This window comes from Panulirus ornatus, chromosome 35 (assembly GCF_036320965.1).
Source record: "Panulirus ornatus isolate Po-2019 chromosome 35, ASM3632096v1, whole genome shotgun sequence".
Classification (NCBI taxonomy): domain Eukaryota; kingdom Metazoa; phylum Arthropoda; class Malacostraca; order Decapoda; family Palinuridae; genus Panulirus; species Panulirus ornatus.
Genome location: NC_092258.1, coordinates 2,664,333 through 2,736,255, shown reverse-complemented (window position 1 = coordinate 2,736,255; position 71,923 = coordinate 2,664,333). Strand labels below are relative to the sequence as shown.

General features: G+C 40.1%; 6 protein-coding genes across 10 annotated transcripts in view; 2 read left to right on the top strand and 4 right to left on the bottom strand.

Moving 5' to 3' along the window:
• LOC139760081 (uncharacterized) overlaps positions 1-489 on the bottom strand; it is a 136,686-nt gene extending 136,197 nt beyond the window's left edge. Inside the window, exon 1 of the mRNA XM_071682888.1 lies at positions 10-489. The gene's annotated coding sequence lies outside the window, so the exon portion shown is untranslated. The remainder of the gene's footprint in view (positions 1-9) is intronic.
• Positions 490-6,748: 6,259 nt separating this feature from the next.
• Positions 6,749-27,873, bottom strand: LOC139760203 (transmembrane protein 170B). The gene is made up of 3 exons (XM_071683136.1): positions 27,853-27,873; positions 25,092-25,402; positions 6,749-22,611 (listed from the first exon to the last, which is right to left on the bottom strand). The coding sequence occupies exons 1-3, from the start codon at positions 27,871-27,873 to the stop codon at positions 22,416-22,418; spliced, it is 528 nt and encodes a 175-aa protein (XP_071539237.1). The 3' UTR covers positions 6,749-22,415.
• An 8,780-nt stretch (positions 27,874-36,653) lies between these two features.
• LOC139760078 (ionotropic receptor 21a-like) lies at positions 36,654-44,068 on the top strand. 4 transcript variants are annotated; one of them, XR_011715227.1, is made up of 14 exons: positions 37,096-37,647; positions 37,754-37,942; positions 38,338-38,545; positions 38,722-38,892; positions 39,014-39,254; positions 39,518-39,711; positions 40,075-40,182; positions 40,656-40,820; positions 41,048-41,188; positions 41,419-41,573; positions 41,771-41,884; positions 42,442-42,652; positions 43,006-43,107; positions 43,581-43,596. XR_011715227.1 is itself a non-coding variant. In XM_071682878.1 (14 exons), the coding sequence occupies exons 1-14, from the start codon at positions 37,625-37,627 to the stop codon at positions 43,710-43,712; spliced, it is 2,025 nt and encodes a 674-aa protein (XP_071538979.1). In that variant the 5' UTR covers positions 37,353-37,624; the 3' UTR covers positions 43,713-44,068. The 4 variants fall into 4 exon arrangements, 1 of the variants encoding a protein (XP_071538979.1); XM_071682878.1 differs by having other exon boundaries at positions 37,353-37,647; positions 42,442-42,523; positions 43,581-44,068; XR_011715228.1 differs by lacking the exon at positions 41,419-41,573 and having other exon boundaries at positions 36,654-37,647; positions 43,581-43,597.
• Positions 44,069-44,759: 691 nt separating this feature from the next.
• Positions 44,760-46,623, bottom strand: LOC139760079 (uncharacterized). The gene is made up of 3 exons (XM_071682880.1): positions 46,539-46,623; positions 46,053-46,259; positions 44,760-45,490 (listed from the first exon to the last, which is right to left on the bottom strand). Exons 1-3 carry the CDS (start codon positions 46,597-46,599, stop codon positions 45,210-45,212), a joined length of 549 nt encoding a protein of 182 aa, XP_071538981.1. The 5' UTR covers positions 46,600-46,623; the 3' UTR covers positions 44,760-45,209.
• A 2,871-nt stretch (positions 46,624-49,494) lies between these two features.
• On the top strand, positions 49,495-51,184 carry LOC139760080 (uncharacterized). Its single transcript, XM_071682881.1, has 3 exons — positions 49,495-49,655; positions 49,921-50,118; positions 50,676-51,184. The coding sequence occupies exons 1-3, from the start codon at positions 49,607-49,609 to the stop codon at positions 50,945-50,947; spliced, it is 519 nt and encodes a 172-aa protein (XP_071538982.1). The 5' UTR covers positions 49,495-49,606; the 3' UTR covers positions 50,948-51,184.
• Positions 51,185-53,256: 2,072 nt separating this feature from the next.
• LOC139760224 (uncharacterized) lies at positions 53,257-62,942 on the bottom strand. Of its 2 annotated transcripts, none has more exons than XM_071683153.1 (5): positions 62,875-62,942; positions 59,637-59,705; positions 59,245-59,459; positions 55,577-55,758; positions 53,257-54,408 (listed from the first exon to the last, which is right to left on the bottom strand). In XM_071683153.1, the coding sequence occupies exons 2-5, from the start codon at positions 59,655-59,657 to the stop codon at positions 54,245-54,247; spliced, it is 582 nt and encodes a 193-aa protein (XP_071539254.1). In that variant the 5' UTR covers positions 59,658-59,705; positions 62,875-62,942; the 3' UTR covers positions 53,257-54,244. The 2 variants fall into 2 exon arrangements, with proteins under 2 accessions (XP_071539254.1, XP_071539253.1); XM_071683152.1 differs by having other exon boundaries at positions 62,760-62,900.
• Positions 62,943-71,923: the final 8,981 nt, after the last annotated feature.

Genomic DNA, 71,923 nt, shown 5'->3' with positions numbered 1-71,923 from the left:
TCAGCTCACCTGATCATAGTGGAACAAGCACTCGCCATGGTTGATCCATCTGTTCACCTCTTGGATCCATGACACTTCATTTTGTCTTGTACAAAGTGGTCATTGTTTCGTAAGGATCGATTGGGGATCTTACTCCTAATTTACTGTAAATTCGATTTCAAATACTCGACACTTTTTCTGTTGCGTTTTTGTAATATCATATTTGCAGTTCACCATCATTTCGAATAGGATTCTGTAGTGACACTGGTGAGTAGCACACACTTATCTGGCTTGTTAGAATTGGACACACAAAAAAATCCTGCCATAGTATACTCAACCTCATCGTTCAATGTCAACAATGTAGTGAACACTATACGTCTTAAGTCACTCTTTGAACCTAATACCACTCTTCTGCGTCACTGTCCACACGAAACAACACCACACCGCCATAACGATTGACATCAAAATCTGTATACAACCCACTCAGCACTGTCGAATGTTTACTGTTACCACCGAGCGATGCCATTCGTAGGCACACTGTAATATCCAACACAGTTTTTCTGTTACCATTGTATATATCAAAACTAATCGTTATCAGTCACTGTTTATATTGGATTATTAATCAACATCGCCCGAAATCACTATTCATGTAAAGGAATATCATCAGTTTTGAAGAATTATTTATTTGCACGGCAAGTAAGAATGAAGACTCATACTAAATGCACGGAAATGAAGTGCGCGTGTAAGATATGCCAGATACTCCCATATTTGCGACATCTGTTGAACAGAGTTAAAACTATGAGAGACAAGAATCATTATACGGACTTTCTTATATTCTAAGGTTTAGTTTCTCACTTTTTTGACATATGTATATCACATATGATACGCATCTTAAGGTGCATGAGCGAGACAATGTCTTGTCCTAATTTCTGAGTTTGTTATTCACTTCCTGTCTCTCACATTTCTTCGCTCACACTTTGTCATAATTGTTAGATGAAACCTTACTCTGATGGTCACACTGATAAATGTCATTTTTCCTGCTCAACATTTGCCTGATAAAGATTATGGGGAAAAAATAGTTTCTTATACATCAAAACTTCTTATTTTCTGAAAGACAGACACATTAAGGGTGAACACATACGAGGAAAGAGAGACACACACGAACACAAGGAGACAGAGATTAACACACACACACACACACACACACACACAAGGGATAATCTCATCACTGGAAGCTAACCTAGTGGGAGGGAGACGCCGAGCGACCCACTTGACACACAAGCATGAGGATGATTCTCATGAATCTCTGTGCTGTGGAGTGAACACGAGGTCTGTGCTGTGAACACGTGACGGTCTGTGCTGTGGAGTGAACACGTGGGCTGTGCTGTGAACACGTGACGGTCTGTGCTGTAGAGTGAACACGAGGTCTGTGCTGTGAACACGTGACGGTCTGTGCTGTGGAGTGAACACGTGGTCTGTGCTGTGAACACATGACGGTCTGTATGGTGGAGTGAACACGTGGTTTGTGCTGTGGAGTGGATACGTGGGGATACGCACCAAAGATCTGATGCCCTGCTCCTTTCCGTGAGCAGTGAGATGAGCAAAACACGAAAGACATTAGTAACAGAACCGCGCAAGAGGCGAGAACGATGTTAGTTAGGGTCAGTTGTGATACACACAAGTAACTCATTATTAGTTCATGTCGTCTCCTCTAGTTGGAGAGTCCTTGTGCTTTCTGTAGTACCAACCCCGTGTTCCCTTCTCTAATATCTTCATATTCTTCTGTTCATCCTATTTACTTACATTCCAGTCAATGCCTGGAAGAAACAGTCTTACCTCTGACAGTCGTCCAGATGATGACTCGACCCTCAAACGCCGCCAGATATGTTGGACGTTACTGAAGACATCTGAGTTTGCTGTTCGACTCTCTCCCTCTCGAATTATTATTATTATCATTATTATCATTATAAGTAGTATTAATAGTAGTAGTAGTAGTACCAGTAATAATAGTAGTAGTAATAGCAGTAGCAGTAATATCATTACAATTATTTTCGTTATCAGCATATGGTCCTAGGATCCATTTCATGGGGCTCCTACAGCTTCGAGGCAGCACAACAACGAGAAGCAATGATACACTTCCTAAGAGCGAAAGTAATCCTCCAACGCGGCTGTACTACCTTTCTGCGTTACTCCGTCGCCGTGATGGTACAGACGTGTGTGAAAATGGTCTCAAGCTTCGGTCTCCAGTTAACGTCATCTTCAAACATCAGTATGACCAGTGAGTCACATGGCTTGTACTGTATTTATGAGAGTAACGAATGTAACCGAAGCTGAAGGATGTCTTTTACCCCCGCTCTGGATCCCCTCAAAACACCTAGCCATATCTGGCAGGAGTCGTCGCTAAGGTGCCGCTGTCGCTGCTTAGGCGGAAGCCAAAAAATGCCGCCTACAGTGTTACCACAACCTGTCGGTCTTTCATTCTGCTGTTTTTACGTTAAAACAGCTCTTGTAAGGCGATATATAATAGATAGATAGATAGATAGATAAATAGAGGGACAGATGGATGGATATCAGTTAGGAGAGCGACAGTTCGAGTGTAAACCGTTCTTCTTTCTCTCATGCACAAGTGGTCATAATGGTCACATGACAACGGCCAATAGTATTGTATTCTCGACCCCAACACTATAAACCAAAACCCCGGGAACCTCGGCAGGAGGGCTGGCCACCTGGTCTCGCTATATCCAGTGGCAGACAGGACACACATATAAAATACACTTTTGTGATTCTAGGCCATTTCCTAGTCACTCTGTCATTTCCACTCTGTTTTAATCGCACTTCAGTAGGAGTTCATACAATTCTATCTAACATGTAATTTTTCTATACATGTGGAATCTAGTGTGATGCTGGGATTTAAATAACTTTATTAAGTACTGGCACCTGATGAGGTGGATTGTCTCCACGAAACGTACATGTACAGAAAAATTACGTTAAATAAAAATGTATGAACTACTGAAGTGCGATTTCGCTTTCATACACACACACACACACACACACACACACACACACACACACATATATATATATATATATATATATATATATATATATATATATATATATATATATATATATATATATATATATATACACACACACACACACACGAGCTTACATCACGAGTGAAAAGACTACTTTTATGTAAGGTTTATCATCAGGAGCAGTCTCGTCAAAGAATTAATCTTTTCAAAGGACTCCATCATTCTCCTGCTAACGTAAATAGCTCAGCCTTGCAGTTTCGGTGCCCTTTCAAGGAGTCCTGGAGCAATCATAATTAAATTTAAAGGTAGAGGACATTCCTGGAGTAGGAACCAAGATCTACATCTATGATGGGATGATTTCAAAATCTAAGTCTCTCTTTATCTCTCCTTGTTCTTCCTTGAAAATGTTGCTAATCATAGGAAGTAAAATTGTGGGGCCATAACAAGAAACTCTACGGGGGAAACAACACATATGCCCCAACACACTTATGGATATCGATGTTGCAAGTAATGAACATGAACTAACAATACAGATGAACATGACACGAAGTGTTGCAGATGATATACATGATCCCATGTGTTACAGATGATGAGCATGATCCCAAGTTTACAGATGAATATGGTCCCATCATATGTTACAAGATGACAAGCGTTACATGGCGATGAAAAGACCCCAAAATGTTACAGGTGATGAACATGGTCCCAATTGCTATAGATGAACATAATTCCATGTTACAAATGATCATGATTCTAAATATAACAAATTAGGAAAATCAATCTAAGTATTACACTTGATGAATAGGTTATCAAATGTTGCTAATGATGAACAAGATCCCACGTTACAAGTGAGGAACTTAGATTTGAGAAATAGAGTCATTGGTCATGAATTATTCTAGGGTATTCATAAGAAACATAACCTAAGGAATAAAGACAAAAGAATGGGAAAGCAAAATAGATCAGAAGGGTCTTCTTTAGATAGGGGATACGTGTAGCCCGACTGACGAAAGTTAGGAAAATTGCAGAGCATACATAATAAATGCTTGCTAGGTAAAATGGATATTTCAAAGAAAGTCAGAAACATGGAGGTTGACAAATCAACACTAAAGGGTCAACCTGAAAAGTAGGTGACACTAAAATCAAAAAGATTATTAAAGCAGGTGGCTGATGGATGTAAAGCAATGATTGATTTTGTACTGGGTGATCATACACCAAAGAGGAAAGGTGGAGGAAAAAAGGAAAGCTCATTGATATAACACTGTGTGATAAAGAAATGCCAAATGAAGTAAAAGAAAAAAGAAAGATGCCCTTATATTCATATTTTCATCTTTGTCCATAACAAGGAAAATAATATCACATCCTACACCATTCACCCCAACATATCCATCAATACACCTATCAAAATACTAAATCATTTAACTAATGTCTCCATATCATTACAAGTTTTTTGCATCCTGAACAACCTTGCCACCCCCTATTGCTCCTATCTTGTATGCGTCCATATCATCAACAGCTGAAATAACGCCTGTACGAGTGTACTGTTTAATCTACAGCAATGGTAGGAAATCTTTAATCTAAGTAAAACAAGGCAATTCTTACTGTGCATAAAGTCACCCATATACACATTCATATGGGTACATACCAGTGTTCAAACTCTGTGGATATGAAAACCATTATTTCACTTACTAGTAATGCATTGGTAAATACTTCCTTTGCATGTAATGACATACACCGCCCCCACATTCACATGAAAACATAAACACATTTACAATGAAGGATTAGGGAGGAGGTATGGAGGTATGGTTCAATAAATGTCAAGTAGCACAGGAGCCTCAAGATGTGCTGGGGAAAAGATACAGGTAGCTAATCCAGCCAGCCAGCCCTTGTAAGACAAGAGAATTATGAACAAGTAAAGCAGGATAAGAAAGAAGAAAAGAGAAACTTTGAAAATAATATCATGGACAGGAAAGGAGAAAATTCAAGACTTTTCAATACATTTATTGGGAGCAAATTGTCAGTTTGAGATAAAGGACTGAAAAGGAAGAGTTGTTGAGTATTATCTATGGATAAGTGGGAGGTTGAAAGAAAAGTCCATGTGTTTTCATAGAAAAAGACACTGAAGTGCTGAAACCAATGAGATGGAATGGGAAGATGATTTCAGAAAGTACCAAGTTGTCAAAAAAAAGACTAACGGAAAACTAAACAGTCCTAACCCATACAAAGATTATGGTTATGATTAATCAACATGCAGATGTGTGCACATAAACCTGAGAAAACATTTGAAATATTGCTCAAGATGATGCAAGGAAAAGGCAAAGTGCAAGGAAATGGTAAAGGATAAATATCATGCCTATCTATTAGAAAGGAAGCTTGAGAAGAGGTGCCAGTGTTCCTTATGATTCTTTCACAGGAAAAATTACCTAAGCAAGAGACTACATGATTTCGGGAAAGTGTGTAACCAACCACTTATTTTTCAAGAGGGTGAGCTCTGTTGTAAACAAAAGAGAAGGCTGGGTGGATTGTTTGTATCTAGACTGCCAGAAAGCATTTGACACTATGCTGCATGGAAGGCTGAATAAGAAGCTAAATTATTGAGTAGCACTTCGAATGGGTAGGAGATTATCTTAATGGAAAGGAACAAAGGATGCATGCCAATGTTACTGATAACATTGCCAACAGTGTACAGTGGAAAAGAGTGGACAGCAAAAACTAATCTATGGTCTAGGCTAACCCAATGTTCTTGTAGGCAAGGCTTTTCATTACAGGACATTTGTGATTAATAAGACATGCAATGATTCATCTTCCTGATTAAAACAATTATTTCAACTTGCTTTAATCCTACATCCAATTTTCTCACTAAATGGCATGACAAAGGAATCCAAATCTACAGTAATAACAGCATAAGCTTACACATGGATTTCCTGAGGTGCGTTTTAGTCGAGCATCTTGACATTATTGCTACATATCTACCATGGTACAGTAGAAGTCAAATTCAAGATTCAAATACCTGTGTATGTTTGTGGTGGTTAGAGTGTTCTGATTTCATTTTCACTGATCTGTTTTCAGTGCTGGATGGGCCAAATTCAGCTTAGTCAAACAGAACAAGCTCTTCCTTAATCTGGCTGTGTGAAACAGTAAAGCTATTGATGGAAAAAAAGTTTCAGATATGAACAGCAGAACAATAAGAATTGCAGATGCTATGGAATACAGAGTAATGCTCCACAGGAAACTTTTTAACTGATTTGGTAAGGATTTATTACCAATGCTCTACTTCACTGCCAGAATGGTTTGGTACAGAGCACTAGCCACGGTTTAAAAACTTCGTGTTTACAAAGTAAAGAAATAATTTCCAAGAACTAACCTTACAATACCACTATAGTACTCTAAGCTTTCTAATGGTAAATACCAGATGTATTCATAATGAATCTTAGTCCAAAGGAATTCAGGAAAGCCACTGTACAAAGAAGATATACTTTCATTCTGGAAAGCTATGTGACCCCTATTTCATTCTTCAGCCAGACAAAACTGATTATGAAATATTCACTTGGACAAGTAATCGGTCCATACTCTTGGCTTAGCTGTTAATCAAAGTTTGAAGAGACCTAAGAAAACTATACCCATCAACATTGAGAGATAGCATGAAAACATATTAGCTCTAACCAATAACTAAGATAAATATTCTTTTTATGCATGACAACATCTTACATGATTAAATCAGATCAATCAAACACAGCTACAATTACCACTTTATTTACATCAAATGATGTACATATTTGATAAATATCTACAACCTATATACATAGAAAATTACAAAAATTACATGCTTTATATTTCGGCCATTACATATTGCAACAGTTTAATATTCAATAAATAATGCAAGAAAATAGAAGCAGACTGTCTATCATTCCGACGTTGTAAATGATGCACGAAACTAATGCTGATAAACAAAATGGCTGACAGTAATTATCATAAGATATATCACATATATGTTTGTGAGGTATCACAAGGGTAGAATTTATCTTTGGTCCTTCATAATAAGTAAAATACATGATCTGGAGAAACAGAATTTAAGAAAATGGGGTCAGTGAAAGAAGTAAATATTCAAGTACAGAAGTGAATGAAGCATATATATATATATATATATACATATATATATATATATATATATATATATATATATATATATATATATATATATATATATATATAGTAAATGAGATGTATAACTAAAGAAATGTTTTTCTCAATCAAAAAAGGGTAAAAATTGATGGTAAGAAATTCAAGGAATTAGCCTCAAAAGTAGTGAGAGTGTGAAATGGGGAAAGCCTCATTTGAAAGGTAAGAGTTTTTTTCCCCATGGTTTATCATGCTTGTATGACATTTTTTATGTCAGCTGAGATCACACAGGCAAGTACATGCAACCACTGGCAAATGAATGCCCTAACCATGGCCATTTCATTAATGCTGCACTTATACATACACCCTTAGCCTATGCCAGGATGAACAGCTAAATCAACTGTTGGCAAACTGCCCTAGTCAGGGTTTGAACCCAGATCTGTGCATAAATCATGGTTTATAACATTAACCACTACACTACAGAGGCCCATTTGCCAATTTGTGCCAGGTTTGAGAATGTGCCAACAATTAGAAGCTTCAATTAGATAACTCAGTCACACTGTCTACCAGTTCTCAAGTTGCATAAATGTATTCACTAGTTCTAGAAAAGGAGTTTAACATACACACTGTCTTCCAACCTGTACAATTACGTTATGATGACTGAAAAAGATAGAAGAAAAAGAACAATTTTAGTCATACCAGCAGAATAATCCATGTGAGGAAAAACTCTGTTCATTAAACTTACTTTCTATTGATACAACTGTTAAAATATACAGGGAAGAGGGTTAACAATTTCAAGACAGCAAAAAATAACCACAGGGAGAATACATTTCTGAAAAGAAATAACCAATAAAATAACATTTTGAAAACACTACCTCTTAACTGAAGATTATCTATCTAATTTTATGAGGCTAAAGTGAAGAGAAAAACTAATATCAACAGAGCTATAAAAAAAGAGTAATTACAGAATATTATTCATTCTTAGCAGAAATATCCCAAACTATGGTGCATCTTTCCTGCAGTCATGGACAAATGACCTTTCTGTTACCTACAGTGTTGTAAAAGCAGACAAAAATGATATCATCAGCAAGAAAAAGCAAATGGCACTGTATTGCAAAATAAGGAGAAATCCTATGTCATAAAACATAACTAAAAGGCCGACATTCTTTCTAGTATCTACATCCTCCCTTGGGACATAAAAAATGTAATTACTTTTCAACAAAACAAGGTGGAAGCAACATTTACCTGCAAAAAAAAGAAGAGATGCTAAAGCACAATCCTCAAGAATAAATAACTATATTCTAGTTCCAAAATCTTTATCAGAATCCAGATTTTTCTAACATCCAGGAAATTTTCCACAACTTCTTTTTCTTTATCTTCAAACCTCAAACCTGAAGTGATCAATGATGAGACATTACAAACATTCCAGCAACAAATAGTAACATATCTCAAGCTATGTGACCAAGATAATGCTATTTCAGATTCAATACTTGAAAAACTTGTCACTCAAAAAAATAAAAATTCACCCTGGGAAACAACTGACAAAATAATCAGCCAAACAATATTATGACAGTTCCAAAAGCATCTTGATAAAGTCCTTGAATGGTCTGCTCCAAAAAGGTTTACTTCATGAAATCATTTCACAAAACTGGGATCTGATCTAAACACAGACCAGTGAGGCAGTTTGACTTAACATTACTGCCTGGTGTTAAGTATACAATATCAGTAAATTATTTACATATATATCTACATAAAAAGTACAGGAATGTTATTGTCACAATGGCATAAAAGAGTTGAACCACTGCTTTCTACATAAATTTTGGTTATTTGTCATTATATTCACAAAATAAAACCTTTAACATTACTTACAATAGATACAATATACTATTTACACAAATGAAGTAATGTAAAGTACCAGTGAAGGCAAATTCCTGCCGTTTAGTTCACATTCCCCCCCTTAAAAAGAAAATTCTGACATCGATGTCAGAGCACTTACATAAATACTTTCCAGCTAAATATTGTGACATAGGCACACACAGGTTAAAACTACAGTGTTTAAGGTCAAAATAGGAAGCAGAGCCTAAGTATTGGTGTAATACTTGGATGATTTCTTGATTCTGCAATTACTTTATTACATTCTCCATCTTTAAGCAACACACAGCCTCTCAGTACAAAACAAAATTTCCAAAATTCCTCTCAAAATCAGTTACCATCTACATGACATTGTATTTCCCTGACTGAGATGAATTGAGCATGTTAATCTGTCATCTGATTTTTTTTCTGCTGTTGTGTACTGTGTATTTCTTAAGTAAGAAGTAAAACTCTTTATATACCAGCTTTTATTCTAAAAATGTGTTCTTAAAAGGAATTTCAAAAATCTTTCATGTAAGCTGCCACATGTTTTAACTGCACACTATCAAAAGAGGATTCCACTAGTCTGGTCAAGTGTTACTGTTATAACTCTATGATCCTTGACTGTCTTTCAAATAAAATACATAGCTAAATAGCATTATGGTACATATAGGATCAGAGGCCAAGGAGTAGTACCTATGATAATGGTTTCTTAAAATGGTGAAGTTCAGTCTTAAAAAGAACTTCACTATTAACAATGACATTTTTTCTTCTCTTTGCCAGCTGAAAAGGATGCAACAAATGAATAAGCTTTACAAGGAAACAAAAATGACTGTAACTGCACTGATATTACCCTATTATTACTCGTTTTTTTTTTTAATTTTCCAAAAGAAGGAACAGAGGGGGGGCCAGGTGAGGATATTCCACAAAGGCCCAGTCCTCTGTTCTTAAACGCTACCTCGCTAACGCGGGAAATGGCGAATAGTTTAAAAGAAAAAGAAAGAAATATATATATATATATATATATATATATATATATATATATATATATATATCCCTGGGGATAAGGGAGAAAGAATACTTTCCACGTATTCCCTGCATGTCGTAGAAGGCGACTAAAAGGGGAGGGAGTGGGGGGCTGGAAATCCTCCCCTCTCGTCTTTTTTTTTTTAATTTTCCAAAAGAAGGAACAGAGAAGGGAGCCAGGTGAGGATATTCCCTCAAAGGCCCAGTTCTTGATGCTACCTTGCTAATGCGGGAAATGGCGAATAGTATAAAAAAAAAAAAAAAAAATATACAAAAGTCAGTAAATAGCTTTTTTTTTATTTTTTGGGTAGCCATGAGTACCAAAATGATTCTGTACATCATATGGGAGCTTGATATCTCTATCCATATCCAAAATAATCTTTCTCAATACCTCCCAGGTAGCACAAGCATCTCCAAAGTGAATCAGTGGCTGCCATATTACTGGTCCTTAACTTTATATCTACCACTAGCCTACAAAACAGCTGAAATAAATCCTCAAAAGGGCAAAATTGGACTTCTTTCCATTACCTGAGAGGAAATAAAGACTCAATGGTCTATAACCAGAGTGGTTTGACAAAATGCAACGACTGGAAGACACAAAATTCTTTGAAAAATGCAGGTCTTCTATTAAGTAATAAAATATTCAAGGTCTATAACTAGTGCTTTAAAACATAATACAGTACTTTTCAACTGAAGCATGTCCTGTTGGTTTATTTTCATGAGCTTGGATTAATTAGTTTTTACATATATATATTTTGTGCTATTAACTGTCATGTTCTGCATAATTACAAATAATACATGATAATTTCTAAACAAATATGCTTTTTTCATGGAAGCAGATCATACTAACATTTTGTCCTGAGGTAAATCAATACAATAAAAATGCTGCTTGACTGAAAATGCACATTATGTCAGCATTATCACAGGAGTAAGATCCCTCAGATTCTAAGTGAATGTCCCAAATAGTAAAGAATAAATATAAAACTAGGAATTTAAGCTCCTCAGACCAAAGACTTATGTAAACAAAGAAAATTAAAAAAATCGGAGTGACTTGCATTCTTACCTCGCCTAAGAGATTCCAAGGAAGTAATGAAACAGGTACAACTGTTAATTTTTTCCACATCACATTTCTGGGTATCTCATAACATCACAAATCTGCTGCAGCTGTTTAGCTACATGAATGATTCACATTACCTTCTAATTTCAAGGACTCGTGGGACTGACACTCTAATGAAATGGCAACATAATTGATTGATATACATAAATATAATAATAGTCCTTTCAATCAATCAAAGCCCACACTCTAAATAATCTCATATCATATGGAACAAGTCACCTATATCAGATGGAAAGAAAGGACCATGGAGAGGAAACACTCATATTTCAAAGAAAAAAAGCAAGGACTGAAAGGATCTGATTCCCAGTCTTAATTAAACTGCTGAATCTTTCAGAGTAGAGGAAAAGTAAGCTCCTCCTCTAAAAGTATGAAAGTAACATCATTACAACAGAGTTGAGAAAAAGATTGAGATAATCTACCTTTGCTATGCACTTTTAAAATATCTGAAGAATCCTCATCTCCTTATGGGAGAAAAGTTAGATCCAGCATTCCTTTCAAATGTTTCACTTATCACTTAAAATTCCTGAGAACTTTAACTAATTATCAAAACAATCAACTGATTCATCATAACAATTCTGTCAAGTACAGCATAAGAAAGAACACTAAACTGTAAACAAGTGGTCTAATGATGAAAGTGAAACCTCACCAAGTTCAAATCCACTAGTTAGGAGACACCTTTCTCCACACAGCAGGTACAGATTCTCCTCTTCAAACATAATACAGTATCCATGGAATTAAACATATAAAGTTACTTCAAAATCCACTGGTTTAAAAAATCTTGCTGATGGTAATCTCATACTCATAACTAATTACATAACTTACCTCATTCATATGTGAAGAGTTATCTAATTACTGAACGCATTCAGGATATTCGTACAAATCCATGAATGAAGTTAAAAAAATCTCCCAGTATCTTTCAAGGTGCTATGCTGGTAAGTAACTGTCTATAAAAGACATACTACTGTAAATGAGCTTTAACGACTTCGTCACTAACAAGTAAGCTGCATGAAAAGACTCATTATATAAATATATATTCTCAGTGAATGGTTCTCAGTGAATGTAGGTTTGCGGCAGGGGTGTGTGATGTCTCCATGGTTGTTTAATTTGTTTATGGATGGGGTGGTTAGGGAGGTGAATGCAAGAGTTTTGGAAAGAGGGGCAAGTATGAAGTCTGTTGGGGATGAGAGAGCTTGGGAAGTGAGTCAGTTGTTGTTCGCTGATGATACAGCGCTGGTGGCTGATTCATGTGAGAAACTGCAAAAGCTGGTGACTGAGTTTGGTAAAGTGTGTGAAAGAAGAAAGTTAAGAGTAAATGTGAATAAGAGCAAGGTTATTAGGTACAGTAGGGTTGAGAGTCAAGTCAATTGGGAGGTGAGTTTGAATGGAGAAAAACTGGAGGAAGTGAAGTGTTTTAGATATCTGGGAGTGGATCTGGCAGCGGATGGAACCATGGAAGCGGAAGTGGATCATAGGGTGGGGGAGGGGGCGAAAATTTTGGGAGCCTTGAAGAATGTGTGGAAGTCGAGGACATTATCTCGGAAAGCAAAAATGGGTATGTTTGAAGAAATAGTGGTTCCAACATTGTTGTATGGTTGCGAGGCGTGGGCTATGGATAGAGTTGTGCGCAGGCGGATGGATGTGCTAAAAATGAGATGTTTGAGGACAATGTGTGGTGTGAGGTGGTTTGATCGAGTAAGTAACGTAAGGGTAAGAGAGATGTGTGGAAATAAAAAGAGCGTGGTTGAGAGAGCAGAAGAGGGTGTTTTGAAGTGGTTCGGGCACATGGAGAGAATGAGTTAGGAAAGATTGACCAAGAGAATATATGTGTCGGAGGTGGAGGGAACGAGGAGAAGAGGGAGACCAAATTGGAGGTGGAAAGATGGAGTGAAAAAGATTTTGTGTGATCGGGGCCTGAACATGCAGGAGGGTGAAAGGAGGGCAAGGAATAGAGTGAATTGGAGCGATGTGGTATACCGGGGTTGACGTGCTGTCAGTGGATTGAATCAGGGCATGTGAAGCGTCTGGGGTAAACCATGGAAAGCTGTGTAGGTATGTGTATTTGCGTGTGGCGACGTGTGTATATACATGTGTATGGGGGTGGGTTGGGCCATTTCTTTCGTCTGTTTCCTTGCGCTACCTCGCAAATGCGGGAGACAGCGACAAAGCAAAAAAAAAAAATATATATATATATATATATATATATATATATATATATATATATATATATATATATATATATAAAGTGATCTTGAGAGGTCTGTGATAGTTACAGTCTCTCTCAAAAGTATGCAATTCTTCACTAAAAGTTACACAACTTGATTATAATAATGCATACTGACTAAGGACGAAGGACCACAGATAATAATAATAATAATCAGAACACTCAACTTCAAGTGTCTGCAAAAAACTTCATACACCTCCCTAAACATTTTCAAAGGTGATGACACTTACATTTTAGGGCTTTGTCATCACTTCTTTGGCATTGATTATTATCTGAAAATGGCTGGTCATGGAATTGGCTAGGTCCCTAAAGTATTCTAGGTTCAAGTCTTGGACCCATAGGTCTTGATCTCCTGAAACAAAAGAGGCACTGATGAGGTGTTGCAAGAAGCAGCTGCCTGGCCATGTGTTCTGAACACCCAATGCTCTTAGAAATCTTGTGTGTATCAATATTTTCCTGCTTCCAGTGAAAATGTGGGCTTTCTCCTCCTAAGAAAGGCAAAAGCCAACCATACTGAAGCATAGGTGGAAGATATACAGAGCCTAGAAGCAAAATTCCCAAAAGCAAAATGGTAACGAGGAAGAGCAAAGAAAGAATATCCTTCCCTCAAGACAGCCTGAGGCTCACTGAAGCAGGTTGCTAGTGCTTACACCTTTAGAAACACTACTCTCAGCGACCAGATGTATGATGAGTTCACCCTGAGAGCATCACATGCTAGTATCCAAAATAAACCTTTGCCGTGTATTGCCTTTGAAAATATATGGGGTCGGAAAATGTTTTTTGCGGACAAAGTTTGTTAATGCAGTAAAACCAGTACATCTTACCAGCATTGCCTTTGTATAGGGTGTACGTATCAACCCAAATGAATCTCTACTGCCCTACCTCTAATCCTGCTATGTTGCTTATGGATACATTCCACAAGAAATATTGTGCTGGTATCTCTATGATCACGGTGATGGCTATATTTTTGTTTATCGGTGGAGCTAAAGTGAGGTACATATGATATTACAGCATCAATGTCTATTGTGATAAAACATAAATAACATTAATAAAATCCTAAATAAAGGTTGCTGCAAAATCTATCATTTCTTGTTTTCATAACCATATTGACAAATAAGGTATTGCGTGACCCCGCCTTTATCTAGTTACACTATAAGTAAGGTTGCATTATCCATGGATGAAAAGGAGTACAATATCACTGAGAGATTCTTATTCTAAAGGAGTCTATCATGTCCCTCCTATTGCCTGTAGTTCATCCTTGAAATTGCAGGAGCCTCATAAAAGGGATTATGGGGTAACATAATCAAATTAACCACAGTGAATAAATTGGTTAAACATAATTATATTGCATTACCTTTCTTTCACTAACTGTTCTTTATTTAAGCACTTCAACTAATTTATACAATTTCCTTTCACCACTTAGCCTTGGAGGTCTACCGACCTTCATGAGGTTCTAGACTAGTAAACTAGGTAGGATTCTGACAAGTACTGACAAAAACTATCAAGAATCAGATGTTAAAAACTTCTTTACAAGTTGAAATCCAATTAAATGTGCTAATCAAATTTTGTAATAAACAGAAAACTGACAATGCCAACTAGATAATTGTTTCATACATACAACTTGGTTATCAAACATGAAAAGTTTAAATGTTTTCTCATTCCAAAGATATGAAAATCTAACCTCACCAAGTGTTTGACCAGCATCTAAACAACTTCCACCATCTTCTGCAAATCTCTCTGACGCTGTAATCACTTCAATGAAATACATCAACAGACAGACATTAGTGTTCTTCATATTCCAAAGGTGCAATTTCCCCTAATAATTTGTAACCTATTCCATAATGCTCAACATTTGAAAATATTTTCAGCCTTTACAAAAAATGTAAATAACTTGTACTCTTAACATTATGTATTTCAATATCAAACTTGGGTACAACAACTCTTTTAGCTTTCTGTACATCGAAATATACTGGATACACATGCACCTGTCAATAGCAAAGAATTCTCAGTTAAATTCAGTTATCTATAACTCTCATATGAGTATCTTTTTCCAATGAGAAAAAAATATATTTACTGTAAATATGCTTTCTATGTGGAAACCCACTGCTATGCTATACTCATGCATTACCTAAGTAAATTCACTGTATGAAATAATGCATATAGAGAAATAGGTTGTGACAAGAAAGTTTGAGAAAGAAGGTATAAAAGACAATTTTAGTTATCTACATAAAGCTATAAAACATTACTTTGACAACAATAGTATGAAAGTTTAAGGAAGTCACTTAATGGCCCTTCAATCCAATCAACTTTTTCTCACACCAGCATGATTAATCACACACCTGATCGTATAAAATAATTATTCTTCTCTTAGAAAAGATGGAAGTAATGCATCTAATGGTACAGTACCAGTGTTAACCATGTCATCCAGCCTAAGAAAATATAGTAAACATTTAGAATTCCACTGCCAAGACACTAAGACATCACTAAAAGACAGAATGTAATATACTAACATAAGTGCTCACCATCTGTTACTTCAAGACATATAAACTGATGTTAATAAACACAAGAACAGTTGCTTTTTGATATCAGAACTACCATTTGTTTCATTTCTTCAGACTCATTATGGTAAGTTGGAAATATTCAGAAAATCTTTACTTCATTTATCCTGTTTCAATGAGGCACCTCATTAAATGCTTCAAGAACACAGAAGAGACTGTTAAATTCCAAGTGATTTAGAATAAATTATGAATGGAAACCAGATGGAAACATGACTAGGATATCAAATTCCCTAGAATTCAGGATCAAATTCCCTAGAATTATAATGTTAAACTAAATCACTTTAATATAAAGTATGAAAATTCATATTTACAGATGAGCTATAATTGTATGGGCTCCAAACATGATTTATCAGATGGATATGGTTCCTAAATTTGTAAAAGATCACAGCAAAATATTTTCCCCACTCATGGATAGCAATCTTTTATGTTAAAGAATTATAATACGGTACTAGATATATAATACCTAGAGCCATTCATTATACAAATAAAAATTTTAAGCAAACTAATATTTTGTTATAAACACAAGAGAACAGGAACTAACACTGTCAGCAATAAAATCTAATCTAAAAATCTAATCACTGACAATAAAGGTTTAATCATAAGGATTCTTTTTTAGTGTCTACATAGTAGACTGAACATTCAAGAGCTGGACATCAAGGATAAAAGAAAACAGTAATGAGAAGTTCATGTTAGGTTTAACCAATAATAAAATGAAAAAATGCAAGTGTATATGCTTCGACTACAAGAATTACATAGAGTGAAAGTCAAGCTATGGAGAAATGAGAAAGTATTTTGGTTTTACAAGTTTTGGAAGTCAAAGTAAATTAATATGAGTACTGACTGTGGAAACTGTGGCATAGGAAACAGAATGTTTAGCAGATATAAAGAGATTCAAATGAACAGGGTAATCATGAGGGATGTATCATCAGATGTGTTACAGGATATTTGAATTCTTACAAGTAATTGAATGGTTCTGCAAACTGAGGGCAAGTACAATTTCATTTGGAAAAATGGGAGACAACAAAATAGTTAAACATCCTCCCTAGGAGAAATAAGAATAACAAACCTCAAGAGTAAGTATCTCTTCTTTTCTACGGAAGCTGCAACTGACTCCACCCTAGAAGTTGGCAAAAAAGACTTCACATTCAAATGGTAATACAAAATATAATGGCAACAAATTTCTGCCCTCCCCAAAAGCAACTGTTAATAACCAAACGTTCATTACTCTGGCTATCCAATGCCTTCCTACCCTTTCATGCTACTGCTCTCACGAACTGATCATATAACAATCTTAAATTAATGAAACAGATGCAGCAGAGTTCCATGCAGGAGGAGGTATGGAGCCATACAACACATCTTGGCAAAGCCTATACTCTATATCATAACTGACAAAGTTTGACTGAATACATGTCTAAAAGAATTCAGAGTCTGACCCGAACTGAGTCATACCAGTCCAATGATGAAATACAGTTATCTATAAGTTTAAAGAAATAAGACTAAAAGGACCTTGGCTGTAATTTTAATAAATTCCAATCACTCCAGACTAAATAACCTTTGCACTGAGCAATATGATGTTAGTTATACAAGACATCGGTTTAAATGACCAGCTGGATGCCAGTTATGTAGGCAGAAATGCATTTTTCACAACAATTAAGTTATACTGCCATTACATATGGTAAAACATGAAATAAATTCCTAAAATGACTATCCTGCAACAGTTGACAGTTTGGACTATATCTATGGTAATACAATTTGTAAAAAATCCTGCTTTGCATTATCACTTCAATAGTAAAAGGACTATTTAGTAACTTTAATCTCAATCAACAACTTATGTACATTTTTAAGAAAAATGTTCATCATGCATAAAAGTCCTCATCTAAATTAGACCTTTAATGTAAGAAGTGACAAAAGAAAGAAAACAGAGAAGTCTCTAATTATTCAAGAAAGTGAAAAATTTTCCTTTTAAAAAGAGACAGGTTAGTGATATGAAATGGCAGTTCTAAACATTAGCAGTAAGTGGAACAATAAAACAAAAACAGTGACTCATCTTCAGGCTGCCAAGAACTATAAATAGCAACTAAAAGATGGAATAGCCAGTCGAGTAATAGGTATCTTTGGTAATGGCTGAGGCATGCAAGCAGCCAACTCCAAGAAGCAATCATTTCCCAAAACGAGAGAGAGAAACAACAATGTAGTACTGGGAAAATGGGTCCAATTTTGTTGACAGATTGGGAGAGTTGGTAAACTGAATTGTTTTAAAATCAACTCTGTTGAGTAAAAAATGTGGAGCTAAAGCCTCCCCAGACATGAAAGCAGTACTCCATACAAAGATGAATCAGTCCTAGGCATACTTGGAATAAATGTTTGTTAGAGAAGAATCTTCAGCATCTGAACAACATTCCCATTTTCTTATAGGCTGACTCAGTGAAAGTGTCGGTGTAATGTGGGGTTTCCAAGACATATTAGATATTACCGTGATATCAAGTATGAAAATTGCACTAGGTGGCATAACACTGAGCAGTTACAGGACATAATAAAATCATGAGGAGTTTTAAGAAAAGATAGGAAGGAACTGGCATATAGAAGGAACACACTTCACTAAGTTGTATCTGTCCCTCTGGAAATTCTGATCTAACTTTGAATTAAAAAAAAAGTTAGGATTATGTCAGACATGGACTGACTTAAAGAAGTAGACTTGAAATAAAAAGAGTCAAGAGTTACTAGTAATCACATGAAAAACCTTTGTTGATAAAATGAAGAATGAAGATAGAATAGTACCTTGAGGAACACCTCTGCTGACTAAGAAGAGATAAGTTGATCTGTTAATAATCATGGGAAAGGATACATCAGAGAAGCTTGAGAATCAAAGCTCAATAGGATACTTCAAAATCTTCCAGAGAGGAATGCTAGATATCAAAAATGTAAGAAAGGATATCACCATTGGATCTTACCTAATGAAAACATATTGGTTGGATTCTAAATGCTTTAAGAAGTGGAATTAAGGAGAAATTCAAAGACCTTTAGAGACAGTAAAAGTGAGAAAAGGACAGCACTTGGATGGATAAGAATGAGAAAATTTTTCCAGCATTGGCCATCAAAATGCATGTTCCCTAAATAAAAGAGACATTTAAGTTTCTTGATAAGAGCACAACAAACAAGTAAGCAGGAGTAAATGTAAAGGCACATTATGAGGAATCTAAAGTCCCTTCTGATTTTTGACCCCAACAAAATATGCCAATGCTTCCCACTCCAATGGAAAAGAAACTTTATCTTCCATGTGCTTTTTATATTTTCCATCTAATTCTAGCTAATTTCATCCTGTAATGTTACTAAATAAGTTTATGAAGGGTGGTAAAAGAGATTCAGATCAATCCTATCATGAGGGTGCTAAAAATTCTCATCCTAAGTAACATGGTCATATCTAATAGTACAGGTAATGAGAAAATTGATGATCACCTGAAAGACTACATAGCAGTAATGAGAATAAAGATAGCCACTATATAGATTATATGTCATTTAAGCCCCTTAAATCTCCAATATCTCAAGAGAATCATGATTACCTACTGGATATAACTAAGAATTCTGACTTGGTTCAACCAGTGATAACACTCAGGACAACTATTGCATGTGAAATTGGCATACAATATGTAGCTGACACTTTCGTCAATATAGCAAAATCCATGCAACATTTACGACAATAATAGTAAGAGCGATATGAATGATGAAGCTTCTCATGACTCAATAGATTACTATGCGATTCATGGATAGGCTTATATTCAAATTGTTTGCCTAAGTCTTGACTGAATGACTCCATATCTCACACACTGTAGATAGCATGTTCTAAATTCCAGTAGTGATGCAGAAGCATGGACAGAACCAAGCAAGGTATTGTAACAACCCTTTTGGCAACTAACACATACCATGAGCAGATACGGTAATTCGCAACCTTATTTCTTTTGTATTACCATCAACATGTCCAGCCTTCCAGTTTTGATGAGGTAACTGGCTGAAATCTTGTCAAAAGCCAATTACAGAGAAAAAAATGGACTGGCAGAAAACTGTAAATATGGTTAGGATTATCATTTTTGGGATTAGGTTGATGTGAATACAGAAATAACTTACAAGGTCATAAGATGAGCTCTGGAAAAACAAAAAGTCAAAGATTTGCTTTCTGAAGGGCTACAGTAATAACAGTGAGATTGATGTGATAAATGCTGTAGTGGTATTAAAATATTAAAGTATAAATATTGCTAAGCCACAGGAATTAACTGCTAATTAATTGTATACAATCATGGAGTCTGCAGATTGAGATACTCACATATAATAGGGTGCTCATGATGGTTTCATGCTTTGAAATAAGCACTACTTTCATCATGGTTGGTGGTTGGTTCAATAACTCGTATGAAATCTACAGTGAATGCCTTTTGCCAAAGATAGGAATCATAACTCATCAAAGTTCCTATATAACAAAATTTCAGATTTGAATGTTTCTTTAATAAAGCATGTTCATTTCAATCAGTTTAAACATCAATCTGAAACCAGAGTTATTGGGACTAAAGAGTTTCCCAAACCATTAACAAAGATAGGACAATGTACATGTAATTGATAGACAAGTTTTAAATATTCATCCAAATTACAAAAATATATGTACTAAGACCATCTTCACATGGAATTTAATCATTAACAAAGTTTTCAAATCAAAAATTGTACTGGCATTTCAAAAATCATTCTCCAAATGACTTCATCATTAATTAGCCATTCTATGCTCTTGAAAATATTACATATAGTTTAGACATTTTATCATACTTCATCTTGAAGCAAAAGACCTTTACAAATATTCCTCTAGAAGTTAATCATATCAACGTTATGATAATAACATGGAAAATCAAATAATTTCAAATGAGCTGATAATGTACAGAGCAAAGATATTTACCGGTATGGTCTGTGGTCAACGGAACCTTAAAACCTATTGGCAAGGCACACTCATAATTGTAAAGAATTCTGAAATGTTTTTAAGAAATGAATCTGTTCCTGGCACTAACTCACTAACACCAGAAACGGCAATTCAAGTATGTAAATGATAGTGATAGGAGAATCGGCACATACAGTGACTTGCTATACATTGTATGCATATGAATAACAATGTAATAATGAACGACATGTACTGTATTCAAGTACTGTAGTAATTACTTCCTATCAGTGTCTCATGACAAGCATATTTCTTCATATACATCACAAAAAATCAAACCACAAAATTAGAAAAAACTGCACAAGGAATATTAAAATAACTAAATTAAGGACAAAAATGCAAATCTAACTTAAGCTTTACTGGTAAGTTTTACGGTATCTTTCAGTCTACAAGGAGGCAACCTTTCTACTTTGAATGAATAGCCTAGTTGAAGACTTGAATGTAACAGACCAACCAGCAATGATCAAACAAAAACCAATATTTTCCTGCATGACCTGGCTTCAGGCCTGACCCTCATGTCACTCAAGACTAGGTCAAGTCACATCTTTGTCAAATCATTACCAGTGCAGATGAACAGAAATGATATAACAAAACTAAAAACTGGGAGATCAACTGACTTAGAGCATATAACAGAAAATTCAAACCACAATTCATCAAACTGGATCATGTTCTAAAAGAAATCAAAAAGCATAGTTCTGACTACTAGAAATTTGAGAAAATATATATTATGCCTAAAACAAAAATGTCCAGCTCTATGTATCCATACCATCATTTCATCACCAAATGCCTAACACTTTTTTTAACTTGAATTAAAACATCAAAAACATCTAGGATTATACATCAATAAAAAACTGAGGACTTCTAAAGAAATAAAATCATGATGTCCTCATAAGGACTACATTTATGAAACTGTAACAATGGAGTGAAAGAATGGTACAAAAATATTAGGTGGGTTTATTTGCCAGTCAATATTCCATCTGTTTCTTGAAATTAACCATGGTGACTTCAGTGGATGGATTCCCAAGCATTAGTTCACTCGGAATATAATCTATTTGGTAACTACTTAAAAAGACATTTCTTTTGGCATTTTTACAAGGCCATGAGGAGCAGCAGATACACTGCACTGTTTATGACAGCTTTCACGTAACAAAAAAATCTTTATATGGATGAAACAGAATTTTTGTTTTACAAGCCTCTCCATCCCTACCCCTCCAATTATTTAGTACTTTATCTTAAAGGTTACCTGTTGTAAAAATTTTATACATCTTTATTTCAGTTTCAAAACTATAGTCCATCTATAGTCCATAAGTCAAAAAATGTTATTCAAAATAAAAAAGAGAATCATAATTCAATAATAACTACTATAAACTGGTTTTCATTACATATTCCTAATTTTTTTCTTATTCATCACTTACTACACTTTTCTTCACATTAAATTTTTAATATTATTCTCAAACACTCTCAAAGACTATAAGAAAAAGGTGTCACTTAGTTTTATTCTCTAACACCCTGCAAAAAGAATATTAAATAAGTGACTTACTACTTACAGAGTAGGCATAACCCTTGAAAATGAGAAGAGGATAAAAAGAGCAGTCTGTGATATTCCACATATCATAGCATGAATTGGTTGTAAAGGAATTTTGGCTTGGTATAAGACAAATCCAACAGCAGCACTGGTGGCTGCACACATGACAAAGGTAGTGCACATACCAATTAGTAATATACACGCTGCTGAAAACCTGTGGATAAGAGCAGTATTTTAGTTTCTATTTATTTGCACATTGAAGGCATTAAATTTTCATTTCATTGTTAAGAAACTCACAAATCCTCTGCAAGTGTACTGAGTTTTGGTGCTAGGACTCCAAGATAAGTAGAAAATGTGCAGGTAACTAATGTGTGTAGGGATCATTCTATACACACAACTTACACCAAATGCAGCAATGCTGTTTCGCTTAAGAAGATTTGTTTCTACACTGTCTCAGTGTGTCATGCAAAAGGACTGTGAGTCTTCACTTCCTCAAGCCAATCAAAAGCCACGATTTCCTAATGATTCATCAACCTTTAATGGTGGCATGACCAGCTAATGTCATTTCTACTGACATTCCAGCTCATCAGTCTCCACACCATCAAAGGCTAGTCTGAGATAAAAGGGTGAAAGAGCATTGCATGCAAGTCATTCCAGTTGAAACAGTTAAAAGAATGAAAGGCTGTTCTCTTCAACAAAACTATCATTTGCTAGAGATGTGTGAAATAAAAAGACAGATAGCCTTATAACTAAAAGGGAAGCCTAAGCTTCAATCACAAATGTTCATGTAGTCTCTTTCTACAATTCAATGTTATCCACAAATATGTTCGTCACAGACTAACTCCATTCAAACAGTCTATATGTATATACGGTGAAACATATTAGAAAAGAAAATGGCAACCTGACAACAAATTTTTTCAAATATGAAAAAACTAAGATGAAAATTAAAAACTGAGATAAAAAATGAAGACACTTAACACAGATACGACACAAATATAAATCTTTTCTTTCTTTCATACTATTCGCCATTTCCCGCGATAGCAAGGTAGCATTAAGAACAGAGGACTGGGTCTTTGAGGGAATATCCTCACCTGGCCCTCTTCTCTGTTCCTTCTTTTGGAAAAAAAAAAAAAAAAAAAAAAAATATATATAAATCTATAATGAAAATTAAAAGTAATAAGCTAAATAAGTAATATCTTGGCCATGGTTTTTGATATCAATCATACCCTCATAGACCAATGATAGCTTATCACTAGTCAAATATAACTCAAACCATGGCGAGGAAGAGATATTGCAGTAACACCTCAATGCTGGTTACACCTACATGAATGAAAGTGACAGACTGCTAGGAATGGAACACACTGTGTTTGATGTTGGCCAAAAATCTATAAGATAGAGATTCTAAGTTCCATGCAGACAAATTTAGTCTTCTTAATATTGAACTGGTTCCCTAACTTGTAAGTTACATTAAAAAAACTTCTGAAGACTGAGATTCCGTGTAATATCTAAGGAAAAATCTTTGTGAAGATGGATGAATGGATGTTAATCAAACTTCAAAAAAAGTGAAATCATCACACCAGCTTGCATCAAAACGAAGTGAATGTCTATAAAAATTGACTGCCTTAGTAAATAAACACACTGAGAAAGCAAGAAGAGAAGCAGAAGAAGAAAGGAAATCAAGAGAGAGAGGAGCAGTGTATCAAAGAATAATAGGAAATAAAAGGTTCTAAAAACAAATGGCAAAATGCTATGTGGGACTGTAGGATGACTGAGGCCAAAGATGCAATGAATGTAAAGAAAGCAATCTCTTAACACTACTTCTCTATGGTAATGGAAAAGGCATCTGAAAGTGTTGGCATAACCACTTCAAGGAGATGCAACGTGACATCTGTTAGGTGATGTGATAGAAGTGAAAAAGGAGTATGAAAATGTTGGGTTATCCACATGCAATGTGACTTACACCAGAGAAACACTAAGAACAGATACAGCAGTCCTTTAATCTCCCCATACTAATGCTCCCTTTGGTGAATGATATTAACTAATTTGTAATATATAAACTGTTGATCTAATAAAACTGACAACTATGTCATATTACAGCACTGGTAAGAAGTTTACAATATTCCTGCAGCTAAATAATTTTAATTTTTTTCTTTTTTTTGTCGCTGTCTCCTGCGTTTGTGAGGTAGCGCAAGGAAACAGACGAAAGAAATGGCCCAACCCACCCCCATACACATGTATATACATACGTCCACACACGCAAATATACATACCTACACAGCTTTCCATGGTTTACCCCAGACGCTTCACATGCCCTGATTCAATCCACTGACAGCACGTCAACCCTGGTATACCACATCGATCCAATTCACTCTATTCCTTGCCCTCCTTTCACCCTCCTGCATGTTCAGGCCCCGATCACACAAAATCTTTTTCACTCCATCTTTCCACCTCCAATTTGGTCTCCCACTTCTCCTCGTTCCCTCCACCTCCGACACATATATCCTCTTGGTCAATCTTTCCTCACTCATTCTCTCCATGTGCCCAAACCATTTCAAAACACCCTCTTCTGCTCTCTCGACCACGCTCTTTTTATTTCCACACATCTCTCTTACCCTTACGTTACTTATTCGATCAAACCACCTCACACCACACACTGTCCTCATATCAATCAATATTTCTACTGAATTTCCTTACCTTCCATATTTATGTCGTCTGAGCATCAAAAATGCAATGATGGCTGATACAATGTGGATAAATAATATGGAGAAAAATGCCCAAAGGAATATCTCCCGCCATAGATCAGGGAAAGATTCTAATTCTTTTTTCGAAAATGCCTCAGCATAAGCTGCTGTTTCACGTTGGGTGCTGTAGGCAACAACAGCCTTTACACCCTGCAGAACTCCAGCAAAAGGACCCCAAATCACTAGTGTTGTGATGGCCCGCAACAGTACCACACCAGGACACCATCCCTTAAGGTGCATTTTCCTCTTCATACATTCTAAGATCTGAAAAATATGAATAAAAATACAGAAAACAACCTCTGTCTTGTATCTACTCACAATTACATGATACTGCAACATAACATACCAAACCCATATAACATTACTATCAATGATATTTCATTTGCTTTGTGCTCCCTTTCTCACTAAACATAAAGAATCTGCTTCTAGTTGCTATACTAAATATGTATAATCACCTCATCAAAGCAGGATTCTGTTCATACTTTGTATGAAGTGACATATTCTCAATGTATAAAGCACTAATCTTTTGCAAATAATTTTTACTCTGGAGATATTCAATAGATAAGGGCAGTAACTATCCCCTGTATAATGGTAAAGGGAATAAGATGTAGGTTCTGAAACCTGAAAAGCCATTTCTCTAACACAGGCAGAGTCCTATGAATATCTGAAAGCAGACATATGTGGTGGGGTTAACACAATTTTACCCCTAAATGTGGTATGTCCATTTATTTTGGAGGCTCCAGTCACAAATGAAAGTCCACATCAAGACTGCACCTTAACTGAAATATATAGAGGATTATGAAAGGAAAAAAGTAGCAACAAGGGAATTTTCTTTTACAATTTTGGAGAAAGTAAAAATCCTGTCTTTTAAATGAGCCAGGTTCTAGTTTTCGGGTATGAAACGAGATAGTGGAGAGTTCCAAACCCTCAAGGTGTAGGGAAAGAAATAGTTATGAAAATGGCCCACCCTTGAGATGCCAACAGCCATACAGTAATCATGTAACACAGCAGCTTGCCAAGTATTGCATGGTCTTGCTAGTGGTAGAGGCACAAAAGCAGACAGCTCTTGGTAGCAAAAACTAAAGTAATACTTACAGAAGAGGGAAAGTGAACCAACATTGTGGTGTAGAGCAAGAGGGTCAAGTTCTAAAGTTAGCCTGGGACAGTTTAAGAGTTGGATTGCTTTTGACTCAACTCAGTCAAATAAGGATGCAGAGCTAAAACCACTCCAGATTAATAAGCAGTACTCCGTACAAGTAAAAATCAATCGTTTGTATAAGTGGACCAAATGTCCAGAAGAAAAGATGTTTCGACATCTAAATAGGACACCCAGGTTCTCTCAGGTATACTTAGCTATTCCTATGATGTGGGGTCTCCAAGAAAGAATGGATTTTACAGGGCTACCATGTGGGGTCTCCAAGAAAGAGTGGATGTTACAGGACTACCATGTGGGGTATCCAAGAAAGAGTGGACGTTAAAGTACTACCAAGTGCGTTCACTGAGTCAAGAGGAGGAATTATAGAATCATCAAAGAATAAACAAAAGCTTTGAGGAGTTCTCAACAGATAGATGGGTAGAAACTGGTCTTGGAGACATTCAACTTAACTAGATTTCATCTATCCCACCGAGATATCCTGTCCAAGTCTGAGTTTATTGAAGAAGCTGTGTTAGGACGAGTTGCAGATCGAGTGAGAGAAGAAGGCGCAGAACTGAAGGATGTGGATAAACGGTGTTGAGTCATCAACGTTTGAGTGCACTTGATTATTTGTGCAAGAGAGAAAACAGCTGAAAAAAGGAGCTAGCCAACTAAACATTTGTAGATGTGTTTCACTAGTACTCATGCAATTTTGAAAAATTCCATACAAAGCATGGGGAGCAGATTTAAGAAAAACTTTACCCAAGTCAAACATCAAGATAGCTGTGCAGATACATGAACAAATGGAATATGCAATCGTTCTGGAGCTTATAAATCTTGTTAATGGTACCCTATTGAAAACAATATACATCAATCTAACAGAAAACAAGATATGAAAGAGTACAAGAGTAGAGTGTTCTTTTTTCACTTAATGGAAGGATAGATTCCTGTTTAAAAAACTGTAAACTTTTCTAAAACAAATAAATTACTGAATGCTTATCTTATCAAAAGTAAACATAATAACAGAAGAAGCTAATTACTTTAAAATGTGTTTAGGTAATCTCCTATTATGTTTGGGTAGCTTTAACTAAAATAGCTGCCAGCACACTTTTTATCACAATCACATAAATATTGAATAAAAATATTACCTCTTCAACCAATGGTCTCTAGCCCCTGCACTACAGAAAACAGCAACACCAATCACCAAACCATGACTACTGAGCTTGGAATGTTATGATACTCTAAGTTTACTTCATCTCTAGGATGACTGTTCAAGTTTTAACATCCTCATGAGAAATGCAGTATCATCATATTACCATTTAGTGGCTAAGAATCCACAGATCTGACTCTTTCTATACAGGAGTACATTTGTATTTTCCACAAAACTCAATAAGTCTGATCTCATAAAGATACATCCATAAAATGAATCATTACATATCATTTCAAATGCCACAATACAGAAAATCATGTATCACTGTATAAGTGGATTAAGTGTGGCTATGACTTGACAACTTAGGATATGTGCCCTTAAGGATGGATTTTAGAAGTTGACAAATGCTAACATTTCCCAGTCTCTTACTAAATCTGCATTAAGCTTCATTTTTCCAAAAAATATGGTAAACTTTCCCCAAATAAAAATCAGTTTTCTCCTGTAATCCCCTTAATAAATACATAAATTATTAACAAAGAACATTCTTACATAAAACCTTTATAAAATAAGAAGTCCTCCTTGACACCTCCAGATAGAATGACTACGCATGATAAAAGTTTAGGCTGTAGCATCTGGTAACAATACATGAAATGCCTCTAAAAGCAATGCTGGTTGTTTCTTTCACCATGTGACAGAAGCAGCAAATCTAAGAATTTTGACAGTATACATCCAAGCCAGAATGAACAGAAAAATAAGGAACGTATATGAACCAACTATAGTGAATGGTTTAATATAACTATGTGAAACATTTTAAGAAATCACAAGAACCTATAAAATTCTCACCTAACCCTCCACACCAAGGGATATTTACCTTGATATTCAATGTTACAGTTGAAATATACCAATGACATTGTCATTTTCTTCCTCCTGCCACATGGTGTAGAAAGTTCAGTAGAAGTTGTGGCATTCGCTGAGACCCAATTGCGAGGAAGCAAACACACACAGCACCAAAACTGTAAGATAACTAACTGTAAACTTGACCAAAACACAAATAATTTTTCCAATACTGCAACATCAATAATAAGATAAACTCTGGCAAATGGGGAAGTTAGGTGAGGGGTTTTGTTGAATCTCATGATGTTTATATGTGTTTAATATAATTTGCCATGACAACCTCACATTTTCCCTGATTTTTATAGCCCTCACCACTACAGTAATGTTAATATCACTCATCCAGTCTTATGTTAATATCACTTATCCAGTCTTAATGCATTCTCAACAGACATCCAACCATTCCATAAGTAACTACCATACACCATACTTTATAGTGAGATTGATAAACTACACTTTTTGTAAACAAACAACCTATCAACTACTGCTTTATCATCATTGGATGGAAGAGGGGTGAAATATGAACTCAGGCTACGTATCAAAAGAACCTTTGAAAATCGAGTGAGCTCATTCCGCATTGGAAGTGTAGTTTAAAAAACTATAAAAGTTGCAGAGCATAATTCTGAGTATTCCATTTAATTTTGAGATATAAATATGGTCCTAGTGGTGTTAGCTTTAAATACTAAAGAAAAGTAAGTTCTATCAATATGAACGTAAGCAAAACACTTAAAGAAAGTTAAAAGAACCTATGAAAACCTCATCTTACCTTCCCTAACAGCAGAAATTTAACTTATTTTTCTTATTAAATGAAAATGAATGATTGTTATAACACAACTGATATTTTCAAGCTGTTGCTCAATCTAGCTGGGATTAACAAGTCCAAACCATCTGAAAATCAGAGAAATGCTGCTGAATGTCAAAAGACAACAAACCGAAGTCACAAAATCACCAGCTGCACACCAATTCAATGTTTGTACATGTGTTTCTGTAACATGCTTTGATACTTGGGTAAGGTTATGTGATATTTTCATTGGCTCAGTTGATAACATACATGTGTTTTACCCATTCTTAACATTAATCAACCTCACATTTTTCCGTAACACACATAAACCCCAGTGTAACTGCCTTAATTAGTATCACTCAATAATATTTAATGCTCTGAAACAGTCAGTGTTTTCTCTAAACACTACACTAACATTGCAGACCAAATTACTCAATATCCAAAGCTAACACCAATGAAAAGCTAACAATGATTTTACTTAGTATTCTAACTAGTATAAACATTACCTTCCTTCTACATAAGATAATAATGTTAAATTACTAAAATGCACTTTTACCATACAATTTTGCATTAATCCACCAGTTTAGCTCCACACTGCTATTAGCTTTTGCTATTGAGTAATACTGTCCTTCATTACTAATGTATCATATTTTAGAGAATTCAAAAATAGATGTGGAGCATGATTTTCAGAATTATATTTCACTGACAAATATCAAATAAGGTCATGATAGAATATCAGAGAAACCATGGAGTTCATGAAAGTTACAGCAGACAGTCCACTTTTAAAAATCGACAAAGTATGAAACCTCAACCTCCCAGGCAGTCAAGATTCTTGATAACGGTGAATATTCTAGTCAAAATATACCATTCACACCCATGACAGCACTGTGCAAATAGTGTGAGATGTTAGCAAACAAATGACACATTAAGGAGCCATTTCTTCCCCAGCAGGAGATGCTTTAATGGTGGTATATCTCTGCTATCATTAAGTCTACTAGATGAAGATTTTGTGAGTTCTGTTGATATTTTGCAGATGCATTATCAACTTTTAAATCAGCCACACATTTCCCAGCATAACCCTCACTACCACAGCCTTACGTAAACATTATTCAATTAAATAAAGTGCTCTAGATCATGTCTAATAACTTTTAATGTATTCTCTAAACACTACACTAACACTAGGGATCTCAATCACTCAATATCCAAAGCTATCAATGATGTGGAGCTAAACATAAATTGCCAGTTCTGACTCCTTACGCATCACTCACACACCCTTAGACTATGGTATTTGCTTCATTGAAAACAATAACAATAACAGAGAAAAGTGAAATCCCTTTTTTTTTACCATAAGTGTTGCCAGAGAAAAAGGAGAGTAATACTTAATACAATATATATATATATATATATATATATATATATATATATATATATATATATATATATATGTCAATAACTTCTCTTAAAGATCACAATATAATATGGGATTTAAGCTTATGGGTGTAAATCAGTTTGGACCTGGTTATGTAGTTGTCATTCACATCTAGCAAGAAATAACTGGAAGGTAAAGAGAGGAAATGGTGATGAAATGGCAGTCTGACGTATAAAATGGAGAAAGATTGGGGTCTGAAAGAGAATACTTTATCTGGAAAAAGGACGTCAACATATCAGATAAGATATCTTTTAGTGACACTAATAGTTTGATATGATTTTTAACAGTATGCCATTAATACAGATGCAATCCTACAACACACCTCTTGTGAAGGATTTCAAAGTATCAACTTGGAAACTCTACAATTCCCATAACTAACATCAAGTAAGAAGTTATATTTACCAGTCATGATACGAAGTTATGATCCCAACTCACTCCATGATAAGCTATGACAATAATTTCAAAACATTATATACTTTATGGAAAATATGTTCCTAAAATAATCATACACAGTATATACTTACCTTTACACAACCAACTTGTGGTTGGGTCTTATGATTGCTGAGAAATTTGAGAAATAAGCTTTCCGGAAGCTTAAAATGTGAATTTTCTTGGTCCGTCTCGGTCCTACTTGTCAATAAACAAACACTGTTGCCAAGACTATGACAGCATTTTGCTAAATCTAGAAAGAAATTTGCATTACTGATATCTATAGATATATCTATATACTTCTTAGATTATTTGCATGAACAATGAATACAATATAATAGAATTTATGTTCAATAAAAAAGAAATTAATCCGGTTGTTCTATTTAGCAAATTATAGTAAAGGTCTTCTGTGCTGGCAAAACTGCAAGACATACAATAATTCTATTTTTTCTCAATACTTCGGCAATATCGACCTCTTAGATATTTTCACTGTAAGTGAGTCTCGTAAAATCAACCATAGTCTACTATAATGATGGTCAAGAGACTCTGCATTACCACCATATGACTGGCTTTTTTCCTTCCGTACCCCTGGATTTGCGTTCGGCTAAAATTACGTGCCTTTAAATAATTCTGTATTCTTTTAGGTATAGAGTTGGCCAGGAAGGTTCATCAAAATCCATAAAAGGTCAGTGTCTTGTACTGTCAAGGAAGTAGATGACAATAAATGGTGGCAAATGCAAAAACTGCCTTGAAGCCACTTAAGGCTTTACAGTGTGTTTTGCACTTATGAGTACTCAGCACTTATTTGTTCACCTTACTTAAAACGAAATATTGGAGAACAGCTAAACAGCAGTCAACATTTGTACTTCAAAAGAAAAGAAATCTATGTTTGTTAATATGTTTATCAGGGATTAGTTCACTGAGACAGAAAGGAACTAAATGAACGAAAGGGCGTACTAGGACTATGAGCAACTGCAGAAATGCAGTTATATGGAAATAATGGTATCCTAGAGCAACTGAAGAAATAAACGCGGTTATTTGGAAATAAATAAGTGTTAAAGAGGAGAATTATGATTACATAAGACCCCACGAATGTACAACTTTCTTAGAATACACAGGTACTACAAACACAAGCACACGACTTAGACACCTACCAAGAGAAAATCATTAGATAAGATTGGATGAGTAATCATCAGCAGTGACAGATACGACTGCAGGTAAGAGAAAAAGGATGAACTAAGTACTTAATAGGGCAATAAGTGCTCATACTGTACTGTGAAGCAACAATAAATTCGTTAGCCCTCGGAAAAGAAACTGGTTAGATTTAGAATTTTTCATGAGTAGGTCAGGGAGCCACAAGAATTTTACGTTGTGTGATAGCAGCTGCCAAATATCACCTGTCAAAACGCTTGTCATTTTTTACTTCATCTTCCATGTAGAAAATTACATATCATTAACTCAACTTTCGGTGCTGCTAACATGGAATATTATCGGTCAAAAAAATTTCCTGATATGACAAGTTCGTCAGTGACATGTACACTTGTAAAAGAAAAAAAAAAAAAAGATTGAAAATGTCATCACAGTATTCTTCACTAAGTATATTACACATAATTATTTGACATTTCTGTGCATGGAATTACAACTTGAGATAACATCATGAAAAAGTTTAAGGATCGGGTAAAGAAAAAAAAGCGTCTTTGGATTAACTGACTACTCGATACAATATGATGATAGGGGTAATATTTCTAAATTCTTGAGCACGACGGCACGACCTTTTGAGCAAAATGGAACGACCCTCTGGTATGATGTTCAGGCCTTAAACTTGACCCTTGAGGGTTGGGTTAAGGCCACGCCAATATGCCTAAGGACCTTACCGTCATACACCTGGGAATAACCTAAACCATACGACATCCTAAGATTATTTGTGTGCCCTTCCGAGGTCGATGTGCTGCATTTGGGTATGACCAATGTTTGACTCCTCCTATGGGGGTCAGAACATACATATAAACCCACTTAGGCTTCCGTGGTTAATGTCGCTGACCATGATTCACGCACGGGCCCGCCCGAGTTCGAATTCTGAGCGAAGCGGTCGGCCCACAGCCAACCCACCTCTCCACCCTCCTCTTGGTGGGGGCTAGTCAATAAATGGACACCTGGCTAAGGCATGCCTGTGTATTCATCTGTAAGAATAAAGACAAGGTACAAAAGCAAGCAAGGCTCACAGATGTAGCAACGTGAGTGTGTAAGTTCCCCGTAACACACAAACAGTAATGGTGCACACATTTCTCTCCTTATTTCTACCACGAGAATATTACATTTTTGCCAAGAAAATTCGAACAGCTTTTATATTTTTGAATTAGTACCTGTCGCCGTTCTCATCTGAACAACTGTAACTAATGCTTAAAGAATTATGGTCCAGCCAGCAATATTTTGAAGTACAGAGTATATTTTGCGCCGAAGAGTTTTACCACAAGGGTGAAAAAACTGCTTGAAGAAATGCTCCAATAACAGGGCAAAGAAGGTGCCACTCGCCATTCTAGTGAATGTCATGAACACTACGGGAATTGATCGGTAACATTACCCAACGCACCAAAAAAAGGTATGATGGCTTTACCATGAATATTCTTTACAGTATTTCTAGGAAAATATTCAAAAGAGTTGACTGGATATACTGGCTGGAAGGAGCGGAATGACAAAATGAAGAACTATTGATTATACTGAATACTGAATATGATCTTTGGACAGTTATGTCATGAGGGGATCTGGGCAGTAGCGAAAGTGCGATGAAAAGATCCCACTGTTTTACATATACACACATAAATACTGAAAACAGTGACCCCCAGAGGAATCGAAAAGGTCAAAACATAAACGACAGGTGTATACAGGCGAAGTTCGGCGCGCTGGAAATGTAGCCGTGGACAAGGTCAGGTGTCCAGCGGTGACGTATCGAGGTAAACACAGTGTTGGCTGGTCGCTGCGGCCCCACCCTCTCTCCTTACGACTCTGGTGCGCTGCTTTGACTCAGCCTTCAGCCAACCGACCAGTTGCTTCGTGGGTAATCGTAAGCATACACGCACCAGCAGGAACAGCAAGCAGAGGAGCGTCTCCGGTGGAGGAGAGATACGAGGATGCAGATGAAGCTGATGGTGGTGGTCCTTGTGGGTCAGAACCTCTCCTCCTTGGTGACTTTCAGACGCGTCCATGAAGACGCCGAGGTTGATTTCCAGTTTTCCCCCATCGGCAGAGCCACCCTGCCATGATCAAGGTCTGTACTCGATCTTGACTTCCACAGTCCTGGCCAAGAGATGTTTTCCTCTCTATTTCTTTGCCAGCCATCATACAGTCGTATTTCACTTGGTCGGGAGGTCACTATCAAACGTTTGTAAACGTCATAATTATGTCTAATGGTATCAGAATGCATTTTATAATAGCTTGCCGTGGGTGGAATGTAGTTAGATTTATACAATACAAATAACTTATAAAGTCTTTGGTGCAAGAAGACAATACATGCACTTAGTGGTTGGTGAAATTTGTATGAATATCTTTTGCTTTAGACATCACATGTGTTATCTAATGGGCATCGTACAATATTACTACTCTGTGTTAAACTCGTGCATGCTTTTTGTATAATCAAACACAAACACACTCTTACCGATGTTGCAATATCGGAGTGATCCGATTTATGTCCATAGCGTAATGATCATCATCACGATCTCTGCATGAAAATGGTCCTTCAGTTATGATTCAAAAGCTTTTGTTCCGTCTCTGTTTTCCTTTATACATCCTTCTTCCTCTGTCTGCCAGGCTCTATTGCCCACATAAATGTTGCAGCTGCGGTGTGTGGTGCGGGAAGAACACACGGTGTGAGGGTCGGTCCTGGAACAACCTGACGATGGAGTGTAGCCTGTACTCCTCCCGCAACATGCTGGCCTCCTCGCCCTCCAACACCACCGCCATCCAAATCCACAGTCGTGAACCTCCAACCAAGTCCCCCGTGGCCTGAGTCTACTCCTCCTCCTCCTCCTCCAGCGGGTTCTATTACTCCTCGATCCCTATTAGAGGCTCTTGGTTAGAAGCTCAGGCCCTATGTCGAGCCAGGTACGCCGTCTTGGGCTTCATCAGCAACAAGGAGATAATGCAAAGTATCGTAGAAGAGTCTGGTGTCGAAGGATTCTTCGTTGGACTCAGCCGGGTGAGGATATCTCTTGTCCAAAACACTTCGACACCCACAGCTCAGCTCTAGTTAATATGATGGAAGAAAAAAAAATCACACCATAATGACAACATCAGATGATGCTATTGAATCTTCTTCCTCAATGGATTTGGTCTCGTATTCTCTACAAGTCTATACTTTCCCATAAAGTTCTTAAGCCTGATGGTGAACCGTTAATAAAGAGAGCTCATAACATAGTTTCTGGTATTCATCAGATTTTCTTCTTCCAGGAAAATGCTACAGCTGAGTGGCACAACAAGGATGGCGTCGAGCTCAAGAGCACCTCGATCGTCTGGTCAATCAACCTCACCGCGAGCAACACTGCTCTGGCTTCTGGGCTTCGCTCGGCAGCGTTCCCTGCGAAACATACAGGGATCTCAACGCCTTCTGCATGTTGCCCGGGCAATCACCTGCAGTCTGAGGTCTACATTATCACCCTCTGAAAGTTAGATAAAAACTGATGGAAGGATTTTTCCATCGAAGGCCCAGCCATTTGTTCCTAACGCTACCTTCCTCTCGTATATGTACTGAAGCAGTATTTAGTGAGATTTTCATTTTTTTTTTAGGGCCTGTGGTATCTAACAGCCGAGAGAAAAAAAGTTTACTGGTTGCAGAGTTATTTTCTTGGTGATTTCTTCCAAGGCGATATGTAATTAGCACTTACGTGTTGCTGTGTTGTCCTTTTTTCACCGTGTAACGAAACCTCAACCAAATCGGTAAAATCTCGTTCGTATGTACTTTTCATTAAGATATCTTACGAAATGGAGATGTACATATACGAACAGATATTGGTTATAGCTAGAGGCAAAACAAAGCATATCTGAGAATGAACCAAAGGAACACACATGGACACTTAAAGGAAAAGAACACTGGCCGCAAATTACAACTAAAGCCCTGATACACATTATTTCCTCTCACCGTGAAATATGCTGAAAGTCCACGGCTGTCAACAGATAGTTTGTCCTTCAAATGTGTGTCGTCGAGCCTCTCTAAACCAAGATATGGCGTCAAGGGTTCTACGTGGCCTTGCCACCTGGCGGTTGCTGACTGAAACCTCCCGCATAAACACGGCTCAATCAGCTGACGGTCGCCATCCACCTACTAATTGGTTCATTTCTCTTTTTCCAATTGTTTTCCTGATCATCCACGAAATCTATGTACCTTATGATGTAAGAATGTGCTAATTAAGTGTATGTTTTGTGATGCAAATAAAAATAAAGAGAATGACATGTTTGAAGAACTTACCAGATGGCATTCTAGGAATCCGTCCTCTTACAGTTTATTTATCAAGAGCATTTGTTATATATCATAATGCATAAGTAGATATAAAGGGTATAATGATCATGTATGATAATTTGACGAGAGCGCATGTGTTGTTAGAGACGGGCTGCTTAGCATCCCCGTAACTCCAGTCTTCTTATATGTATAAATACAAAGTAATACTATAATCTCCACTCCCCCCCCCCCCCCTCTCTCTCTCTCTCTCTGTGTCTCACTTCGTATATCACCTCAATCATTTCCTTGATATCTTCCCAAAACGTTAATCTCCTATGAACGTAGAATGTCAAAAGTTTAGACCTCATCGATTACCTGTCCCACATGACACGACCTTCAGCAACCACTCGGGTCCCGGGAGTAGACCTATTGGGGCTCCCACGACAATCAGCGTTCCAGCATTTGGCGAATGTGGCCGTTAGGAATAACGTATTCCCTGAACAGTGATGTCGGTTGCCCATAAAGGAACAATGACCCTCTGGAAGTAAACGGATACTAAGGCTCATTTGGGCCGACGCTACGAAGTCCATTAAGAGTAATGTCCCTCTCGTGGTCCCAGACCTCGAGGAGCTGTGCTCTTTTAGGGAGTTGTCCTTAGAGAGAGAGAGAGAGAGAGAGAGAGAGAGAGAGAGAGAGAGAGAGAGAGAGAGAGAGTTGAGGTCGATTAGGGGAAGGCGGCAACCATATTTCGGCCAGGACGAGCTGGCAAAACGAAACAGTCTCGTTTCTGTAGTGAACTCTCATCACTCCTGCTTCACAGACCAACGTTAAGAATGAAGAAATCGATAGCCAGGTCTCACGAGGGCCGGTGAGGGCAAACTTCACTTCATTCGCCAGACAAGTCGTCCCCACCACCAATCTCTCACACTCTAAAATTGATGCAAGAAAGTCATTTTTTTTTTTTTTTTGCCATACAAGACTTCCAGGAAATTATGAAGATGAACAATATTCTATGGCTATATGTATGATTTTGTGAATCAGTTATATATAACTTAAGATCACATATACGTTTCATGTTGATGAATGTCTATTTTGACCTTCTGGTTCAATCTGTGGACGAAGAAAAATGGAGGATTGAGGAGGAGTCTGGATCCGGCAACCCTGATGCCATGTAGGTGAGAGACGACGTCTTGAGGTGGCCAGTCTGCTGCTGTTGCTTGCCCAACAGGGAACCTGGGTCGTGATGCCTCCATACCCACGTGCACTGTGAGTACAACTAACCCAGCAGTCTCTGAAGTCGAGGATGTGTTCCAAATTGTAGCCGACTATCTGGAGGAGGTTCATGAGAACTCACGTACCACGCTCCGTGCAGGGTTGTCCTGGTGAGTGTGGTGGTGAATGTGTGGGGCGCCGTCACCAGTCCACCTTCTGCCATCCTGGATGTTCCTGGCTCACCGGTGCCGACGCTACCAGCCCAATGGGCCGCCCTCCACGATGGTGCAACCCACCTCCCCAGCAGTAGCGGCTCCCTGCCGCTCGTCGTTCAGTACATAGTGCACAGGTGAGGCACACACGTCCTGACTAGGGGGAGAGACGAAGTGAAAGATATATCTTCAGCTTTTAACAGAACCGTACGACATCCTCTGGCAGAACTTTAATCTCTTAATTCATAGAAAACTACGATCACTCCCCCTAGCCACCTAGAGAACTATAGTTTCTCCCCAGAACCCTAGAGAGCTATGATCTCTCTCTCTCTCTCTCAAACACACACACACACACACACACACACACACACACACACACCTTCCTAGAGAACTGAACAATCTCTCCAACAGCTTTCTAGACAACTGTAGATCCCTTCCCTAACCTCATAGAAAACAACGATCTCTTTCTTAGGTTTCTAGGGAACTATGATATCTCCCTCAACATCCTAGAAAACCATGATCTCTTTCTCAGTTTCTTAGAGAACTGTGGTCTCACCTTATTCTATGACCGACGGGATGACTGGGGAGACGTGAAGGAGATCCTGAACATCGTGGGTCGTCCGCTGATGGTGTTCGCCTTGGAGGACCTGCCTGACGGAGGGGGAGTCCTGGTGCTGGCGAACGACACGGAGATCCCAGTCTTCAGCACCTGCTCTGCCTACATCCTACTTTCACAGGAGGTGAGGCCCAGGTTGATGTGTGTGTGTGTGTGTGTGTGTGTGTGTGTGTGTGTGTTACCCCGTCTCTTAACCTTATTTAGATATGTATAAAGATAGAAATATCTCTGCCCACCATCTCTCTCTCTCTCTTCCAGTTCTAAAGGTAGAGATATATCTCTTTCTATCTCCTCCGCTAGCCTGAGGGCCTGCGATCACTGGTGTTGTCTGAGGAGTTTCGGACACAGCTGCACTACTTAGGTCGCTTCATCTTCGTGACCGGGGAGGGGATCGGGTCAGCTAAGGTCATCCTGGAGAATGAGGTCATGGCCTGGCGGCCTTACGCTCTCGTTATCTCGAAGGTTTCAAGGGTCAGTGACCACAAATACCCTTTTCATAGTAATGAAATTGATTTGGCCAAGAAAAATAACTTGCTGTGTTTGTTTAGGGTTGAGGAAGATTAAGAATGCCTTTCCTCTTCTCACTGGGTAGGGGGATGTGGACCAGCCTGGCCATGAATACGAGGTATGGACCCACCACGTGTTCCGGGACGACGTGGCCGACCCCGTGTACCTGGTAGAACGGTGGCAGCACGGCCGCCCCACCAACCAAGCCCACCTCTTCCCCGACAAGCTAGAGAACTTCCACGGCAGCGAACTGCGAGCGGTCACCTTCGAACACGCCCCGTCCATCGTGGACGTCCATGATGGAGTAGCCGGACACCACTACGACGGTGGGTGGGATGGACACCCACAGGATCCCGGGATATCTGACCAGAAGGTCACCTGGGGAAGGTCATGGCTTTATATGATATGGGATAGCTTCATCATCACTCAGGTGCTATCATCGCCTCGGTCTTGTTAGAATCCTCACCGAACTGGAGCGATATACTTGTATTGTCATATGCGTAGCCCATATACACTCTCTTTCCTGTGCGTGAAAAATTACCAGTTAATTCTTTCAAATGATGTGAATACTCAGCAACTTCTTCTGCAGGTATTGATATCCGGCTGCTGCAGATACTGTCCGGGGCGCTCAACTTCCTCCTGAAGATTGTGAACCCATCGGACGGGGGAAAGTGGGGGTCTCCGTTGGCTAATGGGTCTTGGTCGGGCTTGACGGGTGACTTGACTCAGCATCGGGCGCATATGGGTGTCGCAAACCTCTTCATCCACATCCACTATCTCGAGGTGTGTTACACACACACACACACACACACACACACAGACGGGGGCCACACGATTGTAAAACTCTCTCCTCAGTACAGTACAAATAGGTAGTTGAAATAGGTATATCATTAACTTATTCGTAATGGACAGTTCCACTGAAAACGTATTTTCCCGTCTGTCTACATTTCAAGTCGCCTGTCGACACATGAAAAGTAAAAGCTCTTTAACCTATTCTGATGCGGTGAGTCTCTGACTGGAGATCTGGTTAAGGATGTAAGATATCTCTTAAGGTAAGCGGCTGAGGAGTGTGGATTCTATCCATGTGAGGTTCTAGCTGTTACAAGTCTGAGACGTACCTGAGGTGTGGCTACCTGTTGTCTGCAGGTGGTGGACATGACGGTGGCCTACGACATGGAGTTCGGATGCTTCATCACGCCGCTGCCCGAGCCCCTGCCACAGTGGATCGCCCTCATCTACCCCTTCACACCCCAGGTACTACTACTATACGAAGGGCTAGGGAGCCTTACCCCTGGCTAAGCAAGGGAGAAGTGAAGGATAAGAAGGGAAGCAGTATTACCCTGTCGACGCTACTGGGAGTAGAATTACAGAATGTCTCAGAAGTTAGAGCTTTTGGGTAGATTTCACGTTTACGTTTAGGTCAATAACTGTTCATACGTACAACATGCCAGAAATCTGAGCTCACGTGTGCAAATTATACGTAATTTGAAGATTTCTTGAGCTAAAGGTAAATACTTAATTCTATCTTTGAGTCGAGTCTTTTGAGACACTTGTTACAACCATAATATTAATCCTGGGGAGTGAGATATAGTCTGAATGTAAGTACAACTAAAGGTAAAGTATGAAGTTTGCCTGAGAGTCTGGATATATTCATACCCACAGGGAAATGAAAAATGTGTTGATTACCACCAGTGTGAGGCAGTGAACGGGGTGGATTGACCCTGCAGGTGTGGATGACGGCGATGGTCTTCCTCCTGCTGGGGACACCTGTGCTCTTCCTGGTCTCCCGCGCTTCCCATCGCCTCCTTCATGATGAGACCTCCTGGGTCACAAGTTTCAGCCAGAACGTCTTCTACGGCACCGGCATCTTCTTCGGCGTGGGGATGCCCCAGGTGAGGCCAGGGGAATGTAGTCATGTCTCACAAAGTTGCTACGGACGACAGAACGATCCTGTGGCTATGAGTGTTGACCTTTAGTGCTGAAGACAGTGAAGGAATGCTATTCACTACACATCCGTTGTGGATGTGTAGTACAGTGTAGCATTGCTGATGTAAGCCATATGGAGAGATGTAGAGTGTGACCTCGTATGACCTCACCTGCTGGTGATCACTGACCCCAGGTACCTCGGAGTGACGTGACCAGGAGTTACTTCATCATGTGGGTGTGGTATGGGCTCCTCATCACCGTGGTCTACCGCTCTTCCCTCACTGCCTTCCTCACCATCCCCCTCACACAGCCGCCCATCGATACTCTCCAACAGGTATTCAGTTTTAGACTCATAAATTGTAGAGGATTGGATGATTCTAGATGTCAAGGATCTAGTTAAGCTGTTGGTATCTTTAGCATCCGATTTACCTTAGAAGTCCTGAATCATCTGCTTCGCCAGGTGGGTAGAACCCTTCTAGAAGGAACTGTTTGTTAATGTCTTGCACAAGTGGAAAGTCAGGTGAGGGTGCAACGCGTTTCGTAAGGCTGTTGTTTGACCTGCAGTTGGTGGCGTCGTCGCTACCAGCGTGGGGGGCGACGGGCCTCACCTTCAAGAAGATGCTGCAGGAGAACCCAGACCCCATGGTGCAGCAGCTGGCCCTCCGCTACCAACCCGTCAGCGGTGCTGAGGAAGGTATCCTGCTAACCGCACAGAGGAAGTGAGTAGGGCGTTTTGCTGGGAGAACACACACACACACACACACACACACACACACACTTGAAGGTTACGAGAACACGAGAGAACAACTTGTAGAGACCTACTAGGACTCCACAGAACAGTAGAGAACAACCAGCAGATACCTGCAGAACATGAGATAACAAGTGACTGATACCTACTGGTACTTCCACACACCAGGTACGCCATGATGGAGAACCGTCAGTTCCTGGAGTACATGATCGCCACCAACTACACCAACAGACACGGGGAGGAGACCCTCCATGTGATGCGAGAGTGCTTCCTGCCCTTCAGGTGAGGACCACCACAACCACCACTACCACCACCACTAGACCAGGTCGCGAGGGCCATCTCTCTGTCGACCAGGTTGTTATGGGTGCTATTCCTCGACCAGGTCATGAATGCCAGCTCTCCAGGTCAAGTTCTTACATACTAGATAATTAATCTATCCTACAACTTTCCTCCGTTTTAAGATAGACTTTATCCATCGTAATATAGTAAGAATAATTGGACGAATCAGTCTACCTATTACCACTCTGGTTTAAGAGGACCAAAAAGACCCATGATGTGAGTCAAGTACGTCTGTTCACATCCAAATACCATTTTCATTTTAGAATATTGTGGCAGGCATTCTGACTGTGTACCTTCGCACAACACATGAACAACGATCTCTCTTCAAGAGGCCGGGAATAATTCACCTCAACTCCCTGAACACGACGCGATATATTCTTTAGTTCTAGAAGCCAAAAAATATTGTTTTATGGTATCGGATTATACCTGGACGTATGTATACATAACATGACCTACTACTAAGACGTCTGTCTCATCCCAGTGCCTCGTCATCTCTTCAGGATTGGAATGGCCATGCCGAAGAAGGCGCCCTACAAACCGAACTTCGACAAGGTCGTCACCAGGGTCGTGGAGGCCGGGCTGGTGAGATCCCTACCTCATGATGATCATCATCTCGTGTAGACTGGCAGCTGCTGATGATATAGGATCATAAGATCTGTTTACTAGTGCTCAGTGAGCATGCCTTTAAAGCCAACGATGGCTGACGAGCTGGTATCATCACACTGTGTTCTTTTTCGTATCATCATTATCATTGTTATTATTATTACTATCATCATTATTATATCATTTTTATTATTATCATTAATATTATTATTATTATTATCATTATTATTATTATTATTATTATTATTATTATTATTATTATTATTATTATTATTATCTTTATCATTGTTATTACTTTTGGTATCATTATTAGCCTTAAGATGTTCCATTTCTATTCTTCCTTTGAAAATGTATTATCTTATCATCTTTCTCACCTTACCATTCCCCACGGAGGTATATTACCCTCCCTATCATCCTGCAGGTCATGTTACCTCTCACCCTACCTACTTACCTACCTACAGGTTCGGAAGTGGTTTAGTGACATCCTATTTAACAGCAGGAGGCGAGGCTCTGAGGAGGGAGAGGGAAACAGGAGTGTCACCCTGACCATAGATAACCTACAGGTAATAACAACTCACTGAGTGTGAGCTGCATTGTATGATGATGTAAGTATGGTGCTTGTGAGTCATTCACAAAGTATCGAGTTTGTGAGAAAAGTTTAAGAAGTTAGTTTGAAATGTGTATACTCACAAGTATAGTTTCCGTCTCTCATAATGACTCAACTGAAATAAATCTGAGTCATTCATAAACTTTGAGTCATTAGTAATTTCTGTTAAAATCTGAATCATTTACAAAGTTTAAGTTCCTTAAATTATTAATCATTTACATAGTTTGTGTTACTGAAATCCTGTATTACTTGCAGTGTTTGAGTTACTCAAAATCTGAGTCATCTACAAAGTGTGAGTTACTAAAAATTTGAACTGCATTAAGAAACTGATTCACTCAAAGTCTGACTCATCTTCGACACATTAACCATTACAAAGTCACTCTGAAACCTTAGTTCCTCGCAAGATCATGTCACTTGCCAACTCTGCAGGGGGCGTGGCTGGTCCTGGGTTCTGGCTGGCTGGTGTCTGTGGTTACGTTTCTGGTGGAGGCTTTGGCGAGTCCCGTCCGCCGTGGGGTGAAGGACACTCATTCCGGCACTGAGGAGAGGAGCAACGCCTAGGGACTCATGCTGGCAGACTGAGTCTAGCTTGTGACATGAGATGTCAAACTTTCCTGGTAGTGACAGAGGACAAATGACTCACAAAATCTGTAACTACAGACTCTTGTAACTAACACCTCACATCTCCCCGTGACGAGTGACTGAGGGAACATCACCACCCAGTGACGAGTGATGAGGGAATCATGTATTCAACAACATGAACCTATCATCATACATGGTTATGAATGTTTTCGTTGTATCTTGACTAACATTAGTTAATAAAATGGTCACATCATGGTTGGTAAAACGGATGGTAGATACAGAATAACAAAAGTATTTCAGTAACAAAATTTGTATCCAATAAATACTTGCAAACAGTTTACGACAGTTCTTATGGTAGATTTTTCTCCTCAACATGATGGAAAGTTATGAACAACACAGAGAACGGGTTTGATGCGAATAATCTGTTGGTCAGAAGACAATGATGTTTCCTTCGATCCTCAATGATGTGCCCTTGATCCTCACTGAATTGGAATTAAGAGTTTTGTTTGAAGAGATATAGAGAATCACGTTATAAACTGTATGTAAGTCAGATTTCAGCGAGAGTGAGAAGAGTTGCTGTGTGATCCTCTTCATGCCAGCCACTCCTGCTGGGTGATCCTGTGAGGTCATCGTAAAGAACCTGATTATTTACGTCACGAGAATAAAAATGCTGTGTATCCACATCATGAAAGTAAAGATGCCTTTGTTACAGTAGTAAAAAGGAAAGTTTGTTAATGGTATTTACAATGATGATCCTATCTATCAATTTGATAACTACACTAAGGGATAATGCACATAACGGCTCAACACAGTGAACACATTTATATTGAGTAAATGTGTAGTCACATACATCAGTAAGTCTTGCCTTTTATTAAAATGTAAGAGTTGTCATGCTAAATGATGATGTGTCTATCTTTTTAACTCCTCAGTAATTTCTGTTTCCATTTTTTCCTCTCGCAACATCATCATCCTAGAGGGAAAAATAGTCTATTATATTTTTGGATTGGCTGGAAGGTAAACAAAGTCTTTCATTCAGACAGTTTTATTCAACTGGAGGAAAGTTTCGTCGTCCAGGATGACCCAGAGTAGCACTCCAGAGGTGATGGCATTCATCTCGGGAGACCCAGATCAGCCAACTAGAGTCTGTGATACTCTCAGATAAGCAGAACTGTACAGGTTGTGCAGGAAGCTTGTTCAGCAGTTGTGTCAGTAATGATAATCACAATAAATTTTGCTTCTGTGGTTCTCTTCATTACCAGATACGTACGTAGCTCGTGAAAGATCAGTTTATATATAATTAGAAAAAAAAAGCCACAGAGTTTCTTCTTTATTATTGTAGTTACATAGAACTACTTTATAATGGCAATCATTTCAAATGAAATTGACGTCTATCTGTTTTATAAAGTCCATTAAAGTCGTGATCATTATTGAGAGGTCAGTAAAGTTTAGCTTCTGCTTTGAGGAGTGACCTGTACATTACGAGTTGGAGGCAGGGGCAGGGCTGGACGTAGCCCGACACATGTACCTGCGGACCACAGTACTTGGGGAGCTGACGGCGTACAGTCGGCCGAAGGAATTTTGACCAGTGGAGAGGGTGACGTCGTCCAGGTAGACGAACTGGTTCTCCAGTCGAGGGTGAGCCACTTGCCATATGTAGGAGGAGGAGGACACAGACTTGCCATCCACACCCAGGAACTGGTCGCCCACCTTGTGGATGCCGACCCACATGTATGGGTACTCGTAATCAAACGACCCACCTACAAAAGAGTTCTATGACAAGATGGATTTTTCTTTTTCTTTTCAGATACTTTTCTTATTTTATAACGACTGACACATCAAAGCCACACGTGCCTTTCCATCATCCCAGACTACCACAGCACACACACACACACACACACACACACACACACACACGCACACGGAATTCCATAACTGCAAAACAGGAGGGACGTAGAACCCATTTCAGAGCCGAGGACACACTCTAAAGAGCCTTAAGGTTTACAGATGTAATATAATGGTATTGTAATCAGCTGTAATCACGTGTGTGATATCCAAGTGCCTGACTGTAATCCATACCGTAATGCTAAGACGAAGTTATGCTTGTGCCCAGCAGGAAGACTGTATCATCCTAGACACAATATCATGACACCTCAGTCGTGCTATCGTAGCACTTAATCCCCATGAGGTAAACTGTACGACCATTGAAGACGACATTAGAACCTCATGAGTCGTCCCATACTTTTACTCGTCTCACTTACAATCATGATACTTATAGCCACATCCCAGAAAGTGAATACCCTCTAACTACAGGAGGCTTACCGATCACAGCCCAGCTCTGGGAGACAGACTCAAGCTGGGCGACGGAGTCGAAGGTGGCGAGGTCGATGGTCCACCCCCCTCGGAAGAGGGCGGTACACCTGTCCCTGGCTGCCTGCCATCCAAGGTTTGTGGGGCCTCCTCCCTCCTGTTCGCCCACCAGGAAACATCCGTCCAGGGCACTGAAGAATCCCGTAGGGCACTCAGCTCCTGTCGGCGTGAAGAATATCGTAGTGGATGTGCGACTATGAAAAGACCAACACTTTTGAAAGGTTTATAGTGAGAAATGGGGTCCCTTGAGTTTAAAGCTCCCTCTCCACACGTACATTACAAATAGGTGAACACACACAAAAACACAAATGCACACACCAGTATCCTTATAAGTCTGACGTGCCCCTATAGTCTTGGCTTGCTTGTCTGCCAGACTCGCCCCTGCTTCCTGCCTCTATAGGCCTGACGTAATTTATTCCCTTCCCAATGTTCTCTTACCGGCACGTACGGCCACGAGGAGCAGAGGGAGGAGGAACACGACTGGAGACGAGGTCCACATGATGAGAACTGACCTGTGAGGGGCTGGCTGGGTAGAACATGATGATTGTATCAGTTGCGGTATCCAACAACTGTCTTTTCACAGGGCAGTTCAAATCGGTTAGGACTCTCTGATTCTACGTGAGGCATAGGTCTTGATTCATCTGAGGATCTGAATATATGTAACGTAATGATACGATTCTCCATTTCTAAGTTTGCTTTGAAGTTACTGACAATATAGATACACAGTGAATGTAATGAAGTATGAAAGAATTTAATGACCATTTAAAGACAAATGGCGTATGAATACATGTGTTTCAAAGTGTACATGATTGTAATTGAGACAAATTCTATAATCACATTATCATTAAAGTAACAGAAAGAATTTCAAAGCAAACACCGTAGCAGATGCGATGGTCGATAATGATACAGTTATAACATCTACTGAACTTAGAACCATTCAGAATCGAGAGTTAAAAGCATACTGTCATCTTATTGGCGTTCACCTTACTGGAGGTGTTGCCTGACGCAGGTTCATAAGCCTGACCCCTGATTGGCTCCCCAGATGGGTTGGTTCTCACTGTCTGAGGTGGGGGGAGAGAGGGCTCATCTGACAACCTTTATCTCTCCTGGCCTGGTCGAGTCGTCAGCTGTCTGGCAACGCTTTTTGGTTGGAAAAATAACTATTCTCTCTCTCTCTCTCTCTCTCTCTCTCTCTCTCTCCCCGTGTGGTGGGTTTCAGGACCCTTGCATATATCCTCCTGGACCTACAGCTCTCGCATCCCCAAGGTCCTTTACCAGGTTCCTCTCCCGTTCGACCCACGTCAGAGCTTTTAACGTCATGTTCATATCCCTGTATCATGTCCGTCCGCCTACGTGTCTGTCCGTCACAAGGTCTCCTGCTACTTCAGTGGAGTGTTTTCCACATCCTGGTCGTTCCTCGTCACTGATTACTGCGTCAGGTGGTACTGTTCCCCAGGGCGTTCGCCAGGCTGGCTCGCTGACCGTCGCTACTATACGTAGTGCTTATGGAAAGGGAACGTGTTGACAAGACTTCCGAGCCGAGGCCACACTATCACTGTACCGGGTTTATCATTCAGTTGAAAGTCCGGAAAGAATAAAAATAGAACCAAATAATGGGGCACACGGGGCGTTGGTCGTGTTTTAAGAACACCTTTTGTAGATAGATTCTTATACGCAGAACTTACGATCTGGTAAAGACAGAGTGAAAACTTCTGAAAACAGTCGAATTCAGAGGCTTTCCATATTAAGGCCCGCCAGCCACAAGCTCTCGTGTGCTGCCCTGAGTCTAGAGTTATTGAGAAGTTATCTAGTGTAAGTCAATCAGACGAAGTAGGTCAGACTTCCTGACACTCCTGCTGGAGGACCACCTTTGTTATGGTTTCGTCTGGAAGTAAGTCTTTTCAGGGACCGTGTGTGAGACATCTTGTGGCAAATGATGTCGAAACAGCTTCGAATGTTAGAACGCTCTCATGCCACGTGATGAACGGGTGTATTATGGTCATACACCAACCTTGTCTTAGGGGTAAATTAAATGAGAGTGGAGGCGGTGGGTGGGTGGTGGAAGCGGAGGTCGTGGAAGGTGACAGTGTGGGGGCGTGGGAGTAGGCCAGGATATGGGGGTTGCTGATGTACCGCGACCCACTGTCGTCAGGCGCCTCATTCTAGCCTTTGCACACGGCACTCACAAACATACACATACTGTCATACACATGCACACACACACACGCGCACACACACACAGCTTCCCACAGTCACAGACCTGAAGAACGTCCACCAATACCTTTGCTTCTGAGATCTCCAGTGTGGGAGTCCCACCGTACCGACCAAATGTTTCGTCAGATCAACACAAACAAACACAAGTTTTATAGTTGGATGAAAGTTAAGCCTTCCGGCCCGTCACCGTCATCCTGCGATAGTGTTGTATGAAGTTGTTAATACTTATTAATAATGACTCGTCAAATATCAGTCGTGAGCCCTTATGGTCTTTATTCCAAAATCCAAATTCAGAGTACAACTTACGTGTAGAAAATTGATTTAAGTTGTTATCGGAATCCACAGAGATAATTTCAGCCAAACCTTCTTATATTGCTGCAGATACTGAGTTATAGCCATTGGATAATTACTTTATACATGTATTCTGGTTTAGTGTCGTCTTATATCAGAGTAAGGATTTACGAAAGCGAAAGGATTTATGAATTTTGTAGAAGAGCCAATTGTGGAGGACATAGAAAAAATATACAGGTGCCAAATGCGAGTTCAAGAAAGAGGAAGAAACGGAATAGGTGAAAGAGGAGGAGGAAGAAGAAGAGGACAAATTTCGAGAGATCATTGAACCTATAATGAGAGAAGGGACTGGGAGGAACAGATCAATGCCTGAACCTTTTCTCTACAGACACTTGGTCAGAAGCTGTGGTTACCATGGAGTGTCATGTGGTAAAAGACACCGAAGTAGGAGGATTGAGGAGGAAGAAGAGAAACATAGAGGAGTTCTAAGGTCTCGATATGCAACCACCGCAAGAATAAAGTCTTAAAAGAAAATGCTCGGCGTACTTCGTGTGACATTAGGGGAATCCTGAGCAAGATTCGTAACTTCTTGATACTGATGTCTGACGTCAGGGGATGTGGTACTTGTAGATTGATTCGGTGGACGTGAGATGTGCCACGTAGCTTGCTATAAAAGACTGCAGCTGGAGGCTAAAGTCAGACCAAGAATAGATAAGAACTTCCCCTTTCAGATGCATGTATGACCTCGACTGTCGTCGCTGGGAACCCTAAACCTGAGGGCACCATGTTGTCACGTGTATCACAGTAATCAATGGTAATCACTATCGCCAGCAAGACTAGCTAGCTCTATTGGCCAATCAGAATCCTCATTACATACTTCCCTCAGTATCGATATGTGCAATATTGTCCCGCCGTTGATTTTCTTCGCACTCCCGACCCTTCATGGCCACCTCGCTGAGGTATAAGATGTGCGACGTCGTCGTGATCTCCACACAGACAAGATGTCCCTCCTGGCAAGGTTGGTCCTCGCTACAGTCGTGGCCTCCGTGGGTGAGTGGCATTATACACTCCAGGTTACTGAGATATCGTGTAGACAAAATACTGGACAAAAAATTCTGAGTCTTTTACACTAAGGTAGATGATTATATCGACATTTGCAGAGGATTACTTGCCATTTAGAGATCAGATGTGAGGAACTGTCAAGATGTGAGGCACTGTCAAGATGTGAGGCACTGTCAAGATGTGAGGCACTATCAAATCCCAAAAGAAACGTAATGCCTCAGTAAAGATAACATTGTTCTGGTCTCCTCCACAGCTGCTCAGTGCCCAACAGGATTCTTCGAGGCTGGCGGAGGATGTTTCGGGGTCATCGACCAGCAAGGAGTCGACCTGACCTGGGATGACTGCCGCAAACTCTGTCAGGATCTCTCCACCTCCGAGTTCCACGTCGACCTCGCCACCTTCGACGATGCTGAACAGCTCGAGGCGTTCTCGACGGCTTGGCTGGTGATCGGTGAGTCCTCACAGGTTTATATAATGGTCATCGCACTGACGTTACCACCTCCAGGTCAAACACTTCTCTGAGGTACGATTTCGACAGAGTTCGGAGCTCAGACTTTGGTTTACGATGTATTTGCGTTGAAAGTTTTACAGGAATAATCATTTCTATCGTTTGTATTTACTGTATTAATTCTCATAATCGCTTTTGTTACTTCATTCAGTAAATAATCGGCCTCAAGTTATAACACAGAGGCATCAGCGCCACGAAGGGCATTCATGTGCTAACGGGATAGAATCATTTATCTTGTGTCTCTGATTTTTAACATAAATGAGTTACTGGATTAACGCTAAACATCAACATTAACACGACATTCAACACGTCACTAAACATGTCTGTGTTTAACACTTGCAAGACTGCTAGTCACTGTGTGTGTGTGTGTGTGTGTGTGTGTGTGTGTGTGTGTGTGTATGTACTATTTCACATAACCAGTGACGTTTCCCCTCCTGTACTATACCTGTTACGTCATCATGCCAGCAGCACCAGTCACACTAAGATGGCTTCCCTTCCAGGCGCTACCTACGACCCTGACCCTTACATGTGGATCGGAGTCGAGAAAGTGGGCGAGGAATGGCAGACGGTGGACGGGAGGAGCGTGTCCCTGCAGACCAACATGTGGCTCGTTGGTCACCCACACGACATGGGCACCGCTGTCTTCCTGAGTGACGTCACGCTCGACACTGGGGAGAACTCCTACGGCCGCCAATACTTCCACTGTTCAATGGGCATTTTTGAACACCACAGCCGCTGCCTGTGTCGGGCTACTAGCGCCTCACGCAGTTAGGAGGAGAGACACGTGACCACAGCTCGGCTGTTGTGACCACAGCTCGGCTGTTGTGACCACAGCTCGGCTGTTGTGGCCACAGCTCGGCTGCTGTGACCACAGCTCGGCTGTTGTGACCACAGCTCGGCTGCTGTGTGACTGTAGACCATGTCTGGAGTTAGCTGAGTGCTGGTGTACTGGCTCCTTGTTCTCAAGTTTCGAGGAAAACTTTACAGTAAATCTTTTTTCCTTACCAAATGCTTTCATTCCCTCTCTAGCATGTTTTTGTATGTTCTTCTGACTTAATTTTTTTCTCTGCATATATATATATATATATATATATATATATATATATATATATATGAAGAGAGAGAGAGAGAGAGAGAGAGAGAGAGAGAGAGAGAGAGAGAGAGAGAGAGAGAGAGAGAGAGAGAGAGAGAGAGAGAGAGAGAGAGAGAGAGAGAGAGCACATTATGACTAACTTAATAAAGTACGTTCAGTTTTTAAGGCTCTTGGGTACACAAAAACATAAGATGAATAGTTCAACAAAAGAGCTTATCATCATAAAAGTGTTGCTAGTAAATGAAACAAAGTACTTCAATGAAATATAATAAACATACATAGCGATATACATAGCTAAATCCTTGCACACGGCTGCTACTTAATGCATTTCATAATTACATAATAAACAATAGTACAACAACAACTTCTACCACTGCTACTACTACTGCTACTTCTAAAAAAAACTGCTTCTACTACGGCCTTAAACTACTAGCATAGCATCTCAAACTATTACATTTTCTATTATACATTAGATTGTAAAGAAAACGGATACCTATTGAAAACTTTGTTGAAACTCTTGTATTCGGTATTCACCGAAAACAAATTATTCTGATCCAGAAAATTTATAAATATCTGCAGAAAAGCTAAGTTTAAAAGCTGTGCTTTCCTTATTACACATTTTACTGCTATGAATAAACTCTGCAAAGTGGGCGGCAAAGTTTCGGGATGCGGGATTTGAGGACAATGTAATAATATATATTCCTTGATTTATCATTTATATTGCTATTCTCTAAATAAAAACGTAGAATTGATAAAGATTTGATTGCATTGATTACTGTCTTTACGAAGTGATGAAACACACGCAGCGTGAGGTTCTTTTGTTTGTAGTTACCCATAATTCCTTGCGTGTTGTCCTCCGTGGATGACGTTTGGTTGCACGATGGAATATCGCTCGTTGTCCAGGTTTGATTACAGTGCTCACTTCTTTTGTAATATTGTTATATTGTTTATTATAAGAAGTATATGCTCTGCTGAATACGGAACAAACACAAAACTACGTGAGGATGAATTAGCCGAGTGAATCACGGTGTTATTTCATATTTACTATAACAACAGAGAACTCAATATTTAGGTGATTTTCTTCAATAGTTTAACTTGTTTGCGTCCAAGCTGAAAATCTGATGTTTATCACATTATTTCAAATCGTGGCAATTACCAGTCTCTGGAGATTGTTATGCTTTGTGCCTCATTTTAAAGAAAGTTTGCATGAAATAGGTTACGTTTTGTGATTTAGAATTACGCTCAACTTGATTGTATTTGATCGATAAAGCGTATCAACATGCTCCAACATGTCAACATTAACTGTAAGATAATACCTTTCCAACAACCCTTCTAGTATTTATGTTGCTAGTAATATATATATGTATATATATATATATATATATATATATATATATATATATATATATATATATATATATATATATATAAAATGTGTGTGTGTGTGTGTGTGTGTGTGTGTGTGTGTGTGTGTGTGTTATTGGATCTCATCGGGAGCGAGAAGTCATCTTTAGCAAGGTTGTATATCGTCTGTGGAGAGAAAGGAGTACAGTCTTTTCAAGGGTCTTCTCGCACTAAAGGAGTCCATTTCTCTGCTCCTGAGCGGAGTGCAGCCTTGTAGCTGTAGCAGTTCCATAATAGGAGGCCTGGGAGTTGAATGGTATAACATGATACTATTTGTCTATGTAAATGTTTGATTGCAGTTTAAGAAGTATTTGAAAAGAATGAAACTTTAAGGAACAATTTGACAACATATTTTAGTCACGTTTTCACAACTGACAAGATTTATTTTTTCACGAATTACCATAAACTGGACAGAGCAGTAAAGAGATTATTGCTTATGATTTTCTCAGATTTCGTTGCTGGCCATCTTCTAACTGGGCTCCACCCGAAAATGACGTCACCACCATCTTCAGACGTGAGGTAAGGTACTAGAGCTACCATTAGGGTTGGGTTTCCCGAGGAAAGACTAGGGAAAGGAAGAAAGATTTAGTCAATTTCAGTTTATTTAATGAGGTATAATTAGAAAGCGGTCTTATGTTTTACATCAAGATAAATCTAGAACTTATGTATATAAGAAATAACGATGTTATTTGAATATGTTGATTACATATAAACACGTTTTTCTTTATGCTGACATACACAACAGAAAGTAATATTATTACATACTTCTATGTTTTATAGATGATGTATTGATTGATTCGCATGAATGATAGAATGGATAGGATGTCCAGCATTACATAATCTGGATTACTTTGATTCCCCTATCCCATCTAGTGTTTATTTACGCTCGTAGATTATATTTGGTTGGGTTAGGTTAAAATGAGTGCAGACTTAGCCACTAGCTTTGCATGCTTATTATATTATAGACATGATTGAAAGTTTTAGTATTCTAAATGCCTTTAAAGTTTATAGATGGCAAAGATGTATCCAGTATATTTGCCTTTAAAGTTTATAGATGGCAAAGATGTATCCAGTATATTTGAGGAATAGTTAAGAGAAGTGGTGTGATGAGTGAATGTAATCTGTCGACAGCGCATAAGCCACGAACTATGTTCCTTATGCCAGTATCTATAACAACAATGAAAATTCATTGTTTGGAGTAATCTGAAGCACTTGGAACTTCCATCAATAAAAGAGAAATTGATGCGGTCTCTTCAGCCCATCACTGCTTTTATATAAGAGCATTTTTCAAGTGCTGAAAATAAATGTTTGTTTGATCATTTTTCTGAAGTCTGGGAGGAGAAGGGTCGGTCATCTCTGGACGCTCAGCTGTCACCAGTCTGTATAACTAAGGACGTCGTAGGATCACTCTCCTTCCCAGGCTTCATGACAGTCATTTGGAACTTCTGAAGAAGCCGTCTGCTTTGCCAGGACGGTACGACCCTGGAACATACCCCCAGGAGTGTACTCCCTTGCTCGGGGGTCATACCGGCGTGCAGCAAGGAGGGTATCTGGGGTTCTCGGTCGCTGGGGCTAGGAGGTGAAGAAGGCGCCGTCGGGGTTCCTCGCGTATCCCGGGGAGGCCTTGGGCACGGTGAGGGTGTGTGTGGGTCGAGGAGAGTACAGAAGGGCGTTAGCCAGAGAGTCGCGCGTTCGCACCCTCACCACCCGAGGCCCTCGCAATGGCACGCCCTCACCTGCGCCACAGACGGTACATGAATTAGTACCACAAACACCACATCAGTACCACAAACAATACTTCAGCAAACACCACATCAACACCATTAACAATACTTCAGCTCCACGAACGCCACATCTGTACACTCGCCCACCGCACTCATGCCTGTGCAACAAACGCCACATTAACAACAAGTGCAGATCCTAAGAGAAATATAACACGTAACAATCAAAGTATAATGAGATCAAGGTGATTACTTACCTCCGAGAGCCATAATGAGACACCTTGTATATCCAGATTGTGGCGCATGGATTAACACAACGTTATTTTCATTCATTTCCGACCGAAAAGATATCTTTAGTAAATAGTTATGTTGTCTTAAAGATAAATGTTCTGTAAGCCACCAGACTGTTCCCTAAGGTTTATAGCTTAAAAGAAAAGATATTTGATATCATTAAAGGAATATTCGGAAGCGAAGCATTTACAACCGTCTTATGATAGTGTGAATTAAGAGAATGAATAATGAGATTGATCCCAGTAATAATAAATGTTGGGTGCATTAAATCATTGATTGCGTGTCAACATTTTCAGCAGGTCATATACTGTCAGAACACAAGACAATCATCGTACATCAAGAGATGTTTTGTCGGCGTCCGCTCAACACAAGCGTCTTCTAATTAAGTCCCCAATTTAACTTTATTTTTTTCTTAAGACTTGTAATCATGGCAGTTAGACTCAGAGAATTGGATCAGAAAAGGGTTACAATTGCTGCTTCTACTTTCATGTTATGTAATGATTCTTCTGATGGCCTCAAGAGAGACGGATTTGAAGGGGAACTTGCACGCGAAGCCGCGTTGGTCTACGGTCGATATGTTTAAGGTTTGACCCTTGAGGCTCAACACAATAACACACTCACATGTGACCACCGGGTTATTATCATTATGATTATCATTATCATCAGTTATCGTTATTATTATTATCATTATTATTATTGTTATTATTTTTATTATTATTATTATTATTATTATTATTATTATTATTATTATTACATGGGATAATCCATAGTGACTTTTACTATCAAAACTTCGTAAACTGAATATGCTTATCAGAATGGCTATGTTCCTTGCCTCTGGAGTGCTGATACACCTAATGATAATGACGATACTAATGATGATAATGGACGGTACCGTGTGTGGAGCGATCTGAGTCCGACCAGGTATCACAGGTGAAGTCATCATCCTGTTCCTCTCCCTCTAGCCTCTCCCAGCGTCCGTCCTCCTGCCCGTCACCGGCCTGCATGAGCGCCTCCCTGGCCTCCTTCAGAGCCGTCCTCCGCGCCTGTGCCTCCTGACACAGCCTCTGGTCTCGCCTGTGGACGGGGAAGGGATTCGTGTGACCAGGTGTGAGCGGGGCAAGAGGTCGTGACCAGGTAGGTATGTGTAGTGGCTTAGGTCTCGACCAGGTGTGAGGGAAGGATGACGTCACGTCAATCCTCAAGGCTACAGGGGAAAATAATCCTGGTTTTTCTATGATGGTTTTTACTCAGAAAGATATTATGAGCAAAGAAAAACTTCATTGTTTCGGGATTACTGTTTGATGTTTCACATGTGATATACGAAAATAAAAATGACCACGATTTTGTGCTGATTCAATTTGTATTTTCAAAGTTAAGGTTTTTTTGTAAACACGTTCGCTTGGTAATTCTAATTTCCTGTGTTTTTTTTCTCAGTGCAAGTGAAATGTTTTATGTTGACAGCGCTGAGAGTATTATTTATCTATCTATCTATCTATCTATCTATCTATCTATCTATCTATCTATCTATATATATATATATATATATATATATATATATATGTATATATATGTATATATATATATATATATATATATATATATATATATATGTATATATATATATATATATATATATATATATATATATATATATATATATATATATATATATATATATATATATATATATATATATATATTAATATATGAGTTATCATCGTTTTAAGCAACTAAGAAAACTTTTCCTTCCCGTTAGACTTGACAAATCTAGCAACTGAATGAACTAAATCAAAGTTTAAGTTAAGTATGATACTCATTTTGCGGACAATTATGAAACTGCATAAATAAATCAAACTTCCATCTCAACGCCCGTCAACCGTATTGCTTCTTTTATATCACCTTGAATGTTTACTGTATAGATTAAGAAGGTAAACATAGCTTACGAGTGGTAATACCGGTATGGGAGAAGGATATCCCACACGAAGATAAGATGGAGGCAAAACAGCTTTCAAATGAGTCATTCAGGAAGATTATTTACACCCAGTGGTAAAATATCAGCCCGATCGTTTCTTGGATTTAAGATGGTAGACGTAACATTGAATTACCTTATGCATGGCGAGGTGGTGGTGTTAACCAGAGAGTCTAACCTCCTTGCTCAGGTAGTGATGGCAGCTAAGGCATAACGAGTCATAATGTCAAGATTATCCTTACATTAGGCACGTGTAATGATTATGTCCGGCAATGCTCTACACCCTGACAGCATTAGCGTCAAAGACTTTGATCCTTTCTGTTACGCTCGACACGACAGCAGCGGGACTCAACGCTTCCAGATTGTTACATCAAGAACAACTCTCTGGCGACAGCTCCATGTGGCAAATTACTAATAACGAACAGGTAACAGATACCGCAAAATACACAGTGTATCAGGAACGTTTTTCGTCTCGAACATACGTAGGAACATTGTAATGTTGAATACACCTGCTATCACTTATTTCAAACCATCTGGCACATCCCCTGAACGAACAGTGCTGCCGTTACACTGACAATCCTGGATTCGAAGATAAATTGTTTGTCCCTCCCAGACTGGCCAGTCCCTGGCAAACTGATGTGTCTTCAGTAATCACTGGATTGTACAATGCAATTAAACTAATTTGCTTGATGATGCCTACCTGTACCTACGCTTATTGAGATCCATGTGTCATTTCCACTTCTCTGTGAGAGGAGTGATCTAATATCACTTTAGTAATTACCAAAGTGTATTAACTTAAGTGCGTTTGAGTGAGAGGAAGCAACTTGAGTTAGAGATAAGTTTATTTGCGAAAGAAAAACTAGACATTTAGATAACGGCAAACTCGCCTAGAGAAACAGGAGGCATCTATTAAACCCAGGAACCTATTGCATTTGTGACAGTGAAGGCGATGAGGAGCGAGACGGGAGTGAGCCAATCGTAGGTGAATTATGATACGGCCCGTTTCAATCTGCCTGTTGGTTCGTAGCTTCCCATTTGGTCAGATTGCTACTGCCACGTAGGAGAGGCCAGGGGCACACTTGGCCGTGATTAAAAGCCATAAATCTCGTCTTCTCAGAAAACTGGGGTGGGTGGCGAGCGGTAGTACATGTCATTATCATACACGGGTTTAGTTAAGGCATTTGAATATGACGATACTACTTCCCTTGAGGATGAGGATACGACGCTTGATTATGGCGGTGTTCATGTCCTTGACCACGACTTTAAGACACTTGAATGCGACATGCTCTTAAGCACGATGTTACGACCCTTGAACACAGCGGAACTCATGTGAGCACGACGGTAAAACCCGTATGTGACTGACAGCCCTTGGAGCATGACGTTACGACCCTTGAACACGACGGATACGACTCCTAAATGGCCTGTATGACCATAACACCACCTGTTGGTGGTCTATTCACTTAGTAAGGTATGTGACTAACTTGAATGACAGGTCTCAGGGTCTTCAGCTTAGCTCTTATCTCTGGTCGCTTGTCACAGGCTCCACTATTTTGAGGGTATTGTTGATCAAAAATGAATGATGATTATAGTCATGATAATTATAGATCATAACAGCAATATGTAAGAGATACGGATCAAAATCTCCTCAGGATAACGTTGGACATTAGACAGCTCTATATATACAGACACAACGAAAATGACGAAGTAATGAGGAAAATCCGACAATGAAACATTTTAAAGTTTGCCGAGGTTTGGGCGCCTGAACCTCGCGCAAAGTTAAGGACCTGCAGGACTTGAGAAACTTAAAGTGTTGAATGATCTAGAAACCAAGGAACTTGACAGCATTTAGAGTGTAGGAATTATAGGGATTAAGAATAAAATTTGAGGTTTTAAGAGTTTTAAAGATTTAAGTAAATCTTTACTTTGAATACTTAGATGATTTAAGGTCCATTGGGGTTTATGATGTGAAACAGCATAGATAAAATCTAAGGGCTTGAGGATCAATGGTATGTAAAGGGTTTAATGACATTTAAAAACTTAATTCATGGAGGGTCTTGAGAAGTTCACGGATTAGCGAACTTCAGTTTGTGGACGGTAGAATATTGGGTTCAGTGGACACGATGAACACCAATGTGTTTGTTATCTTGAATAACTTAAGGAGTTTAAGGTCATACAGGGTTGAATAATCATGAGTTTTGAGAGACTTGATAACTGGTCTTGCATAGGGATTTAATGGGAAACAAATCTTGATGACTTAGTAGGTTGAAGAAGGAATTGAAAAAGAATTTGATTTGAGTGACAGAAGAAAATGCAAGATTTCTGGGGGGCGGGACTTTCTAAGGGCAGCACGATTTCTTGCTCTAAGAAGACATGAAGGAAGGGAATAGATGGTCTTAATGCCTTGTGGGAGGGAAGGACCTTTGGATCGTGAGGACTCTAGGACTCCTTATTGCTGCTGTGACTTTGTGGATGCAGAGGACACATGAGGGAGAGAGAGAGAGAGAGAGAGAGAGAGAGAGAGAGAGAGAGAGAGAGAGAGAGAGAGAGAGAGAGAGAGAGAGAGAGAGAGAGAGAGAGAGTGTTGGTCTAACCCATGGCGACGGAGAGTGGCAGGCTTGTCGACGAACAGGTGCTTCTCATGGTCGTACTCCGACCTCAGCGTCCACTCCAAGCTGTCTGGCGGAGGGGCCTCACTGTGTCCGGGGTTACTGCTGCTGCCGTGGGCGCGGGCGGCGGAGGAGAGCGTGGGCGTGAGGTAGAGGCGTTGCCACGGCCGCCTGCGTGGAGGGGACACCACCAGGGGGATCTGGAACACGGGCGGGATGGGATTCGTTATGGTTGATTTCAGGGATTCGTTGAAGCTGGTGATGTGGTTACTAACACACAGGAATTCCATGATTAAGGTTACGGTTTAATGGGTTACGTACACACACACACACACACACACACACACACACACACACACACACACACACAGACTCACCTGATATTGGGCTGGCTCCATGACTATGTCTTATCGCCACACTCACCGTCATCCCTCAGGGCCAACATTCTGAGGAAAGAAAATGGCATAACGTTAACCACCTTGAACACGACGGTAATTACATACATACGTGCACATATAGATAGACAGACAGACGCACGCACATAGGTAACGTAAGTCATCAGAGAGTCATTTCGTTCACTATAAACTTGCCACGAAGGAGTCGGTCAGCCACGCGAATGAATCAGATCCCATCATAAAATCTACGACAAGCAAATGTGGGTCCGCCGGCGGAATGTGTCCCACACACGGCATTGGTGATGTTCGCATCGAAGTTGTTACTTTTGACTCTACCCATGTGATCTGTGATCTTTGCCTCGAGTTATTACGACTTAAACAACAATAACAACAACAACAACAACAAGAAAAGAGCTCTGTTCTCCAGTTAGTTCAGAGGGCAATTGAGAGAATTTGTGGACTGTAGTTTTGATCTTCCGTGTGATGTTGACGAGGTCGATCGCAAATGGGGAACACAGATGTATTAAAGTGTGGCTCTGGGTAGATCTCAGCGTCTGTGACACACAAGGTTGGAACTCCTTAAGTAATACCACGAGGTTATGGCACAAGATTACGTTGGAGGATACGATGGTGGGTTACGTAAAGGTCACTCCAGCTAGATGATTATATCTTATAGCAATAATTGCCAGTATATAACCTCCAGCACATCTGTTTGTCTCCTGTTAAAACGGAGGGACGAGAGACTTTTCGTGATTCTTCTTCTTCTTCCACTTTCTTTCTTTCCTTACCTTTCTTCTATTTGTTTTTCTCTTTCCCTCTCTGTCTTTTCCCCTTTCTACTTTTCCCTTTCTTTCCATTCCACTTTCTTTCTTTCCTTACCTTTCTTCTATTTGTTTTTCTCTTTCCCTCTCTGTCTTTTCTCCTTTCTACTTTTCCCTTTCTTTTCATCTCTCTCTCTCTCTCTCTCTCTCTCTCTCTCTCTCTCCAGTGATCAGGGTAGCGTAGCCTAAGCCTATGCTGGGGGTGTGCGACAGAGATTGATTACAAAGCTATTGTTGGATGGTGGTCATTAATCCTCCTGCATACCGTCACTCGTGCGTTAATTATAGGTATTGTCTTGAGCACGACGCCACGACCTCTGAACACGACGGAAATGACTCTTGACCACGGCCATACGATCCGTGGGCACGACGGTACGACCCTTTGGCATGACGGACTAGGTTTTTTTGACGTGACAGTTAGGTTCGTCTGTGTATCTACCAATCGGAAAAGCCAGAACACCCTCAAGGGATGAAGGTAGTTATACAGAGGGCCATGTCCTTTCTCACTGCACGTCACGGGGGTTCCTGAAGGGATAGTCTTTCATGATGTCTTTCAAAGTAACCAGTTTCCTGTATGAGACGTACATAGATGAAGAATATAGAAGAGAAATGAGTGAATCTTTTTACTTATGTTTTAGATTGCGACAAAATGTATAGTGACGTTGATAATACGCATAACGAAAATGGATGTGATATGGTCGACAGAGACATGAACCAAACGCCAAGTGGGAAATACACGACCTTAAATATCAAGTTGTCATACGTGTAAGAAAGACTAGACAAATGATAGAGCTATCATCCCAGTCATGTTATGATGCGCTCAAGGATTTAGCGTTGCTGATGGTGAGGAGTTATGTGACTTGGGCCAGTCACCTTGCGTGACTGGCGGTGAGGTGAGGGGGCGGGGGTTAGCGCTGTGTCACAACTCCGTCTAGAAGGCTTAGATGTGCTCACGGGTTAGGCCTGCATCTGGGGTCGACACGGACGTCCAGGGTGAATCATTCGTGGGTTGGAACTGAGGCTGGAGTTTGAGGTTTGGGGACTAGTTTCCCTCTCATGGTTTGGGTTTGAGGCTGGACTGCAGGTGGGACTGGGGTTAGATACTGGATGTTTGGGATTAGTGCTTAGGATTTGAGGAGCCCATGGCTTGGGATGAGATTGGGTTGAGATAAAAGCTAATAATGATTTTGTATTTGACGTTCTTGGAAAGTGGAAGATTAAGATAAGATATCTCATAGAAATGGATAAAAGATTGTTCGCCTATGTAAACTCACAGGGATATTCATTGCACGTCACAGCTTCTGTCTCATTGTAACTGACTTCGAGGTTATCATACCTCACTGTGGATTTATCGAAGTGGGGAACCATCGAAGAAAATAAGGTCAGCAACCGATCTTGTTTGACGGCGAAAACCACAGACCGTTGCCAGAAGGTGTGAGAGATAGATAGAGAGATAGAGATAGAGATAGATAGATAAATAGATAGAGATAGATAGATAGATAGATAGAGAGAGAGAGAGAGAGAGAGAGAGAGAGAGAGAGAGAGAGAGAGAGAGAGAGAGAGAGAGAGAGAGAGATTCTTCTCTGTAATGAGGGACACGAAGAACCACGTTGGAGGGTTCCCACGATTATGTAGCTCCTTACTCACATGAACAAGTTGATGATCACAAGTACATACTATATATATATATATATATATATATATATATATATATATATATATATATATATATATATACACACACACACACACACTCGATATGTATCGTCCTTGGGGATAGGGGAGAAAGACTCCCTGGGGGTGGGGGAGAAAGATTATCATTCACGTATCTCCTGCGTGTCATGGTAGGCCATTAAGAGGGGCTGGAGCAGGGGCTGGAAACTCTTCCCTCCTGTACTATTACTCTCCAGGAATAGGAACGGAGGAAGAAACCAAGTAAGACCTTTTTTTCCTCTAAGGCTTAGTTTTCTATCTCTTGATGCTTCATTGCTAGGGAGGGAAACGGGGAACGAGTAGGACAATATGTGTCCTCTAAGGATTCGTGTGGTATAAAGAAATATATTGACAGGAAAAAGGTTTTCACGTTTCACATCATCCGCCACAAACAGGTTGGATGACTCAAAAACTATGGAGACGGAGGATATAAGGTGTGTGTGTGTGTGTGTGTGTGTGTGTGTGTGTGTGTACGACCAAAATTAATAGGTTGCAGGCAAGGTCTTAGAGGGGTAAATTAAACTTGATGAGCGTCTGGGGAATGCAATAAAAAGTTCTATAAGGAACTTACCGTAAGGAATATTCCGGTAGCAGGTACAGGAGTAGTGACAGCGGCAGCAGTAGTAATAGCAGGGGGGAGGAGGAGGAGGAGAGGAGCGAGGTTAGCAGGAGCAGCAGATACGCACGTGTGTGTGTGTATGGCGGGAAGCGAGGCACTGGCGGTGACCCCGCTCGGCGACCGCCCGACCCCAACACCACCCGCGGACGGAGAGGCTAGCGAGCTAGGTAGCGTGCGCCGCCGCTGACCCGACCCCCACCAGCGGGTCACGCCACACCTCGTACCTTAGGGCCGGGGTCACTGCAGCCAAGCCCGGGATCGTCGACTCTAGTGACCGAGTGCCCGGCGGGGCTCTCTGGCTGACGTGGACCCTAAATCTACCAACGGACGCCACGGATATCTCGGCTATACAGTGCTATCTAACCTGATCGACAATTTATTAACCTTTTTTTCCCGATGTCATTTTAGATTACAGTCCGTTTTTTTCTTTATTCTCGGTATGGAGCCATTGTTCGCTCAGGCTTGCAATATATGACGTGTGAAGGAATTAGGCCATGTTTTTCCTCATTGTGTATAATTTGGTGCCTCTTCGCGAAGTCTCCCTGGTAATATGATGAAAAGACATCTTGATGGTCCATTGCAGAAACACAGGAGAAAGGCTATTGACCAGTAGTGTTCCCGTGAAAAAGGGGGATATTCACAGGAAAGCGGACAGTGTTCTAAAGTGAATTAAAAACGCATCTACAATTTCTATTCTAACACGAGCGCGACAGAGAGTATGGAGTATTAACATGACATCTTTATCTTTCATGCTGGTTGTTTGGCTTTTGAGGCCCGTCATCTACCGGAGTCATTAAGGCCGTCAACGTCAAACTACTGCCTACACCAACAGTTAAAAAAAGAATCTTTGAACACCTACTTTAAGATGTTAAGGATGATTACAACATTTCGTACACAGTGCATATTGCTCATGGTGCTTTGGGTCAGTCACGAATAAACTTACCTGCCATAGCAAGCGTGAAGTGACTCATTATGAGGATCTATTTACCCAGAGTGATCTCCCTTTCCTCACAATTTAACTATCGCCTGAGCGTTTCTGAGACACAGGTGCCCATGGTAGGTGTAGATTCTTCCCTACCCCACCAGGGAGACCACTGGACACGACGGAGGAGCCTTGTACTGAAGAGCGGACAATCCCCTGTACCCAATGTTGACATCAAGACCTTCTGCTTGTGATAACCTCGTTGTTGTTATTTACCGATATATTCTATATAGGGGGAGGGAGTTCTGCACTGGTAACGCCTTTTTTTTAAAACTTTTTCTAATGTTACAGAGCTTTTTTTTTTAAACATTCGTATACTGCTGGCATTTTTTTTCTAAGTTCGCCACTTGGCTCCTTCGCTTCGTGATGTTCAGTGGTTTTGCGCAGCGTCCAACTCAAACGTCTCGCCTCCCTGCTGCACGTATTACGTCAGCGACGCCGGGACCTCATCCCTCTCCCTGCTTACCCACTGCCGCTCAGTCTGGGAGATTGAGCTACACACTCGTCCTTCGTGTTGAGGCCGCAGGCTACATGCGTGCGTGCGTGCGTGCGTACGTGCTTGCATGTGTGTGTGTGTGTGTGTGTGTGTGTGTGTGTGTGTGTGCAGTCCGCTTAACCACACAGTTTATAAATGATTACTTCTAGATTCTTAGATGAGAATTGTATATCATACATTCGTTAAAAGCGGGCCTTTAGAAAATCCATACTCGTTTGAATCTAGTCTTTCCCTCCGGCCCTCATGATTGAAATACGTGCTTCAATAACTCGTTATGAAATGGACGTGTTCTGAAAACTTGCGCGTTGTTTTTTCATCTGAAACGAACTGCGGCTTTTTGACGATCATCTTCATTCGAGACTCACGAAAATCTTACCCTGGCACGTGTACACACACACACACACACACACACACACACACACACACACACCTCCCCTCCCCCCCTCAAAAAAAGACATGCAAACGCTGTCCCTCTAAGTCTAAGCTTTAGAAAAAATACTTTTATTTGTACAGAGAGAGAGAGAGAGAGAGAGAGAGAGAGAGAGAGAGAGAGAGAGAGAGAGAGAGAGAGAGTCACGAAGGTATAATTGATAAGCTACGAGCGGGCGACAGATTCCACCTGGAATGGAACAGATGTTCGGTAGTAGTATTCCACATGAGGATAATATCGCGTGTTGCACCGGATTTCTCCCGTTCTTTTAACCGTAATCCGGATAAGCCAGGAGTTGTATTGTAATACATTCTTTGTTTACGGACTTTTGACTAATGTCAGCGAAGATCTGAATGATACAGAATTAGAATGGATATCAGATGAGAACAAGGATAAGTCTGAGAAATGAACTAGGAAATGTTTAGAGAATTTATGGTTTATTGACAAGCTCTAGAAATAAACAGTAAAGCAGGAAAATAAAGAGAACAACAACAAATAATAGAGATACTTTTATCAGTTGTACGAGAAGAGTTTAAACGTTACAAAGTATACAGACTATATAGCTGGGTTCATAAATAACTGAAATGTTAGCTGTAGTTATAAATGTAGAAAAGCCCTCGCCGTGGATAAAAGTATAAGTCCATAAAAGTATATAAGTACATGAAACATAAGCACATGAATCTTTACCAGCTGTTATTAGTATATTAAAAGCTTCAGATACGCATATAAGTACATGTATGTATTTCTTATGACCTTGGTTATAAGTATATAAGCTTTCAGTTGACGTTTTTCAGCACATAATCTGAGCCACAGCTTTGGGAGACGAAAAACATTATAACAATAAAATGTGAAAGTCATTACCGGGGCCAATATTACCCTCCTCCTCCCTCGGTATACAGATCAGCGTTGTGTGGGAGGTGTGGTAACTTGAGTCATCACCACTAACATAGTAGTGATGACCCGAAGGAAATGAACCTTCAAGCAAAGCAGTTTTACGCTTAAGTCTCTCCCTGGAGGTGACGAAAAGAGAATGACTGTCAACGCTGTGGCAACGGTGTACGAGTTATGGCGTGTGTTACGGTCATGAGTCGTTGAAAGGTTTATTAAGAGAGAGAGAGAGAGAGAGAGAGAGAGAGAGAGAGAGAGAGAGAGAGAGAGAGAGAGAGAGAGAGAGAGAGAGAGAGAGAGAGAGAAAATGGAATGCGTTTTTCAAATAGATGCCGAGCAACAATACAGAGAAATAACACTTTATGACAGCGAAGATAACAGTTAATGTGTTGGCGGGAACAGCGTGGCGAAGCTATCGTTAATTATCGTGGTGCAGCTATTGTTAGAGTGGCAAACGTATCGTTATTGAGCGTGATGCGACTGTTGTTAGCGTAGTGGAGCGTGTGGTTACCGTGGTGGACGTGTGGTTAGCGTAGTGGGGGTGTGTGGTTACCGTGGTGGACGTGTGGTTAGCGTAGTGGGGGTGTGTGGTTACCGTGGTGGACGTTTGGTTAGCGTAGTGGGGGTGTGTGGTTACCGTGGTGGACGTGTGGTTAGCGTAGTGGGGGTGTGTGTTTACCGTGGTGGACGTGTGGTTAGCGTAGTGGGGGTGTGTGGTTACCGTGGTGGACGTGTGGTTAGCGTAGTGGGGGTGTGTGGTTACCGTGGTGGGGGTATAGTGGAGGCGACTAACAAGGGGAGCCAGAACAAGTGTTGCAGGCATTAGGAGAATTAAGGTCTCCTGGTCCCCAGCCTTGATGACCTCCAGTAACACGTAGCCATACACACACACACACACACACACACACACACACACACACACACCTGGGGGAAGCTGTACCAGCAGGGAGGGAGGGAGACAAGAAGGGGAGGGAGATAGTGCGTGTTGTCATAGCGGGAGAAGATGAGTCAAGCGTTGATTGTTACGACGGCTGGTTGGCTGCCTTCCCAGGGGGTCTTATCATGATGGAGGGAGGCAGCGTGGGGGTGTGTTATCATGGTGTGGTCATCATGAGGGAGGGAGTCACCAGAGGGAATGGTAACACGCACCAGTCACCAGTGGGCATATATCAAGGGAAGTAATCGGGTAGATATGGTATCAGTGGACGTGTATCAGGAGAGTGATCGAGGGGAGATAGCAAGGGCCAGTTATTAGGCAGAAGATCAAGTATCAGGGGACTGGGAGCCATGGAGCAGGATGATTGATAGTAGGTTTCACGGGTGCAGGTGTTGGTGGTATCAGGGACGGGTATAAGTCAAGGAAGTAGTAAGGATAAGATGTTATGGCAGCAAGTATCAGGGAGGTAGTATCGGAAGCGATAGTCAAGATCAGGTGGTAGGAGAATGTATGAGGGAAGCATTAGGGGTCAGTTATCGAAGTTATCACAAGCAGGCACCAGGGAAAAGTATCAGGGAGGTTCAAGGGTAAAGTATAAGGAGCAGATGCTGAGGGAGAGTATGAGGAGCAGATGCTGAGGGAGAGTATGAGGAGCAGATGCTGAGGGAGAGTATTATGGAGACGTTACGGAGCAGGTACCAGGGGAATGTATGAGGGGTTGGTTATGAGGTGTTAGGTATAAGGTGGCGCTTCCCGTGTGAAAGTTTGAACGTCTTAGCAAACCTCCCCCGCCACCCACACACACCTTTGATCATCGCTGGTTCTCTGCTGCATTGATCGCTAGCAATTTTTCTCGTCCGTTGTGTATACAGAGAGTAATTTATGTGGCACAGGTAGTGTCATTATGATCCCCCCAACCCCCTTTCCTCCTCCCTCATCCTTCAACCACCACTACCATCACCACCACCGCCCCCCTTCTCCCACCACAAGTCACAGGTACATACCCGAAGATTGGGATGGTTGTGACCTTATCTACTGTGCGTTGGTCTGAGGTAGTGGTTCCCTCTGACCTTGAAGCGTTTCGTGACCTCAACCTCAAGCCATTCTCCCACTCCGGGAAACATTTCACATAATTATCCAGCGTGAGTTAGATTTTTGGCGTAGGTAATGGACAGTTGAGGAGGTAGATCTACCTACCTACCTACCTTCTTACCTACCTACGATGAAGGACTGCCAAGACGGCATGGATACAGAAGCACCTTGTGTTAGGTAACATGGACGCATACGTTCGTTTTACAACACGGGGAGTATTACGTGCGTTTGAAATCTTGCATAAAAAGGATTGATGTATAGCCATATAACCATACTAGTTATATGTATAGCTAGTATGGTTATAGGGAAGCCAAGGTAAGGGATATAAATGCGATCTTGCAAGAATGACTGTATCCGGTGGTGTGTGTGTGTGTGTGTGTATGTGTGTGTATGTGTGTGTGTGTGCGTGATGAGAGGTCTGTGAGAGGGCCAGGTAAAGGGAGAATCAGCTAAAGTAATGATAATATTTAGGGTAGAAATTTAGGATCTTGGGAAAGAAGATGAATTATTATTTAAGGGGGTATAACAAGATGCTCTGAAAGAAGGCAAATTGATGCAGCAGAGGGTAGGGAGGGAGGCTGTACAATATATATATATATGTATATATATATATATATATATATATATATATATATATATATATATATATATATATATATATATATATATATATATATATATATATATATATATATATATATATAACTTATGCATATGGCCTGAAAATCGATGGCGGTGCTGATGTGCAAGGAATTATATGTTCCCTGTGAATTCTAAAGACGCCACCTGGGAAAGATTTATCACACTCTCCCCAGACTATACAAACAACCTGCAATTTCTCAAGGTAAAGGCCATCAATTATCTTGGGGAGAAGGAGGAAGATTCGCCCCCTTCCTCCTCTTCTCCATACTCCCTCCTCCTCCCCTATCTATCGGGTGACGTATGGCCACAACTGGGAAATCTATCAAATGACGTATGCTCTCCGTAGATCAGTCATCCGCTGGGGTTGATATTAGCCATCAAAGTATGCGTGAAAAAATAACTTAGTAAGAAATGCTATAAGATAAATGGTCCTCTTGTGATTTACATATGTGACCCATCATTTACCGGTAGCACAGAAAACGGAAGGAGAGAGGGACATGTAATTATGCAGCGAGATACAACCTGTATCTGACAGATATTCATACGAGGTCCTCACCCGTAATTACTTCATTTAGTCTAATGATTTTAAGGTTCCACTTGGGAGTGAGGAGGATGACCCCACTGCAGCCTTCACCTCTGACCCTAATGCTCCAGTAATTACCTTAATTTATATACGACTCCATCCATAATGGAAGAGTAATTACCAGAAGCATATATATATGTATATATATATATATGTATATATATATATATATATATATATATATATATATATATATATATATATATATATATATATATATATATATATATATATATATATATATATATATATATATATATATATATATATATCCCTGGGGATAGGGGATTAAGAATACTTCCCACGTATTCCCTGCGTGTCGTAGAAGGCGACTAAAAGGGGAGGGAGCGGGGGGCTGGAAATCCTCCCCTCTCGGTTTTTTTTTTTTTTTTTTCAATTTTCCAAAAGAAGGAACAGAGAATTGGGCCAGGTGAGGGTATTCCCTCAAAGGCCCAGTCCTCTGTTCTTAACGCTACCTCGCTAATGCGGGAAATGGCGAATAGTTTGAAAGAAGAAAGAAATATATATATATATATATTACCAGGATTTCACATCGGTTATCACCGGAATCCGAATTCTGTTACCACAAATGAAAGCACATTATGAGGAGGACACCTGAAGTGTAAAAGAAAACTTGGCCAAGTCCCACTTCAAATAGGGTAACCTGGATGATAAAGCCCCTCCCCCCTGCCCTGGCTGCCTTTCATTACTTCCTGTACCTGAGGAGGGCCTGGCGAAAATTACAGGTATTACAGGTACTATAGACTCGACCCAGCATTGCAGGAATTACTGGCATTACAGAGCAGCGGCTGTAATCCTCTTACTCCCCGTCCTCGTTCGCCAATCTTCCTGAAACTCCAGTTTTACCGTAATGACGGTGCTGCTGTAACTCCGTTGTTGCTGTAATGTCTATGTTACTGTAGGGGTAGTGTTGCTGTAATGCCAACGTTACTGTAACCCCAGGCCTTCGAGACCAGTGCTCCTGTAACGTCAGAATCATTACTTCTGTAACGCTCGTGCTCCTGTAATGCTAATCATGTAACACCAGTGATCTTATAAAGCCAGTTCTTGTGTGACGCTAGTGTTTTTGTAACGTCAGTGCTTCTGTAATGCTGGCTTGTACTGTAAAGCCAGTTCTCTTGTAACATCAGTCCTGTAACGTATGACCTGTAACACCACTACGGCACTTCCGCCTTTCACAGTGTCCCACTGTAATCCGCGTACCGCGTATACACTTGATGGCCGCCACGATCTTGTCATAATTTGTCTTGCGTTAATCATAAGGCGTGTGGTGGTAGTCTGTGTATGATACGTCCATGGTTCATGAGGCAGCATGTGCGTGACCAGGAGGAGGGGGGGGGGGGGATTACGTTATAACTAACAACATGTTTGGTTAACATGACGAAGTACACTTTACCTCCTCGTTGTGCTTTACTTCACTATGAGGACCTTGGCTATAACGTTATTGCTTATCCTGTGTACTTTTTTAAGTCAGTCCTCCCTTCTGGTTTTGTTCCGTTTTCTTATAAGGTAGGCGTTTGTATACGTGTGTGTGTGTGTGTGTGTGTGTGTGTGTGTGTGTGTGTGTGTGTGTGTGTGTGTGTGTGTGTGTGTGTGTGTGTGTGATTGCTATTTGTGTGTAACGGGGAGAAAGTAATACACTCATGTTACCCCCATCTCTAAATCATGTATAATAAATGAGTATGTGTGTACACACACACACACACACACACACACACACACACACACACACACACACACACATAGACGTTTATAAGCTTGCACATGTACACGCAAGAGGGGTCAAGACTACATGCATACCTGTAAAAAAAAGTCAGGGTTGCATATATATGTATGTGCCTGGCTTCATGTTTTTATATACCTGCATGCATCGCAGGGAAAAGATCAAGTCAAGAAGCATTAGTGTATTATTAAGTACACGTAATGCTGTGTCGTGTTGGCTCCTAACCCAGGTACCGAGAACACATAAGCCCGGCACACTGAGATACTACTCACTCACCTGCATGAAATTAAACTCTCATGATATTACCTGCCAAGGACAACGGATGGAACGCCAAGTGAAAATATCGGGTCTCCACAAACAAGGATTAATTTCTTTTATTGCTTAATTGCAAGGGTTCTAGCGAATGGCAGGGTTCCTCAGAGAGGCCAGGCATTAGATATGAAGGGGTAAAGAGAGAGAGACGAGACAGAATTAAAGAGTCCATATTAAAAGAAGATAGTAAATGAAAGAGAAGGGAGAAGTAGTACAGTATGAATACCAAGATATTGGTATAAAGTTGTTCGCCTTTTGCTGTTCGAGTTAGTGTATTTGTCCACATGGACGGCCTCCCGCAGCTCCACACCAGAGGCCCTTCGCACTACGTGTGGTTCCGCTGTAGTTGATGAAGGAGCCGGGCCACAGCTGACAGTTTACGCCGTATATTCCCTAGACGTAAATTGATACGATATTTTCTGTTTATTTCGGGAAGGTGAGCTAGTGCGTTGGTGGCTTTTGGCACTGAGAGAATGATTTTAAGGTTGAAGGAAGAGTGCAGAATGTTTGGTAGGTTCGTGGTCGTGCTAGAGATGTGGTTGTGAGCAGGTCACAGTGTTGAGAGATTTATATGGATTATCTTTGAGTGAATCTCAACTCTGATGCAATTCTTTCATCCTGCTAAATAACCCACTTCCTGTGACGTGGGGAGGACATTACAGGCACTCAGACTTGAGTGAGTGAGTGAGTGAGGAATATAGGCTACGAGAGGTGTGGAAGGCCAGGGGAAAGAGTGGATGTCTGGGACAAATGGCCGGCGTACCAGGGGAACGCCGGAGAGAGAGAGAGAGAGAGAGAGAGAGAGAGAGAGAGAGAGAGAGAGAGAGAGAGAGAGAGAGAGAGAGAGAGAGAGAGGGGGGGGGGGGGGTTGTGGGCTGGTACTCACCAGACACAGAGACATTTCCCCGGCAGCTCCAGCACTAGTGATGCTGCCGGCCCTTCCTGTAGTATTAGAGAAACTCGAGGATTTTTCTCAGTCTCTTCTATTCCTGAGAGGCTCGCGTCCTCCT

Excerpts from the sequence above, each read along its gene's own strand:
- LOC139760203 (XM_071683136.1), bottom strand. The coding sequence starts at position 27,873 with ATGAAGCTTAATGCAGATTTA. Across the intron at positions 25,403-27,852 it reads TGAAGCTTAATGCAGATTTA|ATCTTAGAATGTATGAAGAG; the intron begins GTAAGAGACTGG and ends CATATTTTTCAG. Across the intron at positions 22,612-25,091 it reads AGACGACATAAATATGGAAG|GTTTTCAGCAGCGTGTATAT; the intron begins GTAAGGAAATTC and ends TCTTATCCACAG.
- LOC139760078 (XM_071682878.1), top strand. The coding sequence starts at position 37,625 with ATGCCTCCATACCCACGTGCACT. Across the intron at positions 37,648-37,753 it reads CCTCCATACCCACGTGCACT|GGTTGTCCTGGTGAGTGTGG; the intron begins GTGAGTACAACT and ends CGCTCCGTGCAG. Across the intron at positions 41,574-41,770 it reads CTGCTAACCGCACAGAGGAA|GTACGCCATGATGGAGAACC; the intron begins GTGAGTAGGGCG and ends TCCACACACCAG.
- LOC139760079 (XM_071682880.1), bottom strand. The coding sequence starts at position 46,599 with ATGTGGACCTCGTCTCCAGTCGTGTTCCTCCTCCCTCTGCTCCTCGTG. Across the intron at positions 46,260-46,538 it reads CCTCGTGGCCGTACGTGCCG|GAGCTGAGTGCCCTACGGGA; the intron begins GTAAGAGAACAT and ends TCACGCCGACAG. Across the intron at positions 45,491-46,052 it reads CCAGAGCTGGGCTGTGATCG|GTGGGTCGTTTGATTACGAG; the intron begins GTAAGCCTCCTG and ends ACTCTTTTGTAG.
- LOC139760080 (XM_071682881.1), top strand. The coding sequence starts at position 49,607 with ATGTCCCTCCTGGCAAGGTTGGTCCTCGCTACAGTCGTGGCCTCCGTG. Across the intron at positions 49,656-49,920 it reads TACAGTCGTGGCCTCCGTGG|CTGCTCAGTGCCCAACAGGA; the intron begins GTGAGTGGCATT and ends TCTCCTCCACAG. Across the intron at positions 50,119-50,675 it reads GACGGCTTGGCTGGTGATCG|GCGCTACCTACGACCCTGAC; the intron begins GTGAGTCCTCAC and ends CTTCCCTTCCAG.
- LOC139760224 (XM_071683153.1), bottom strand. The coding sequence starts at position 59,657 with ATGGAGCCAGCCCAATATCAG. Across the intron at positions 55,759-59,244 it reads GCCACTCTCCGTCGCCATGG|GCGAGACCAGAGGCTGTGTC; the intron begins GTTAGACCAACA and ends CCCCGTCCACAG. Across the intron at positions 54,409-55,576 it reads CTCAGATCGCTCCACACACG|GTGAGGGCGTGCCATTGCGA; the intron begins GTACCGTCCATT and ends TCTGTGGCGCAG.